Below are 72,089 nucleotides of genomic sequence, written 5' to 3'. Positions count from 1 at the left end.
AAAAAAATAAATAGAAATACATATATTATATGAACAGTTGTAGCATGTGTGCCACACACAAAAACTGTAGGCATTACTTGTAATGTTATGAAGTTTAATTTAAACAATGTTTTTTTTATTTATTAGCCACAGCCACTGGTTGGATGTTGTTATTTTGGTGACAATAAAATAAAGATTAGACACTGTTGAACTTTTGACTCTTTTACTTTACCTTTTTGTCTGTGGTTTGCTTTATATAATTAATTCAAACTGATTTCAGACTTTTCCAGCCGATAACCGATAAATGTTAGATATTATTTTCCAAAAAACGTTCAAACACAATAAAATGTTAAACCTTTCCTATAAACGTCAACTTTCCCTTAAGTTTTTGATATCTAAATCTTGCACTATATGGAAAAACATAATCGCGATATATACCGATAAATAAAAGAATAAACAATATGGAGTCAATACATCGTATATATCAATTGAAATCGCAATTTTGTCTTGTTTGAAGGATGTTGCTTTCACTGGTATAAAATACTACAGACACTACCGATACTTTATAAAACACCAATACATCATTAAATGTGAACTTACCAGCTACTCTCATTTAATTAATATAGGAATTATACTTTTCTAACCCTTTGGCCGACAGGTCCCATGACTACATAGTGAAACAATTACCTTTGAAAAAGGAACAGATGAGTTTCAGTTCCCACAGAACAGGGAATTAAGAAAGAAAGACTTCATAAGCGCCAGAGAAGTGTGCATTGCAGCGGCTGCTGAAAAGTCATGAGATCTTGCAACTCGCACATTTCTGCTATTGCATGTCTAACGTTGCTAACCTAGTTTATGACGCAAACCTTCCTCTGTGAGACTTGCCATTTAGTAGACACTTCACATTAATTGCAGGGATTGTCCCGCTGGAGAAACTCGAATGTGTTGGTCAAGGGCACATGGCTAACAAAGCAGAACTGTGACCGGAAAAAAAATGACTCCTTTTAGGGATTTAAGTCTTCAGCCATTTGTTCAATGGTTTCTCGCACGGAACGCTAATGCCTAATTTAGTTTGTGATTAATTTTTCAAGCTTTAAATATAGAGCTGTACGCTAGGTATGTCAATTTATAGTTAATCTGGAATGCTAATTGTGCCATATCTAAGAAAAAAGATTTTCCTGAGATTTGGATATGCTAGAATATGGTTCAATGATTCAATTCACAAATAGTAGCTTGTTAGCCTATTAGCATCAAACAGGGTACCGGAACATTTGTACATTCCTTTTTAACAAAGCTTATAATAGCTAATATAGCAAATCGGCTCATTAAGGGAAATGTATATAAATAATTACAATTAATTATGATGAATTGCACATATTTACATTGGCTGCCAGCAGTAACTGTGGCTTTATTTTTCCACAAAAATTTTATAAACTAAACGCTAACTCGCATAAGTGAACAGAAAAGTATACTGTACAGTTATACAGTAAACTCATACTGTAATGTGTCGTGGTTGTATTAAATTGTCTTGACAAATGATTTAAAATAATAATTCTTTAAATGGAGACCTCCACAGACAGGGTATTGAAGCACAAATACATAATTGGGAATAATTAGGTGGGGACTAATTAACTAATAATCACAACAACAAGGACAGGAACAGGAAGGACCAAATAAGGGTAAACAGAAAGACAGGGCACAACATCAAACACGACACACATGTAACACAGCGACCGATGTGGATACTGGGATTCGGAAGGCTGCAGTGGAACTGGTGGAAAGGAGGAGCCTGACAGAGTCAGAGAGATGAGACGGGATGAGACGAAGCTGGAGGAATGGAATCCTGAGGTGGCGGATGGTCGACAACTGACCAAGGTGGAGCTGAAGGGAAGAGGGAGCTTGGTGGAGCAGGTGGACTGCGGGACCACGGCAAAGAGGAGGGAACCAGCGGGAACTCTGGAATGAGGCAAGGAGCCTTAAACTCGGGGGCACTGGTACTTGTGACTTCGGGGAGGCAGGTGTTTCTAGGCTGAAGCCAGAAACAGTGCTAGGAGGAAATGAGTGACCGGATCTATTGGCAAAGTATGTGGAGGCAGACGGGGAACGGCTCGTTCCTGAGGGAATTCTTTGACTTCTTCTGCTTCAAACTCAGAACAGTATAGCCAAAGGACAAGATTTATCAGCTCGATCAAGGGATAATCACACCTATGAATATCACAGTGGATAGTGTCCTCGTCCAGCCCCAGCAGAAAATATGTGCCCAGAAATGAGTCGTGCCAACTTACCTTGTTGGAAATCACAAGGATTTCCTCCACATAACTCTCCAATGTTCGCCAACTCTGCCGCAGATGCCAGGGCCTGTCCTCGACCATGTTCATGGTGTAGATTGATCCTTCTGTAACATGTTGTGGTTGTAGCCAATCCTCTCGACAAAGGATTTAACAAATGATTATTTTAATACGGGAACTTAGCATCAACACACATAGTATATTAGTTAACATCACGGACTGACAAGAAGGAACTCAACAGACAGAAGAACAGAGGTGGGGAATAATTAGCTAATAAATACAAAAACAAGGACAAGAACAGGAAGGACCAAATAAGGGCAAATAGAAAGACATGGCACAACATCAAACACAACACACACGTGTAACAACATACATGGGGAAAGAACAGAGAACACTTGAAAAGCAGGAAAAGCACAGAATGAAGCAGAATGAAAAGAGTTAACCATCCGTAAACCATCAGCACCATTTATAATGGGGTCTTTAAACTAATACTAAACCTCGGTTTTGTTTAGTTAAATGTGCGATACTATGCCTCGTTGGTTTACGGTGCAGATGCAGTCTCGGATGAAAGTCTTAATGATTCCACGGTTTTGGACTTGCACTTCTTGGTTTGAAGAGTGATGAATTCCAAAGATGTCCTGACTTGGAAGTTTCTTTCTAAGGTAGAAGGTGAAAAGAGCTAAGAGATCTGCTAAGATTCGAGCATCCTTGGTTGAATGGAAAGTCAATGCCACAAGGCCTGATGCAAAACTTAAAAATTACCTCATCTTGTCGGTGTCTCAAAGAACGACAGACAATGCTGGGTTGAGGCCCACCAGGCACGTTTGCGCTCTGGGTCTTGGTCACCAGAAGATGAGAAGCTGATGAAAGACCAGTGTTCAGAATAAAAAACCTAGCAGTTCATTGAAGTAAAGCCTTTTTGAGCTATGTTGAGGTCACACCTTCTAAAGGCCTGTCATGGCTTTTTTGAGGTATAAGCTGCATTTCGGGGGAAGGGGACTGTCATAGTTGCACTTTTAGTGGACCTTTGGTTGAGTAAAAAAGGGCATAAAAGATTATTTGTTAAGTATAACAATAGGTGTGCATCTGATTTGATCAAATGCTACACTAATATAACACTTTTCTTTGAAGATGACCAAGAGCTTTACAAGTGTGCAATCTACTGCAAACCTGGTCAGAGGATTCCTAAGGTGAACTTAACTAACATGTTGGACATGCTCGAACATATGGCTGCTTTATTGCTTTTCATTTTTTAATAGTAGCTTGTTAGCATCTTGAATTTACAAAGAACTCAGCAGTATGTTTAATATGTAGATCTAAATTATGTTGTAGAATATAATATTATATGCAATTTATATTGTAGACATGACTAAAAATGGTAATTGTGTTTTAGGAAAGACAACTGAAGATCTGTACTTTGTTATGATTTTGAGCTAATAGCTAGCATAAAACTTTGTTCAAAGATTACCAGAAGAGTTTTACAGGGAGTGAAAACCACTACAACCTTGGTCAAGAAGACTACCAGACATGAACTTTTGGTTAGCAAGTTGGACATGCTGGGGATTGGTCGATTTATTTCTTTAAATTCATAAATATTAGATTGTTAGCCTGATAGCATATTATAAATTTAGGAACAAAGCTAATAACTAGCATAAAACAGTCATTCAAAGACAACCAAAAGAGCTTTTTGAGAGGTGAAAACTGCTACAAACTTTGTCAGAAGCCGTCCAGAGTTTAACTTATTAGTTAACAAGCGGGATATGCTAGAACACGGTTGATTTATTGCTTTCAGTTTGCAAATAGTGGCTTGTTAGCATCTTGTGTTTACAAAGAACAGAAGTTTTATGTAGAAGAACTTGTGCTAATCACAGACATGCCTACAAATCAGTAGAACAAACTGTACAGCTGGACGCTTGTGCTTTTACGTGTCTCGAACTTCTCGCAAAGACACATCCCTGTTGAAAAAAAACAGCATATGCTGGTTAGGTATGTTTTGAAGCTGGGGTGCTGGTTTAAGTTTTTTCTGGTCCTTTTTTCATACCTAAACAGCATATGCAGTTTTTTTCAGCTGGGATAAAGCATGAAGGTTATGATAAGTTCACTAAAAAGCTGCCTCTTTATGGCAAAAACACTGTGCACCCTCAACAAAAAAAAAGCGCTCTTGTTTTCAAGCTAAGGTACTTTTGGAGTCCCCCATGAGTACAGCAGATGTGTCACTGCTGGGAAATACCACGTGCGTAAAGCTTTCGGACTATCGTCTATTCGAACGGAAACTTGGCAACAATCTCGCCGCGAACCACTTAAGAAGCTCACTGATATTTACAGTCTGAACACCATAACAGACGATAAGTCTTTTAAAAACACTGAGTCTGACATCTGCAAAGCTGGACGATATGGACGAGGTCATAAAAATGGACTTTATATGGAGCAGTTCATTTGGTAGGCTCCTAGCGTGTCCTTTTTTGCAAAAAACGGCTTCTGATCGCCCGAGGTTTACTTAAAAAACCTAATATTCATTTTTACAATGACAGTATGAAAACAAATAGGAAATGGTTCCAAAAAAGTCATTGCGTTGAAAATTACATTAGATGTGGAAAATGTGGAAAGACACCATTTAAGGTGCATTCTTCTAAAAGCGAGGACCTTACAACCTTATCGCACAAAAAAAAAAAAAAAACCTTTCTGCGAAATGTTAAAAATTCAACTGTATCGCTTTTGTAAGTTATGGAAACTTCAGCTTTGTCAATTTTTAATGGTCCCATGTCTATGCAAATCGAGCTCTTTTCCATATCCTCTTTAGCACTGTATAAGGCCCTGACCTAATCATGTACACATATCTCTATTTGCATCTCATTGACTAAATGAATGGAAACATGCATAGTTATGATGACACACCGTGACAGGAACAAACCGCTCTATTTGTGCTGTTCAGGGATGTGTTGTCTTTCCATCACCTGCGTCTCAAAACCAGTATTTCATGTTCATAGGGTCAGGTGAATTACACAGTGTATCATGACTTTGACAGAGGCATACTTCATATATTTTATCATCTGTGTTGTATTTTAAGACAAATGCATGTGGGTTTAAGGATTAGATATATAATTTCTAATATATATTGTCTATATATATTTGTACATAATAATATATTGGTATATATATTAATACTTAGCTCTCTCTCTCTCTCTCTCTCTCTCTCTCTATATATATATATATATATATATATATATATATATATATATATATAGGGTGTGATAGGGTAAAGCTTAGGAAAACTTTGTTCTTTGATAAATGATCATGATGAATGATAAAGAATCTCACGATAAATTTGTCTTTTCAGGCAAGTAGGTGTCATGCCATGAAATGTTTTAATACAGCGGAAAATGTATCAACAAAACAGAGCTTTTTTAATGTTATTCTAAGGCGCTCCAACCGGATCACATTTTCGTTAATCATTTTATATAATATAAAACGTTATATTATATAACTATACTATATTATAAAAGTATTTAAACACATTTAAAATTTTTAAGAATATTTATATTAATTTATATTATATTACATATGATATAATATTATAATTATATAATTTTTATACATCAACAACAATACTACACAACATATTCTGACTATACTATATACTATAAAACTATTATTGTAAAAACATCTCAAATTTATATATATACTGTGTGTATATATATATATATATATATATATATACATTAATAAACAAAAACACACACACACACACACACACACACACACACACACACACACACACACACACACACATATATATATATATATATATATATATATATATATATATATTACAATTTGTATAATACACATATTACACTTTTTATTTTATATTTACATTACATTTTAGGCCATAAAAAATGTATATTGAAATATGTTTTATTTGTGTGTGCATATAACCATATAAATACTACTACATACACCATACACCTATCATAAAAGAATAAATATTACAACTATCATTAAAAAATGTCTTTAATGACACCACCTTTATATACGAAAGCGTAAAATATAAATTTTTATACATATATCATACAAATATTTACCTAATTATATTAACAATGCAATGATATAATGATATATAATTGTGTATTTATTCTATGCATATAGCCTACATACGTAACACGCACGCAGTAAAAAAAAAAAATTGTCATCCAGCATGTATTTGCAAGCAAAGAAAACCTGATCTGCGACCCGAGATGTGCTTGCATCAGAAAAGAGTTCATATTTGTCATCTATTAATGCGGTTTGTCGTGCAAATAGTTACTGTGCAGGTGTTCTACTAAATGGGTGATAAAGGGTGTTTTTGGCAAACACTAATGCATTAAGGTCAAGGATGGCTAAAAACGTGCACGTCTATGTGCAAGGCCCTTGAAAGCCGAAACACATTACGTGTGTTGATCTGCTGCTCTTTTTCTTCGGGAAATCTGAAATCCTTCAACCGATGCGTTGAACATCCTGTATCAGTTTAGCCTGATGCTTACAGTCTGAAGCAAAAAAAAAAAAATGGCACGAGATTCCAAGTGTTTTCAGTGGTTTGAATCACATCCAAAGTAATTAAAACCGAGCGACAATGTAAACGTTTCAGCCATTTTTAGAAATGAGTTTCTATAAATAGAGCATTCCTTTCCACAAATAGAAGCATGTGGAATGCTGGCTGGGAACAAACCAGTTTGTTTAGTACTTCGTGTCGGAGAAGGATGTTGCGTTAACATCCTCAAGTTACAGACGTGACTCAGAACTATTCATCTCGAAACGCACGTTCTTATTCTTTCTTTTTACTACATTGTACATTACGAAATGAAAACATCATCAAAATGATCTATCTATCTATCTATCTAGAGACACATACAAACAAATGTATATATAACACAAGAAAATTGTAAAAAGTTGTATTGTGTATATTATGCATGCACACACACACACACACACACACACACACACACATATATATGGAATACAATAGAATTAAAATTTATAAAAGAAAATGCATAAAAGGTATAAATCATATTTTTTAAATATATACTGCAGGTACTGCTGTATACAATGTATACAAAAACTTGTGGATGTGGATGTAGCTTGACAGCACTAAATATGTATATAAATATATATATATTAATATATAACTAATATATATATATATATATATATATATATATATATATATATATATATATATATATATATATGCATACATAAAAAGAATTTATATACAAGAATAACTGTATAAAACAACTATATATAGTAAATAATATAGTAAATACTTTTATATATATACACACACACACCTTATATTTTTATATTCAATTTTACATCATACAAATTTGCATTGACAATGTTATTATTTTCTCCTTTATACTATTTTGTGTATAATAAAAAAACAGGAATAAAAATAGTTTTGTTTATCCCATTTTAAATATATATATATATATATATATATATATATATATATATATATATATATATATATATATATATATATATATATATATTCTATTATATATTCTATATTATATTTAAATCCTTATACAGTAGTTCAGCACATGCATATATAGATATATAAAATATTAAACAAATTTGAATATTAAAAGTATATCAAATATACAATAACCTGAACTTCAAAACATTTAAAAAATACATATATAGCGTATATTACAACCGCGTTTTAATGCCTTCCAAGTCAAAAGTTCATCAGAAAGAGCTGCAGTGCTGCTCCAGCCAGATCTCAGACGATGATGCAGACGACCAATCAGACGCGTCCCCTGCCGATAAAGCCCCGCCCACACACTACGGCTCTCGGTGGTATAAAAGTCCCGCACCGCAAGACGCGCACGTTTCGGTTCAATTGATGGCGATGGATAGATTGGCAAAAATGAGAAAGTCCTCAGCAGGTTCGAGCACGGAGCGTTTGATGTACTGCAGGACCCCCGACACGACCACGGCACAGAACAACATCAGGTGAGGCTCCACTTTAACACCTTTTAACACGCTTTATTCCGGGGAGTTCACCTGGGGTCGCTAACTCCTGCCGATTACGATGAACAGACAAACAAACTGGAGATCGAGGATGCTTTTCAAGACCTTTCCCGTCAGAGAATCACGGCACACCCCTCCACAGAGGAAACCATACGGGTGAGCTTTCAGAAACTTTAATGACTTATCATTTGCATAAATCACTATTATTGTGCGTAACCAAGCGGGATCATAGATTTTTTTAAAAAAGGTATTAAATTAAAATCTAAATATAATTGCTTAAAGTGAGATTTAATTTTAATATTATGATTAAATTAAAATGAAATAACTTTTCCCTCTTTATTTTCCCACAGGCCAACTACTGAAGAAGTGACCGAATGGGCGCAGTCTCTGGACAACTTACTGAGCAGCAAATGTAAATATTATTTCTATTTATGAATTTCATGTTCATCTTCCATCATTTTAAGATGTTTTATTCTTTTTTTTTTTATTCTTTTTTAATTTCTTTGTTATAATTTGCAAAACTATATATTATTACAATATTTATTGTAACAGTCATACGGTAATTATCAAGTTTTATGATTAATTTGGTCATTTTAACTTTTTATTGTTTCATAATTTATATTATATGTAAATAATAAAATAATATAGAATTTATAAAAATATAGAATTTAAAATAAACAACACCCCCAACACACACACATAAATATACTAGCGCTATCAAACAATTAATTGCATCCAAAATAGATATATAAAAATATATATATATTTATATATATATATATATATATATATATATATATATATATATATATATATATTATATATTTTTTTTTTTTTACATATACTGTATGTGTAATGTGTTAATAAACATACATAGTATACACACATACATTATACAAACAAAAACTTTTATTCTGGATGCGATTGATCTCAATATCACACACATACATTATATATATATTAGTGTATATATAAGTTGGAAATACTACAAATTATTTGACGCCAACTGATGCAATGAACATTTCATATTTCAGATGGGCTAACTGCTCTGCGGCTGTTCATGAAGTCCGAACACTGTGAGGAGAATATCGAGTTCTGGATGGCCTGTGAAGAGTTCAGAAAGATCAGGTCAAGATCCAAACTCAAATCCAGGGCAAAAGCCATATACGACCAGTTCATCAGGGCAGATTCTCCAAAAGAGGTGAGGTGTAGTCCGCGCTCGTCGCTGCTCATTAAGCCTCTCCGCACGTTCTCAATCCTTTCACTTCTTCCTTCCAGCTCAACCTGGACTTCTACACAAAGGAGACCCTGCACCAGAGCCTCCTGATCCTGACACAGTCCAGTTTCAAAGCCGCCCAGAACAGAGTGTACTTCCTGATGGAGCACAACTCGTACCCTCGCTTCCTGGACTCCGAGCTCTATCGGCAGCTCTGGAGAATCGCTGAAGGAGAGCGATAGTTCATGCAGTGACTGAGACACTAGGATTTCATTTTGCATATTTTGCACAGATTTGTAAATAGTCTGTATTGGTATTGAGTGTTCACACAGCGTCGTACCCATGTTTTGAAGTTTACTTGTAGGTCTTTTTTTATGATTTTTGCTTTTCAATGAAAAAGCATGAGAATAAATGTGGATAAAGTTATTTCAATTGTCATTCCGTTACTTTCTGAATTTTAGGGGCACTACTTTTAATAAATAAATAAACAAAAATAAGCAAAAAGTTTATACATTTTTATCGACTGATTTATTTTTTACATTAAATTTATCTAGCACTCAGTGAAAGTCAATCTCTAAAAACGCTAATCATAATAATAATAAAAATGCAAACAAATTCTGATTAAATAATATTAATTCATCATTCCATTACACTATCATTTTTTTTTCTTCAAAGTTTAATAAAACAGATTATTAGAGTATGTTTTGTAGGTAAACACAGTTTTATTCTTTCTACTTCAATATTTAATTTAAATTAATGTTACTTTAATTTATATTATTTAGTAGTTATTGGAATTGTTTCTGCATTATTTATGTCTTACCTAAATTTCTGATTTATTTGGGGAGAAATATGCAACCAAAAATTATGTATATAAAATATATAATGTAAAATGTTACGCACACACATAGTATATTCTGAAAATGTTTACAGGTATTTATATTACGTTTATATGTATATTCATAAAATGTATATTATATATATATATAAACAAAACATATACATACATATATATATATATATATATATATATATATATATATATATATATATATATATATGTGTGTATATATGTGCATATATATGTGTATGTATATATATATATAGGTGTATATATATGTATGTATATATATATATGTGTATATGTACACATATGTATACACACACACACACACACACATATATGTATGTATGTATGTATGTATGTATATATATATATATATATATATATATATATATATGTATATATGTATATATATATATATATATATATATATATATATATATATATATATATATATATATATATATATATATATATATATATATATATATATATATATATATTATGTCTGTAATTGTTAAAGTTGGTCAGGGTATCTATAGGAACTTTTAATTAGTAATTCATGACTTCCTGTTTCCCTGGGGTATATATTTGACGTGACACAGAGGCCTAATTCTCTTTCCCACTTGTCAACATGGTAAAGACAAGAGAACACACCATTCAAGTGAGGCAGATGTGTGTCAAGCAATGGCTAAAAGAAAATAGCCACTCGCCTTACCTTGCAAGCATCTACAGTCAGAGCAATCATTAAGACAAACAAGGCTGGAAGAGGTCCCAAGTTTATCATGCCTCAACTCACAGTGAGGAGGATGGTAAGAGAAGGAAAAAAAAAATTCCTAAATCACAGAACTGCATCAAAGAGTGGCATCTTGGGGTCACAGAGTCTCCGTAACAACCATCAGACGTCTCTCTACAAGGAACAAGTCTTTTCTCACTACCACGTCTGGAGTGTGTCCAGCGGTACTGGGGCTTCAACTGGGATCGTGTGCTTTGGTCAGAGGAGACTGAGAGAGCTTTTTGGCAACGAACGCTCTAAACGGGTCTGGCGTAAAACAAAAGATGAGTATGCCGAAAAGCACCTCATGCCCACCGCGAAGTACGGTGGAGGATCCGTTTCTCTTCCGAAGGCCCTGAGAAGCTTGTTAGGGTACACGGCGTTATGAACGCTGTGAACTACCAGGACACTTTAAGTACAAACCTGATGGCCAGAAAGCTGAAGAGGGGTCGTCGTTGCGTCTTTCAGCAGGATAATGATCCAAAACATGTGGCAAAATCTACCCAAAAGTGGTTCAGCGGTCACAAACTCAAGGTTCTCCCATGACCATCTCAGTCCCCAGACCTCAACCCAATCGAAAACCCGCGGGGCGAGCGAAAGAGGAGAGAGCTTAAGAGAGGACCCAGGACACTGGATGATTAGAAAGACTGTTCAAAGATACCTCTCTCTGTTCATTAATCTTGTGAAATGTTATAGGGGGAGTTTAAGTGCTGTCTTGTTGGCAAAAAGGGGCTTGTACAAAGTATTAACATCAGGGGTGCCAATAATTATGGGACACATGATAAAATAATTTTTTTTCTAAATGTGTGGGGTGTTTTCCCCCCTGAAGTAACATGGGGATAATTTTTAGACGCCCACATCTTAAACAGGGGTGCCAATAATTCTGGAGGTCACTGTGTATATGCATATGCATGTTTACCACTTCAAAATATTTTCTCTTTAAAAATAATTCATGCTAAATGTCAAATAAACTATTTATATGGCACATTATAATTTTGTGCTGTCTAAATTCATTTGTACCATCCGAACATGAGTTTGGATTTTATTCCTATGTAGACAAAACGGAATAATATCGTCTTTAACATAAACGATCCCTTTCCAATTAATCACTTGTTGAAGCCGGCAATCCTTCATATCACAATTACACCAACGTCGCGAAAACAGTAACAGAACGTTTTAGAAACGTTCTCGCACCGCTATAGGTTGTGCAGACGATTGGCCCCGCCCCAAACTCGCACCATTAATTGCCCCATCGTCTTCAAAGCTATTTTTAGTCTCCGAGACGCTTTCATTTAACCGATCGAATCAGTTGAACGTGCCGCGACCAGTTTTACAAGTCAGCCAAAACAAAACCGAACTGCACTTTTTTAAGTTGCACATCTACTGCAAGCCTTCAAGCCTCCAAACATTTACAGGAACCCTCACAAACTCATTGCGTCATTTCCCCCCGCGTATCGGACTTTATCTGCTTCCCGTTTAAGGCCTGACCGCAAGACCCCGAGCAGAGTAGAACATTCTGCACTCGAGGTTTTAGGTTTTATTTGGCTGCGGCCGTGTGGACTTACCTCTGCGTTGCGTTCCCGCCGTCTGACACTGAGCAGACACCAAACACAGATCCGAGAAGGCGTTCGCAGACGGCGAAGCCTCAGCTCACTTTCCACGGGACGTCTTCACTTCTGCAGCGGGGCCCCCCCGGAGATGGATCGGGGCCCTTAGAGTACGCCACACTCGAGAACATACGAATGCTTTTATTTTGGAGAGATGGCATGTTTTTTTCAAGCTGAATGTTTGACAAGACGTAGGTAACGCCATGAACTTCACCTGCGTCGGGAGACCTGGACTTTATTAACCCACTTAAGTCACCACTTAAGTCTCCAAATGCCTGCGAATGCCAATTAAATAAAAGGAGTAAAACCGAAATAAAAAAATACGTAAACAATATTTTGACAAATCACACTTAAAAACGTGTGCTATTTTTTTATTCTTTTAAGTGTGTGTGTGTGACTAAAAGGAGAAAAAAATAAATAAAAAAACATGCATAATTTATAGGAGTGACCGGAGACAAAAAAAAAAGTTCAGGTCCAATGTGAATTTAAACATAACAGCAAATAAAATGAAAAAAGAAAAGGAAACAAACAAACAAAAGAATGGATGGATGAATAACTAAATAAATACATTTTCTTAGTGTGAATAAAATATTTTCTGTTGCCACTTGGCAAATGAACAGATATCATTACACATTACTCCACCAGAGAATATTTCTCACAGTAGTTGATTTTTTTTAACCGAAAGTTTGATTTTATAGCATCTATCCTTACCAAAAAAGGTGGATGACTACTGAGCTATCTATATCCGAGGAACGCAAACAGATGCGTTTTCAACAGCGGTTGCTACGGTGGGAACAACAAGCCTGACCACGTGAGTCTGCGTCACGCTCCCACACTAAACATCCAGGATCAGGACTAAAACCAGCTCTGTATACAAACACCAGTGCCGTGGGAAGCTACCCAGCTGTAGCCGCCGCTTAGACAGGAAGACCTCGTTATTAAGCTCACACTTGAGTGTTTGGAGTCCGTGTTCAATGTCAATAGTTCACGAATGATAAGATACATTAGTGCTTTAATGTACAGTATTTTACAGCAATTTACCGTTCGCTAATCAGAAAAAACAAAAACAAAAATGCATCAAACAACACCATTACAGAACAAATGAAATTTATATGAAAATAAGACGTGATTTTAAACATCTCTTCGCATGCATGCACAGACGCGAAGGAAACGATAGCGAGACTTCCGGGTGCACATCAAGATATTCCGTGGCATTAAAATTAAACCGGGTCTAACGTTGAGGGGTTACTTGGCTTCTTGGATTTTTTTGGCACTTTGTTTTTCCTTTGCCTGAAGAAACAGAGGGGGAGAAAACGGTTCAGTATTCAGAATCCAGATCAAGAACATTCTTAGAGCTCGGTTGCTCTTACTGCGCGACTATTTTTAGCTTTTTTTATTTTAGCATGATGCAATTCAAGGTTTCATGCAAATCTAATTACGAGAGAAGGAAAGGCTGCAAGCTCCACAGCAAAGCTGAGACGAAGCGCACGCTGCACTCTAGTGGTGTGAGGAGACCGGCTTGGACTGGACTTACCTTTTCCACCAGCGGTATCAGCTGCTGATATTCAGCCAGCGTCTTCAGTAACTCCATTATAAAGGGGAGGTAGTTGTGCTTCCTTCTAATGTTCTCAATCTTAAAGAACAAAACAAAACACAAAAAGTAAATAATAGTCTAATAATCTTGTAGCATTTAAGAGGCATTTCGGTGCCACCGCAACCACAGAAGATAATAAAAAAAAAAAATATATATATATATATTTTTTTTTAAGTTATAATATATGTTATTGTCAGTCACAATAATGTTATTAGTTTAGTTATAACATAACATTAATAATATTATTAATAGTATCATCAGTGAAACTTTTCAAATAAATGATTATTAATACGTTTTTATATATATATATATATATATATATATATATATATATATGAGATTTACACATTTACAGCAATAGCTTTTATATTTTATAATGATAAATTAATTATCATAAGAATGCCATTTATAACTACAAACAATAACCAAAAAACAACAGTATTGAGGTAACATTATTTTATAACGTACGTAACTTAAATGTTATCTTAAAAGATCAATGATGAAAACAATATCAATAATGTTATAGTAATATTACACATGTTTATGTAGATAAAATAATTAACGTAATAACTTTTATATATAATCAATATTTTGTCATTCATTATACAAATTTGTAATATAACCTTTTAAAAGACATTAATAATAATAGTGTTGTCAAAAACGTAACTGCATCCAAAATTTGTTTGTTGAGTGTGTGTTGATGTTTATATTACAAATAAAATATTTAATATTTAAACAATTTTTTTTTGGAAATATGTCCAAGCACAATTAACAGCGCACTATTATTACGTGATTTTTATAACATCACTTTTTACATGGTAAAACAAATTAAACATTAACATCAATAATAAATATTGTAAAGCTGAGTTATTAATATAAATATTATCCTAATAACAGGCCATCGATAAGTTACTTCTTGAAATGATCACTGACGAGGAAAAGTACATACTTTGTATCTTTTAAGCTTTTGGTTCTCTTCGTCGATCAGCAGCTGATACTTGGCGATCTCCGACTGGATAGAGCTCAGATGATTTCCGCTCTGGTCCGTGTCCATGGGCTCTTCCTGCGAACGGCAGAAACCTTTTTTTTAAAAAACTCATTCTGTCATTCCAGCTTTTTTTTTTTGGGACGCGTCCAGAAGACCTCACCTCCGTGAGCTGAGCCTGCAGTTCAACGATCTTCTTCTCATAAATCATCTTGCGGTCTGAAACGATGGCCATCAGGTTGAACCGAATCTCACCCTCGCTGTATCTGCACGGGTCCGAAAGCGGAAAAAGCTTTACTGAAAACCTGCTTCTGGTAGAAACATCAGCTCAAAAGGCATCAGCTTGTCTCTTACTTCTGTATTCTCTTCTCAATGACGGGCCGCACAGCACCGATCCAATCGTCCTGGTTGCACGCGCCTGAGAAAATGACAAAAACCGTAAAAAACCCCAAACAAATAAACGTAAAAACGAACCGTTCGGCATCAACTCCACCAACCCAGATCTATGGGTCCTTCGCGAAGCCCGTCCAACTCGTAAAGTCGTCCGTTAACGGGAACGTAGCTCACGAAATGAAAAGCGTCTTCTTCTTTAGCCGACGACTTGGCGTCAAACTCAAACATCTGTTGTCTTTGGGGAAACAAACGCAATGTTATGCAACGCTCAGTGTTGGAAAAGACAAGAAAGCTTCGTGAAAGCGAATGGAAATAACCTGGCGAAGCTGTTGTGAACTTGTCGAATCACTTCAGAGTTGCTGAGAGCAAGGCCCTTCATCTAAAACACAAACAGAGTGTATTAAAGCTTAACAAGCGATTGTAACGAAAGGCGCCCGTTCGAATTAAATTCGCTGTGACTTACCGCGGCGTCGAAACTTTGCGAAAACTCTTTAAATTCTGTCAGCGTTTCCCCGAGGTGCATATCGGGATGCGTGCAGTTTAACAACACGCTGACTATCGCTTGGGTCGCGCAGGCATTGTTGATGACCTGAAACGGTACGTTTGCCAATATTATAAGTTGCGCCACGCAGCATGTTCGACGGATTTCGACGAAACGAGTGACCGCGCACCTGCTTGGCGAAGAAGATCTGATCCAGCCTGGAGTCTTGAACGATGGACCCCGCCGGCTCCTCACCGGGCTGCCACTTGAAGAGGAAAATCAGACCGTGAACGGGCCTGAAACGATTCACGCGGATATTCAAAAACCGCAGTTCGGACACCCGGATGCGATAACCGATTCAAGGGTGTTACTTACTTGAGATTTTCAAAGTTTTCGGGCTCCATGCTCCATATCTCTTCTACCTGCGCGCCTTTGCATCCTGACGGGAACAGCAGAGACATTAAAGTTTCGCGAATGAACCAACGCTGAGGATTCATAAACGATGCATACATAATACGTTTAAACTTGACCCTGGAGCAAAAACCTGTCATAAGCGGCATGGGTACATTTGTAGCAATAGCCAACAATACATTAGAAATATTTATTTGACGGCAAAAATCATTGGGTTATTAAGTAAATATCATGTTTTCATTAAAAAAAAACCTACGATAAATATATCAGAACTTAATTTTTGATTATTTATATGCATTGCTGAGGACTAAAAGGCGATTTTCCTCAGACTCCAGATTTTCGAATAGTGGCATCTCGGCCAAATATTGTCGGATCCTAAAAATCCATACGTCAATGGAAAGCTTACTATTACTAAATAATGATCAACTAGGCCTACATATTTGAACGTATAAATGTACTGTGACTAATGTTTGAATTTGTCCACAAAAATGGCAAACCGAATCTTTAGTAGGTGCAAATAACGCCCAAACATCATGAAATGTCTACAAAATGATGAATCCAATGTTCGTAATGGATATCCAGAAAAAAACGCCTTTAGAAACGTTTGAAGTCCACTTGCAGTGATTCAAATGTTCGAGCGAGTCTTGACATAAAATGAATCAACTTACAAATTACATTATTTAAATATTTGAACCTATGCGAAAAATGTATTCAAACGCAAATGATGCATGTATAAACTGAATCTAACGTTCCAAACGAACGTCTGAGGGAAACTAAACGCAATGGAAGACTCGGAACGCTGAATCGAATGATTCTTTTTCACAAAAGAGAAAAAGAACGTTCCGAACAAGCAAATGATACCCAAAGTACCTCAACGTATTGTAGGAAAGCGCTTATATAATGTCCACAAAAATATTAATCCAAATACACAGAAGTCAATGCTGGTTACAAACTGAAACGCACATAGAAACTAGATTTTTTTTTGGAACGTGCAAATAAAAAGTCTTCAAATGATTACAACATGCTGTAGCTTGCACGATGCTGCATTATAATGAATCTACATTATCATTAATCTAATTATTCAACATTACTGCTGCTTCTGAATGTTTGATTCGGTATGTAGGGGGTTGTTACGAATCAAATGACGACTCCTGGCAGCAACAATGAGGCGGATTTTGTTCAAAGGAACCAATAACGAATACAAAACGATGCTTGTTCCGATGCCCAAACATGATTCGGAACACACACACGATGCCCCCCAAAAAATGCCGTCTAGGTGGGCCGCTCGCTACTTTTTGAGGCAGGCTCAATGGCATTTACACACAGGTTCAGAGCGGCAGAAATGTGAGGCAGCTGTCATTCTGCATTAATTAACAAGCGTAGCGCAGAGCCGACTCACTCGCGCGAACCCGTTCAGTAAACTGCATGCGAATTATAGGGATCTAAACCACGTCTGAGCCTGGCAATCAAACCGTGCATGAACTACAAATCACCACAAAATTCAATTTCGCCGAAACGAGGCAAAACCATACCAAACGCAAACGCATACAACGAGGAGAGCTCACCAAAGCCCTTTATCAGCTCCGTGAAAACTCCAGGGTCGCTTTCCATAAGACACCATTCGCCAGCGCTTCCCGCCATTTCTGTAATTATGTTTCTTATCGTAAACGGAAAGCTGCGCTCGAGTAGCGGTTAGACGAGGCTAATGGGACTCATTCACGCATACGGCGGGTTTCCCGGCATTCCTTTCGACGCGCGTCATTCTTCTGCTTCACGTGGTGCCTTGGAAACGAAGCGCGCGTCTGCCTCCGCGTGTCCAGGAGCGCGTTCGCGGCGCGCCGCTCTTTTTGTCTTTTTAGTTCAAAATTAAAACGTTGCAACGCGTTTAAATGCCCGTTTAAACTCCTTATCGTGTGAACACGCAATGAAGCCTTTCCTATAGCGGTTATAATTTGCCAATTCAGACTAGCATTAGCAATACGTAAACTCAAAAAATATCTATATATCTTTATATCTCACTGCCCTATTTTTTGAATTGCTAACAGCCGAAATTGTGATTCAAAAATTCAGAATTGCAGTAGGAAAAATCAATTACAATTATCTTTTTATGTTTTTTTTTTTTAATTACGAGGCAGAAACAGGCTTTCACTCTCAAATATTAATTTGTATTAATAGTCAGTTTATAATGATAAAAATGCAGTTTATTTGCAACCAGCGGGGAGAAAAAAAAAAAGCTCGCTTCAGGGATTTTGCAAAAGACTTAATACTTTATTTTAAATATTTATGTACATAAAGGACTGCTGAAGTTTTGTAACTCAGGTCAGAAAGTAATCTAAAATGCTTGGCGTGATACCGTTTGGCATTATATATTTACAAGAAAACATACAGTGCATAATAACCCAAAAATAACAGCACCCATGTCGATCAGTCAGGAAAGTACATTTTCCCTGACTGCAGCATGCATGTTAAAACACATCTACTTAACCTCTGTTTGGGCTCTTCAAGGGTGGCCGACGAGTATAAACACATATCACAGAGCATTATGACTGATTATGTTGATACTGAGCGCCGCCGGAGGCCTCGGGGGAGGCACTCGAACAGCACGGCCTACACTGTTCAATAAGAGGAAGAAGTTTCCCTTGCTGGTGGAGCTGCTTGGTATCCGTGCCTCCTCCGATGCACTGCCCGTTAATAAAGACTCTTGGCACCTGAAAGAGTCGAAAGGATCAAAAAAGACAATATTCGAATCAAATCGAAAATGCAAATCAGCATCCAGGACTGTGAATGTTTTGTTTAATATGAATCAATTAGCGGACGTACTGTTCTGGCGCCTGTCATTTGGGCTAAGGTCTCCTGTAGACGACTGCCATCATTGTGCTCATCCAGCTCAACAACTTTATATGTCGCTCCGATCTCATTAAAAACGTTCTTCGCCATCTTACAGTATGGGCACGTGGTTTTGGAGAATATTACAACGCAGTTACTGGAAACAACATCCTGTATAAAAAGATTCAGGTTCATAAAAATGGGTAGTGATGGCATAAATACATACATACATATATATAAAATGTGTGTATATATACATATATTTAAAAAAAATAAATTTATATATATATATATATATATATATATATATATATATATATATACACACACACACATATATATATATATATGTGTATATATATATATAAATAAAAATGTATACATATACATATATATAAAAATGTATACATATACATATATATATATACCTGCTTTTATATATACATTTAAAAAAAATTATGATTTTCTTCATAAACATAGCTAATGCGATAGAAAACCGATAGGCTTTGGTTGTTGTTTATAAGGAAAAATGTGTTGTGATAATATTTCAATATGACTAAAAAATTACTGTTGTTGCTATTATTAATAACAATCAGTTTTAATAGTAAAAAATGCATGTTTTATTAGTGGTTTTGCATGCAATTATTAATAGCAGTTCAATGCAAACCGATCAAATTGCTGTAACTTGCATGCTTTTATTTATAGGTTTTATTCAGCCCTAATGCATGTAAACACTGGTAACAAAACAGCTTTGTTTTCCTTCAACCTCCAAGGTATTTTAACCCACACAACTGAAACCAACGGAAAACCGAGATGGTTTGGTTACCAAAAAAAAGATGCAACTCGAGACTTTATTTAGCTTGTTATTCCCGTTCTTTTACGTTTTCAGTTAATCATTTGTTCCGGTTCACTAAAAAAAGAGCTCTAAATCACTCATTCAGGCGTCTTTCTCATCTGGGCCGCCTGGGATTTCTGCGTTTCTCACCGAGAAAAGCCAGACTTTCATTTTCCGAACATTACAAACAAACCGGTGTGAGCTTACCTGGACGAACCGAGAGCAAGCCGAGCTCGACGACCCAGGCGACGCCGACGAGTAGTTCCCCATTCTAGACAAACGACACGAAGTTAAGGTTAAAACAGAGGGGGAAACACACTCAAAAACAACACGATACACACAACGACAGGCTCGGACTGACGCGCCAGACGACCTTGTGATGATCACTGGTCTGTAAAAAAGACATGTGGAGGACACGAGGAAAGCAAACGCAGCTAGTGAGGATATAAGAGAATTAGACTGGCAGTATAAATCAGTCATGTTGTTTAGCTGTTTAGTTCCGACTGAATAACTGACTAACAAGGATCTCACGGCTAGGCTGTAATCTGATCAGATCACACAGGGGGGATTTAAACGTTTAATGACCCTAAAAACAGCCTGTGGCTTTTGTCTCCTCAAGTAGGTTAGCGCTGCACCGGAACAAACTGTTTAAACACCATTATATTAAACCATATCGTCTAATAATTATTCTCCATGACGACCTTAGAGTCTGGTACGCCTGTATGGATTTGTAAAAACATCCTCTCGTCAACATCCCTGCAGTGTAAATAACGACAAGCGCCTGAATAGATAAAAAAAAATGTCTCCTTGTAGACGGGCTCGACATAAAACCGCTTTTTTCTGTTTTTCTACAAAGTCCAAAACACACGCGCGCACCTCTTACCCGGAACCGCATCGGCGTGACGCGAGGAAGCCCCGCCCCCCGCGGGTCGCCGCGATGGTTCGCCACCGGCCCGTCCTGGTCATTGAACGCTGCGACACACGAACGCGTTTTCCTCTAGGGGGCCACAGCGGCTCGGAAAAACGAGTTACGCGATTTTGTAGCATTGCAGATGTACGGCACGCGCACAGTAAAGGCACTGTATTTGTGCTGGCCTTAAAAAAAAAAAAAAAAACTGGCGCGAAAACGGCAGGATCTCGAACGCGCTTAAAAAACACGCGCCGCCGCTTCTCCAGCGTCGAGAAAAGCAACAGATACCACGTTAAAATAAGTTTATGCCACAATCGAGTAGCGGTTTTAACAACAACACAGTTTCCTGAGGTTAACAGTAAGAGCACATTTCCGCATTTATATTTTCGATATTTCTGTTGGTGACTTCTGTTTCACTTCTGCAAATTAGGTTTTCATTTAACGTGTAGCCCATTCACGTTGGCCTATATTTTTCCTCTGTCAAAGAGACTTTTAAACATTTCAGCCGCTATAAGCAAGTGCGGTCACTTTTTGAGCTAAACAGGGTGTTCATAATTGGGACACCGCATTAATATGATAAGAAACACCAGTTTTCGTAAGCTGCTTACGTTTTGCGTAGATAAATTAAAGGGTAAGGGAGTTATTTGTCCGGTGTTTTGGAAATTAACGTGTACAACATCTTTGCCCTTCAAAGTTGAGTTTTTGTTGAGTCTGAGAGAACTGTTAATTTCCATCCATAGGGTGGCACTGTACTATTCTGTAAAATACATGACATACCAACACAGGATTTTTATTTTTTTTTTCTTGGCAAATCGTAGTTATCCGTTTTTTTTTCTGTTATCCCCCCAATTTTATGACAAGTGATTTAATGCTGCTCCCTAATCTCTGGTTTGCACAAAAGCCGCCATATTGCCCGTCTGCGAGGAAAAAAAAAATCAATTGATTTTTCTACTCCGCTAATCCTTGCGAATTAACCAAAAAGAGTTAAGGCTCGTTCTTGTCGCTTTCTTTTAAAACAACAACCGGAGTTATCCATCTTACGGTTATTTTGTCAACAATAAATGTTCCCGAAAACCCAGGGGACGAGGAATTTAATATTAAATATTACAGCTCAAAACTGGTAGTAAAATTGTTCTGTAGCCCGAGGTTGCAGCTTTCTCTTTCAGCAGGGTTGAAACAAAAAGAAACTGTGAATTATTTATTGCTTACATATTTTAAAGTTTAATGGCTTGAACTCCGTGCTCATTAATATTGTTAAAAGAAGATGAGCAGCGTGTCTTCACCTTTTGCTTTTTTTTTTTTTTTTTTTTGTAGCAATACTTAAGGATGCACTTAAGGAAAAGTTTAGTTTGTCGTAAAATTAAAAAAACTGCCTTTGCTTGCTTGAAGGATCTCCGTTTTCCAACCAGGAGTTCATATGAGATACCCATGTGTGTACATAATGAGACAACGAGAGTCCATAAAACTAATAAAAGATCACAATAATCCACATGATGCCATCAATTAACATCCTGTGAAGAGAAAAACTGCGCTTGGAATAAACAAATGAATCAAAAAGCGGCTTTAACTGTTGGTTTTGACCAAAATATGGGATCAAAATCCACGATTGATCTTCCTCTAGTGAAAGGCTATAAAAAAAGTGTTTTCCTCTCACATTAAAATCCACCAACGTATTTTTTTCAAACTGTTTTGGACTGTTTTTACTTGTAAACAGAGCTTGATCAAGCAATCGGAGCTTGTGCAAGTTTTGCTTCTGACTGTTTCACTAGTAGCGTAGAGGACTCATTTGGAGTAAAACGTCTTAATGACGGGCTTGTTTCTTTTTGAACTTTTCTTTTCATGAGATGTTAATCGATGGACTGGAGTTACTGTGGTTTTCGAATGAGCTGTGAGCTGTTTGAACCCTTACGCTGACGGCACCCGTTCGCTGCTGAAGATCCACCGGTAAGTGATTTTTTACCCTTAAATTTAGATTATGTTATCAATTACTCGCCCTGTGAGGCCTTTGTTCATCTTTAAAACATGAATTAGGTTTGACGATATCCGAGAGCTTTCTGACTCTGCATAGACACACATTCGGGGCCCGGGACGGTAAGATGCCGCCTCCTTTGTCAACAGCACTGCGCGAAAACTGGTCGAACCACTCCAGCAGGCACACAATGTCATAAGACGTTGATATTTGGTTCAATTTTGGTTGCGACGTCAGGTGAACAAAAAAAGCTGTCACATTTCATCTTACATTGCCCCTATTATGCCATCTTTAAGGTTCCTGAAGTTATTTTAAGAGTCTCCTAGGATAGCTTTACGCAGTGAAAAAACGCTTTTGTTTTCTCAAAATGTGCATTTATTGTGCCCCCATTTTCTCTCTTTCTCGAAAGATTCGTTCAAAGCAGTTCTAAGACTCTCTAAATCCCTCTTTTCCGTGAGTCTGCTCTGCTCCGATTGGTCAGACGGCCTAGTCTGTTGTGACTGGTCTACCACGTGTTGGAAACGATGGACCCGTTGCCGTAGTTCTGTATTTTGAGCGCTCGATGAAAATTGAAACATCTATTATTTATTATACTTACAGGTTTTGATTCAGTGGAATGAACTGGGTCCTGAACCGTCTTTCAAGAGCAAGTTTTTCGTGAATCCCGTGCTGACGCCCTCGAGCTTAGAGAAGCGGTCGTCAGTAAAATGATGTGTTTTGGGGGCGGGGCCAAGTTGTTTGCGTCCAGCCAAGGTAAAACATACGCATAAAGTGGGATTCGAATTATTAACGACCCGTTCGGCCTCTATAGTCGATTCTCCATTGAAGGCTATTAAAGGTGAACTATCCCTTTAATGCAAAATTAGAAACGAACTCATCCACATCTCGGATGGCCCGAGGGCGAGTAAACCGTTTTATTTTTGGGCGAATTTCTCCACCGTAGCCTAAATATTAACGACGACTAAATATTTTGCACGTCTAAAATGTTACTAATAGACCCACGGGGGCCACGCAAGACAAAAAGCCCCAAAACCACTGTTTTAGGCCGCGATCATTAATTATTAGTTATCTTCTCAGTGAACATAAAACCTAACAGGCTCTTACGGCGCGAATGCACACCCCGCTCTTTCTCCATCTAGCGATTATCAAGGGTCCGCGTGCAGCCCACACGTCACGGTAATGGGAAAACCCTCCTCGGTATTTACAGTCTCGTGACAAGTAATGACCGCCATACACCGAACTCATCAAAACCGCTGGAAACGCAATTCCCCACCCGCCCCGAGAGCAGAAGCCCCTCGCCCACGCTCCCCTTCAGCGCGGTGTCATCGGAATATACCCCGCTGATTTAATATCTGTTTGCTGCATGCATTTGCGGGCAGCCATGTAATCAAGCAAGAAGCCACCGCTGCGGCTGCCCTCATAAATCACCGTCCCCGGCGGACAATCATGCCCGGCTGTACGGAGGCAGGCACTAGTGAAGCCACTGATTACACTCACCGCCTTATTAAAACGGTTCCCGCCGACGGAAATGGCGCACGTCTTTTTATTTATCGTACTGGTGTCATTTGCGGACGCTCCGTCTCGCGCTCTTAAACGATTCGGCGGCGCGATGGAACGACGCCTCCGTTGAGTTCACAGGAGGAGAGGGTGTCGTTTCGATAATCTCTCGAGCGTCGCCTCACCGAACTGGCCGCGATTCCTCCCTCCTGTCAAAGCCAACTAGCGTCTCCTCCCGACGAAGGTACAACAGACCCGTCGTGGCAATAAGCTGTGGCATTTTGTTAGAGAAGGTTACCGCACTTTGTCACATAAGGGCTTGTCTCAAAGGCCTCATCTTGCACTTTCAGGTGGGCTTTAGACTTTTCGAAGGACGCCGGGGCTGTAGCTGATGGGGTTAAGGTTGTGTGCAATTTTGGGCGTAGAACGAACAATCGAATGCGTTACGTTATTAGCTAGCCGTGCTTTTCTGGCCTTCCCAGTTTTTATAGCCTAATTCAAAAAAAGAAACCATTTCAGTACAATCCAATATTAAGTCAATGTATTTTTTTGTAGCGTTATAAAGAGTTCTTGTATAAACACATTTGTTACTCTTTATGCTGTTGAGCTAGGATTATTATTATTATTATTATTAATAACTGTATTTTTATTATTATTTTTATAACTTTTTTAAATTTACTTAATTACTTAATTTTTTGGCTCTGCTCTAAACTTTTATTTTCTTATTTATTTATTTATTTATTTATTTATTTTAAATCCACAACTTGTGTAATGCATGTTATATCCAAGATTAAAAAAAATTAAAATAAACATAAAACCCCCAGGAGAATTCCAGTAGGATCCAGTACTAATTCAATGCAAAAATGTAAAAAGAAAAACAAAGAAGAAAGAAAAACATATTCCACAAAATACAACAACAGTAATAATTATTATCATGATTGTTGTTCACAGTTTTCTATAATATTTTCCATTTGTATGTCTGCTTTTAATCCTTGGAATAAATGTTTTATGGATTTTTATGCAATTTCTTTGCATTTTATTACACATTATTATAGTTATAACAACATCACACACACTTTAACTTTTTCAGAGTAAAAATGCTTCTTGTCCATGACTTTTTAACAATTTTTCATTACTTTCTAGGCCCAGATCATGTTCAACTGCAGTAATCTGTACTATTGCTCAGTAATCAGACCATTACAGAACATGAATAAAAGAGAAACAGGCCATAATAAAAAAATAACGTCCAAATATTCTCAAATATGTCACACCATATTAAATCAAGCCATATTAACAACATCAAGCAAGTAGAGCCATTCGCAGGTCAGGAAAAAGACAGCGGGGTTCACCCGTTCTCACTATTCTCAGTGCATATTTTTATTTATTTGCTTTAATGCACAAACACAAATTATTACAGCACATCGCATCGACAGCTCATACGCAAATAAAACAAACTTGCATTTGATGCATTCGCTTCTGCCGCATGAAAAAATCTGGAAATGCAGTTCAGCCAAAACAAAGTTCAGAAATGATATGAGCCATAAATGAGATCAAACGTAAGTGAACAGAAGCGAAAGATAAAAGGACTCCGAAGAACAGTAAAGGAACGCGAATTAGAGAAAATAATTAAAAAAACAGACATAAAGACGACTTTGATAATATAAACCGCTAAATATTACATTTTTTTTAATTTTGGCCGGTATCAGAAAATGACTCAAGCGGGATTTGAATTTAAAAAGATATAAAGATATAATTAAAGGTATAATTAAAATAAAAAAAGTCATATACAGCGAGCGGCCCTCGAGGCGTGTTTTAATAGTACTGTACGGAGGGGGCTTCTCGTCTGTATTCAGGAGGGATGGTTTGCCCTTGGTGGCATTTGTTGAAAGGGCACACACTAGTGATCCCGGTTGTTCAAGGTCTCAGAAGGGATTTCACAGCTTCTTGAGCGCGGTAATCCACTGGTGTCCATTCAAGACGGCAAATGAAATACACCCCAAAGAGGGGCTGGGGGAAATAGATACCTCCACCCGAGTGTGCCAGCGCTATAATTGGACAGTTCCAGGTGTGAAAAAAGCGCGAATCATATTTTGATTGGGAGGAGAAAGCAATATGTCACGGAGGCTTCGCTGCTTTTCAAAGGTACAAGGCTGGTTCTGCTGTGTATCAGGAGTTCCACGTGAAAAAAGAAAAAAAACACGCAGCTGATAGACTACACAACATTCACGAGCTACTTATTAAAGGAACAGTTCACCCAAAAATGCAGGTCTGCTGAAAATGTTTTTTTCTTCATCAAAACAGATTCGGAGAATTGTGGCATTGCTCGCTCACCAATAAATTCTTTAAAACGAATGGGTGCCGACGGATTGAGAGTCCGAACAGTGGATAAAATCATCACATCACATCCAAATAACCCCATCAGTTCATGTCTTGTTTTTAAGAAACAAGAGCATTTTAACTTTAAAACGTTATTTCAGAACAAAATATGGAAATGGAAGTATACTTTGGGTTTAGGTGAACAACCGTCACAACATGCCTGTTTAATTTTCATTATCACAGACTTTTAGTTTGTTTAATTTTCTGTTGTTTTTGTTCCAGTTTCTGTCACGATGGAAATTAATTTCATTCAATACACCACTAGGCACGTTATCTGATTTTATCGGTCGTTGTTTGTTTTTAAGTGCACTCTACTACGTTGCCTTGGATATCACTTCATATTCTTTAATTTAAATTTAATTGAATTAAAGTTTGTGTCTCACCCTTTGTACTTCCGTTCACGTTTGAACTTTAAGATCGTAATGATATCGCAATGGTTATGGTTAATACTGTCGTATTAACAAAAACCAAAAGGACATGGGATATAAAATGAAAACTACAATAACATCGGTAGGCTATATTAACATAGACGTGCATAAAAGTACAGTTACTTATTGGCATTTGTGGTTCGGTGAAGAATCGACGTCTTTGTATATATATTTCACGAGGTGGCAAATTCATCCAACCTCATTTGTACCGTTTTGTACAATTTGTACGAAACCCCCCATGGCGTTAAGGGGCGTGGTTACGTGTAGGTAATTCTTGCAACTCGAAAATAGCAAAATTGTTTGGAATTTGTACGAGTGACGTTGTAAATATATACCTTGTAAAATACGTACGGAATGCTGAGAGAGCAGGTTCGAAGAAGCTTTATCATTGCTTGATCATTAAAAAGCTAAAACAAATTAACAGCGCATCTTCTTCCGGAAACCAAAACCGGTTCTTCCACGGCACCGCTGCGAAAATTCCTCTTTTGCAACGTTGAAGACTATTTGACAGGCGTATCTGGTATAGCCTATTGAACAGATTTTCTGTAGTTTAAAAAAATAAATAAGGAATAAGAAACCTAAATGGAGGAGGAAACTGAGACCTGAAACACTCTAGATAAACCCTCTCGTCTCCGTATTGAATGTACGCTTTAACGGTAATCTCAATCTCATCAATCTGTCACTTGATTTGTCAGCCCTTCATTTCCCCTCCAAATAGGTGGCCTGGATCTTTGAGGCCCATCTATGTTATCGCTACCTTTCCACCCAAGACGTTCAGCGTCCTTAGCGCAGGAGCTTTTATCAGTTGGCTTCAGAGACTCCCGCTGCCCGCCAAAAGCTTGACTACTTTATCTCAGGCAGAAATTGCGTTGACCTTGCAGCATCTCCTTATCAAGCCTTCTTTTTCCACATTAAAACACATCAGTGTTAAATGACAAGCATGTTCCCTCCTCTACTCGACCGCCCCATCCGTTTTAACATTTACAATTTCAGCACTTCCTTTTTATCATCTTTGCTAAACTCTTAATAGCTAATGAAAAAAAACGAATGTAGCGCGTCAGCTAGCATTGTTTTATTAGCACGTGCTGTTAGCGTTGTTTCATTCGCTGCTCGAACGGGGTACTTGCGTAAGAGTAAACAGTGAAAATCCATTTCATCATTTAATGAAAAACGGCGGTCACAATCAATAGAACGCGTAAACGAACAGCTCTTTTGATGGAACGTTTTGTTTACTGCCCGTGGTTGCGCGGTTTTAATTAAGTTAGGCATATAAGCAGTTTTGGTAAATAAGGTGCTATTAAAATAATTTCGTAATTTCGTTGTTAGTAGTGTAGGCATGTGAAAATGAGAATTTTTTTTTGCCTTCGTTTGAATTGAAGTAACATTGAATCCTTTGACATTATCTCGAATAATTATGGGAGCGACGTTTCAACCTTTTTTTTTTAAGTTGAACTTCCTCAAAACATGTCCTTTGGCGTATTTTAAGGGTAATAAAATGCGTCGACGTCTGTTTGATTAAAACGTACGTGGCTTTTAAAGCACGCTTGGAATAAACAGGCTGTTATCGATATCTGGTGTGGTTGCAAATATAGTTATCGCTCTTGGTGCCTTTACTTGCCAAGTTAAGGTATATGAATCACACACACATAGATTCTCCGTTTCTTCCCACTCAGTCCACCACAGGTGTCTTTCTCCATTTCCTACTGTATATCATTCTCTCCATCCGTCTCTCTTTTACTCTTCCTCTCCTCCTGAGCGCTGTGATGTGTCTGTCACTTTCTCTGTCACTGCCACTCCTCTCCACCACAACTTCGCAGATCAGTGGTTGGTTACCATGGCAATGCAACAGCCCAGTTACTCCGGAGCCTACGGTGGATCAGATCACCGAGGCTACCTGCACCCGACCGTCTTCCCTCTGGCTCCTCCATTTGAAGCCGTCACCCACCCGTGAACATCGCTTTTCAGATAAACAGCCAAGAATAGCTGTTCACACCACAGACGCATCTCAAATGCTCATTCCGTTATTGTGATCATCTCCTAATGCAGGGCAAGACGCTTTCAAAAACAGCCGCCTCTCACCAATGCGCTCGGCGCATAACGCGCCATTTTCACGCTTGAAGAATCCGCGCCCGCGGAGCGGAGGAAGTCATTTGTTTTTCCTGTCATTCCTGGATGCGCCCTGCCCCGCTTCCCACTAGCGCTCGCTCCAAACACATTGAGCTGATCCGCTTTATTTATGGAATGACAGATGGGCCAATTATCATAAAACCAAGAACGGTGCCATTTCCTTTTCAAACAGTTGACTTCATTATCTGCAAGAGTGGAGGGGAGGACGGAGAGGAAAGATGGCGAGCTTCGCACCCCGCCTGCACCTCTGGAGCCTGACCTCGCAAAACAAAGGTTGCCGCGCATAGTAATAAGTCCTGCGAGATGGAGCGACGGGAAGGGGCCCGGAATAAGGTCGTTATTGGTTCTTTAACTGTGTGTGGAACTGTATCTGGAGGAAATTGAGGAAATTAATCAAGTGCTTCCGCAACAGAAAGACCTCATGGGAAAAAAAAAAAAACAAAAAAACTGGAGAAGGAAAGAAAAGTAAATGTTACAGAGGAGGGAAGATGGATGGATAGCATTCAAATAATTGAATAAATAAAGTCGGACTTCCCCCAGATATCCCACCTATGTAATCTTAAACTTTGGTTTTAAAAAGAGAGTTATAAATAATATCGAATATTTATTTGTGTGAATGTGATTTCTATATATTTTTTGCATATTTCTGTCCCATCTCAGAATTATTGATCTAATATTGTTTATAGAGTTTCACTTTTGGGGAAAAAAATGCATAAAAGAGAGAGTTCTCATGTGATGTATGTGTATGTAGGACGTTGGTAGTAGATTAACTAGTAGGAATGCAAAAAAAAAAACAAAATTGCAAACCGTTAAAGCACTTACTTGTTTACCGTAGTTTAGCAGTTTTTTTAATTCCAGTACTCATTTCCGTGGTCCAAAGTTAAGTGAACTTCAGTTCATGCATGGATCTCTATCTTCAACAGACGGGTTAGCGCTGCGGTTCCTTCTTTAGAAAATGTTGTCATTTAGTCACCACATTTAGTCATGACTGAACTTGTTTAAACTAAACCTGTTTTTTTTTTTTGTCCCACAATTTCCAACACATAAATCTATTGCAATTACTACTATTATCGTTAAATTTGAGATTTTACATTTTCTAGAAAAATCTGAATCTGTGATGTATCTGTATGTAGGATTTTGTGATAGACTGACACGTAGGAATGTAAAAAAAAAAGAAGTTCAGCAACCACATGAACAAAACTGCACACAGTTCAAGAAGCATTTCTGTGTTTACGTTACTTCCTTCTTTAGAAAATCATACGTTTTTCTAAATGTATGCTATTTATGGCATGACTGCATCAGTGCAGAACTTTTTAAACTAAATAAATGAATCAGTTTGATCTTAGTTCTCAAGTATTCCACCTAAAATATAAAAATATTGGTACATTTTCAGAGAGAGAGAGAGAGAGTGTGTTTATGTTGTAAGAAGGTTTATTTACAAAAGATCCACAAGAAGCACTTCTTGGCTTCAGCGACCTTTTTCAGAAAATGATCAATTTTCTTAATTTTTGTGCATGCTTGAACTTGTTCGAACCGTTCTGGATACGGTTCCCGCGTTTCAATTCTGAGCAAGCTTAAGTGAAATCCCTCTAGAGCGCATAATGAAAGCTGTGGACATTAGAGACCTTTTCCAGACCTCAAGGGAACCCCTGATGCCTTCCTCAAGTTCTGCACGACATACCGGATTGACATACTGCCTGTCTTTCTGGTTATATTACACGTGCTAGAGAAGCAGTCAACCCTGGAGTCTTGCTCCAGTTGACAGCTTGAATCTGTTGAGAGGTCTGCTGCGTTACCACGCGCACTCTTATAAACAGACTTTCATGGGAAATGAGACGCAAAGCTTTAAGATCCTCCAGCAATCAGGCAGCGTCTTTCTGTTTTTTTGATGATGAATACGCTTTTCCAATATGATAAACGGCAGGCGAGAATAGCAGGGGGTTCTTACTTTTGGGACGTTTCATAGGGGAGCAGTCGAGTGTATCAAAACGGTAACATTTTCATTTGCGCGATTGTTCGCGGCGTCCTCTCTGAGCTATTGTGGCGATCTCAAGTTCACATTAATACTAAGTGTCATAAATTATGAATTCACTGTAAACAGAAATGGTCAGGGTTTGTCGCTTTGGCACAGACTCTGCGGACCACTAAATCAATCGAAAGCGCGATAAAAAATTCATGCGAACTTGAAGTGTTTGAACCACTGCGCCAGCGAAAACTTTGAAATATGAACCATTTTAAAGCCTATTTCTTATCGTGGACTCTTAAGATGCGTTTGTGAATGCGAGGAGATCTGCATCTGTCAGGTTTTCACTAAAGCCAGATTCATTTTCGAGGTATTTGTTGTTGCAAAACCATCAGTATTCAATAAAAATGCATGTCATATTCAAGGTTTGAGTCAGACTCAAATGAATATTTATTCGATATTTATGAATATTCCATTTAACAACTGAGTGTGAAATGTACTTGTATGCCTGTATTTTTTCCACACACAAATACTTATATAACTGTCCATTTTCTACAGGATTTTCTGTTAAAACCTATGCTTGTCCGGACTTGGTGGATATGAGAAATTACACGAAGATATGCACCCATTTATTGTGCTTATTGTAAATAGTCTTCCGTTAATGAAGATCTCTTGCGTGTTTTGTTTTTATAACACATCGCCCATGATAATCAGTTGTACTTCATCACCCTGTCTGTCTGGTGCCAGAATCAAGACACCGTGGAAGAAAGCCAATGTTTGGAATGTTTACAACAAATGTCAACCATCAGTCGTCGTTGACATTTGATGAAAAACAAAAAAATGAAATCAGCGCGAGCTTGTCATTGGATTATAAAGGGTTCATATAGTGCGAATGATCCTCCGAGGCAACAAGTCATTTAGCCAGAAGTAACAAATGGCCACTAGAGGCCATTATGTTGGATCTAAAGCTTGTTTATGATGTGTTTTAACAGATACAGGGGTATGAGGGTTATAAAGGATGGGCCTTTGTTGCCGCCTGTTATGAGGTCGAAAATAGCATTGGGGTCTGTTCCTCGTCAGCTTTTTCAAGAGCCTTTTATAGCAGCGTTGCTATCACGAAAGCAAGTCCTTCTCAGCTTCTACACCTCAAAACAGATCAACACATTGATTTTTCCATTCGGACATCTCCCGGAAAACATAGCCATTACTGGTCAGAGAAATTGCGCAGTGCTGTGCTCCTTAAAGAAGATGCTCTTAAGTGCTGGTTTAGGACTGTCTTTCCTCACTACTTTCCTCTACTTTGGCGAACATCCACGAGGAATGTATTCTATTGTAGATTATTCATTGTAATGATGTCAGTGGGATATAAAAGAAAAAAACGTATTCATCAACAGTTTTTATTTTTGTAAGAATTACGACGCTTTTATCCCAGCCCGATCTCGCATCAATTCGCACATATTTTATGCGGTGGATAATTTGCACGACCTCACGCGTACAAATTCATATGATTTTTGCTAAACGGTACGTATTTTACAAGTTGGCAGTTTATATGAACACCTAACCCCAGCCACTAACATACCCATCACTGGGGTTTAGACAAATCGTACAAAATTGTACAAGTGAGGTCGTACGAACTAGCCACCTCGTAAAATACGTACAAATTGGTCGCGAGATAGCATTGTTTATTCTTCGTTATGAGTTCAGGACAGTATTAAACCTTTCACTTTATATCCCCCCCAAAATGTGAAAAAGAAATTAAACACATGCTGATCGTCGTAGAAGCCTGTTCGGTATGCACCAATCGCATTTTAATGAATTTTGAGTAAACTATTAGATATGAACAAAAGAACATTGACTCCAGTGCAGCATTCACAGGTTTATATATTCATAATATGTTCCTCCTATTTGCTGTCTGAGTGAACTTGTCAGAGCTAATGAGGAAAGTGGGTTTAGCTAAATCGACTGAAATTCCTCACAACGTTCTTAAATGTTACATTTTCCATGGTCTAGTAGCCTAGCAAAAAAAAATCCAGCTTGTTGATTATTTCCATTTAAAAAGGTGTTTTCTTACCCCTTTAGGTTCTGTTACCTTGATTACGGAAATATCGGTCTGTGAATCAACAGTAGTTTTGTAAAGGGATGGTGCGCACGAAACGAAAATGATTAAACCCATGATTTACAAGCCATTCTAGTTGCATATGATTTTCTTCTTTCAGACGAATACAATTTGAGTTACATAAAAAAAAATGTCCTGGCTCCTCCGAGCTGTATAATGGCAGCGAATGGTCGAGAAACCCAAAAAAGTGCATTCATCCACCAAAAAATGGCTCCAGCGAAGTTAATAAAGGCCTTCTGAAGTGAAGCGATATGAAAATCCATATCCAGACTATTTAAAATGTAATCTCTAGCTTCCGCTAACTGTCGTAAACGCTTTAACGAAATAGTGGCTTTCTAGTGGATGGACGAATGCGGAAGTGCAGAAAAATGTTTTCATTTGCTGCAGCAAAGCTTGGTTCTCACAAGATAAGCATACTCCCGCTGGAGATTACGTAACTCCTACATTGTCCATTGGAATGGCACTCTTTTATGACTCCATGTGCGACAGTTAGGAAGCTAGGGATTACAGTTTATAAACTATACTGAGCTGTATGGAGTACTTGTTATGATAAATGTATCCAATTTTTTTGGGCTTTAAAATTCTGACTTCCAAGAGTCAGCGCATTTTTTATATCACCCTGATTGCATTCATCTGAAAGAATAAATATCCTTTCAATGAGTACAAAGGAGAGTTTAAGCTCTGTGTTTCTACATGTCCCAACAATGATCTCGAATTCCTCACCTGTTTCACCCTATAGGCGTCAACATGTCAAAGTCACACAGTGAAGCACGTTCGCTCAGGAATTACCATACGTTAAAAAACCCCCACCGATAAAAGTTTTACACTTTAAAATATTGACAACACGTGAATAATTTGACTGAATTTCTTTTTATGGGTTTGCATATCAAAACATGAACAAGCAAAATTACACCCTACTGATTCAGCGAAAATTTCTCTTCTTCAATCTCATTGCTGTACTGGAGGCTTGTGGCGCCGTTGGGACATTCATCATACTCTGGTACTCGCTATATTTCTGGAAACACGTCTCTGGATCCGGGCTTTCGGCGACCCACTCCATCATGGTGGACATCAGAGTTCTTTTCCCAGGTTCACTTTTCACACGTTTAGAGCAGCACAGGTTTTCAATACTGATCAGTCACAGCCTCTTTCCTGTTCATTCATCACTTGCCCCCAGTTATTTTTTTTTCCCCGGTTTTTCTCTCTCTCTCTCCCTCTCTGGTAAATCAGTGGGACAAAGTGTTGTGGATGAAGTGTGCTAATCTTTCTCTGTGATTGCGCACGGTGCAGTGGAATGAAAGCTGCTTCTGTTTGTTATATTCTCTCGCCCTTGGCCACGACTTTGATTCTTATTAATTGAGGGAGATAAATGCTTAACAACAAATGAGGATTTAAAGGATTGCAATGCGCTGGAATTGCAAGTTGCTGTGTCAATTGACTTCTGTCTTGCAAGAACGTAGTTCTTAACAGTTTTAGGGACCCGGAAATCTCCTGATGTTTTGAGACCGTTTGCACATTTTGAGTGTCGCATTGTCACATTTAAATACTGTGATTTAGTTCTAGTATTCAATATTTTAATAGATGAATGACTAGGAGACCAAAATTCTCATTTTATTGCAATTTACAAACAGGTTTACTGGTCCTTAGAAGTTCTTAATTTTGGCATTGTATTTATAGGGAGCAAATGTTACGTAAAATATCTCACCTTACAAGTTTTTTTTTTCCATTCAGTAAAATTCCACATACCTTTAAAGCAGTTATGGCTTCAACCGTCAATGTCTGTTTTTAGTATTTCTGTGTGGAGGTGGAACCAAACTTTCCAGGCACAAGTACAGGCCTGGAAACGAACTGACTCATAACTGCTCCATAATATTGTGAAACTCCATATAAATCATCAAATGATCTGCTAAGACGATGACTGCACTGTGAAATGAACAACTGCAAAAGTTATTCTCAAGTTATTAAAGTTCACAAACAAGTTTGTGCTTTTTTTCAGTCTTTAACACTTTAACACGTGTTTTGTTGCTATATTTAGATGAAACGGAAGTGTCAAAACGTATTGAGCAAGTAAACTGTTCCATTATTACTTTAAGTTCCTTATTTTAAATGTACCGTTTCCTCGGCCAAATGTCTGTTTTTAGTCATTACTGACGTTTTCCAACAAATACAAATCTGGAAATGAAGGGACTCACAATAATTGTTCTATTGTGAATCTCAAGTGCTCATGATTTGTAAGAAGGGTGCACTGAAACGTCTTCTGAGTCACCTGTAATTGATGCACCATTTCTGCATCGAGCACTTATCGTAGTCACTCGAATATGTGGTTAATTAAAATTAGACTGACAAATGAGAAATGAAAATGATAAATAAACCCTTCAAATGTTGCCAGCGTCAATTTAATTGGATTACTCTCAGCTAATGTGTTGTGAAGCCCCCCCACTAATTATATATTTTGACCCAGAGCAACACTATCTACTTTATCATTAACGCATTAGTCTTCGGTTCCATCTGGGGACTGATTCTGGGATTTTTCAAGTCTCATTTTAATTTAATGAGTACATAATGGTGATTTGAATGTTGATATTTCTCCATAATGTTTTGAAATTTGCATTAATTATGCAAATTTTGACAACTAAGACATTTTTAGTTTTGCAAATGAAGGGTGCAACTGTCTGTAAAAGTCAATTAGAACGGAATTATTTGCAATAATGTTTATTTGATCAAATCTACAGTCTCCTGTCAAGATTTACGCCGCTGACAATTCTCCGGGGGTCACCGAGGTAACCAAAGATGCTTTCAACTCTTCGTGCTTTTTATTGTCTGTTTGTGGGTTTTGGCTATTGCGCTGCATTTGTTTAGTGAAATTAGTTTGGATCTAAATAACATTGTATATAGGATTTCTGTATTTGGTATTACATAGTATTCGGGTAATGTCACATCATTTGAACAACACTTGAAAGAGACGACACCTCCAAGACAATGTGCTTAAGAAATACATTTAATAAATAGTTTTAACTTGCCCTAAGCAAGGGCAGACCTGTATATTTAGTCATTGTAAAGCTTTGAAAAATATTATTTTTATCATATCTGACATCTATGATGCAATTAAAATTCCATATATTTTCTTTTACACATACTGTTTTTAATTTGGTTTGGTTACTGTAAACCATTCGAAGGTTGTAGGTAGATAGAAAAATCAACATCATCTCATAATGTCGGGGGTGGACATCATTGAGAATCAAATGCGTCACAGTACAGATACACCACCATATGATATTCCCCATTTTTTTCTTCTTCTTTTGTTTACAGAAACAGTGAGGATCTCGATAAAATTGGCCCTTAGTAATACCGTTCGAACGTTAGCTTGAAGAGGAAGTTCGGTAACCTCTTTATATGTCTCGGTTAATTGGCACCTGAAAATGGCGGCTTCGCCACTGGATGGTTGTTGTTGTGCATGCTAGATACTGCACGCGCAGATGTCTCTCACTTCCCTTTAAAAAGACAGGATTACAATACATAACATCTCTCTGAAATTAAAAAAATAGTTTTGATTCACAATACCAAAAACACTGTGCTGTTCCCTACCTCATAGACTGCTGCATTTTGCACATGCTGTGGCAATACTACTGCACCCTGAGCCCTGACTAATCACCGAAGACCTTCCCACTGCAACTTCCTATGACGCGGTCGCCCGCTCTTATCCTTCGCCATGTTAAGGCAAGGATTGTGCTTGTTGCTTTGTAAGTGACTCCAATATTTAATGAGTTCGTTGGGCTGGAACTGGTGAGAGGTGATCAGGTGACTGTATTTGCAGCTGGAGTACGACACTCTCCAGTGGTTGAAGAGAAACTCATTTGGTGGTGGCACTGGGTCGATCCGCAGTTTGGCCAGACAGATTCCTACATACACATCCTCGAGGTGAAGGCGACGGATGCTCAACGAGGCATTGTAGATTTTCGCCGCCATGTCCCCAGAGAACACATAGCCTGTCCCGGAGCAAAATATAGGATATCTCTCGCTGGAATACAGCTCTGGTGGCATGTACCACTTACTGTCCTTGTTGCGGTTGGGAGCGTAGCCTCTCATTAGGTAGCCTGTGAAGTAATTCTGTCGAGGTGCCATGTTTGGCTTTAGCAGCTTTTGGATGAGATATTCTGTGTTGACAAACATGTCACTGTCCGTCTTCATGACATAGCGGGCGTGTGGGCAATAGCGAGCAACCCAGCTCATGCCCATCAGTGTTTTGATGGTAAGGTTGTAATAGGTGTCCAAGAAGTCCTGCTGGATGATGTCATGGTACTGCAAGCTCTCCTCCTCAATGGAGCTCTGGGGATACGCATTGGGTATCCTTCCCAACAGAAAGAGTCGCACGAACCCGTAACCCAAGGCCACGCTCTCATTGCCCCAGGTCTGTCTGATGGCATTCCTTGCCTCCAACTGCCTTGGCTCGGCAGCAATTAGCAAAACCAGGAAGGGACTGCTTTCGTTGCACTTGTAGGGCTCATTAAGCAGCCAGTGATAAGGCTGGGCTGCCAGACGACCTCCCACTCCCATTTCCCTGTGCAAGCTCTTGGTGTTGCCGTTAGTGGTCGAGTTGTTCCCGCTCGGCGAGATCTCCAATCCCACAATCCCCCGGGCAGTGATCTCTGCCTGGTGAGAAGTGAAATTGAAGTTAACAGACGGTTTGGGCAGCACGTAGCTGTTGTCTTTCCAGAGGCTTCGCAGTGAGCTTTGGTTTCCCTTTGCACGCTCCTTGTGGGGGCGCAAACCCCGCATGGTGTAAACCAAGGGGTTGTCTCGCAACCAACTCCGGCCCTGCAGCAAATCCTGGTGGCAGTAGATGAGAAAGAGGGCGAAGAGTGAGGCCAGCGAGAGAAGGCCTGCTACATGTGTGCGGAAGAGTGACCGCTTGACATTCCAGGTCATCTTGATGGGGCAGCAGTGTCGCCGACGCCACTGCATGATGTAGAGCGGGGCTGCTTAGCAAAGCGCGGCGGTCACAACCAATCACATCAAACATGTGTTGCAAACAGCCTGAGGGTTATCTGAGCTGGCAGATGGGTGTGTTCAGGGCCGCAGGTGGACCTACAAGGGAGATGACAAACTGTTCATGAGAGTTGCAGGAATGCGTTTCTCTGACCCTCCCCAGTGACAGACGGTCATGCTTTGGGGCAGTTCCCTTCTGAAGGACGACTGCTTCCTCAGACTGATGTCTCTGTGCTCTAAGAATGAGGAGAGAAAAACAATGAGTAACACTGAGGAGTATCGCAGTACAGTGAATGGCAGAAGATCTTAAATTACATTCACGAGCCGTGTACTGCCACAGTAGAAGTCACGTTAGCAATGGCATCACCTGCAAATTCATTGGTGATTTTCGAAACAACCAAGGTTTATGACAGCATAAATCTTCTCCATACACCACTAATGTTATGATTTTCGAGTCTCCTGCATTTGCCGTACATGGCAACGCTGTGGGGGAGATTGCTAACGGGGGTCTCTGCATATCATGAGCTAACCTTTACTGCCCTGCGTGAGAGTTTAAATTGCAGGTTTGCACAACATGGCATTCAGTGAGAACACTGCTGCCTCAGAGGCCCTCTAAGCCACCTCCCCACCCAGATGCACTCTAACAGCCAGAGAGGGGAAGCATCCGTCAAAATGAATTTTCAGGCTCCAGCAAGCAGTGTTGCAGGATCCGCAGCCAGAAGCAGCGAGTGATAACAGCCCTCACCCCTTATTCACCCTCCACCTTAAACTTATCAACACTGCACCAGAGGGAAAGGCCTCCCTGCCAGCAATTTCCTCTCTTAACCATTGCTTTCTCACACTGGGGGTTATTATATTGTAGAACCTCCTCCCAGTAATGGTGATCTAAAAATAGAAGAGAAATTATTGCAAAGGTAAAGCAGAGGTCTTGTTTTTGAAAGTCATGTTTTGTTCAGGCTCGTTTTGAGAGCATCAGAAGTAGTGCTTATAAATGTTCTATGACAATATGGCACAAATTGGTGCCCTATTTTTTTGTTGTTGTTCTCAGAATCATACATTTCATAAACTATTAGCCAACATCGAACATTACCATACAATGGCAAATAGGTCATTTTACATAAAATATCTATTAATATTTTTTTCTAATTATTATCATTATCATAATTATTATCTTATTCCATTACCTTACACAAATGCAGTGTTAACCAACTTAATTCAAGAACATCTATAGTTTACATTTTGTTTAGGCCTATATTATAAATATATACTTAGACTACATTATATTACAGATGTGATCAAAAAGTATGGGTTTCAGTTTTTTTTTTTAAGAAGACCTTTATGCATGTCAACGAAAAATATGGTAAAATCAGTAAAATTATAAAACATTTTTACAATTTAAAATAACTGTTTTGTGTTTTAATATACATTAAAATGTAATTTATTCATGCAAAGGAAAAGCTACATTTTCAGCCTCATTAATTCAAAATTCATTTGTTGCTCAAGAAATACTTCTTGTCATTAGTCTTTTATTAGCTGTGCTGCTTAATACTTTAAAGTAAAATTATTCAGGATGATTTGATGAATATAAGTATCCTAATTTGAAATAGAATTTCTTAATTATTACTGTTGCATCATCAATTAATAAAAATATTAGTTTCTTTAAAAAAAAAACCCTCACTGACTCTGAATTTTTACTGGTTAAAACCATGTAAATTAGGGTTTAAAACTGTGCAAACTTCATACAACCAAACATATAAACCATTGCTCAGTTAACATTTATTGGGACCTTCTGGCATCTTTCACTGACATTGAATTCTACGCCTTATTTCATACCTAGTTCGCGAGTTCAACGTGCTATCCTTTAATCTACCTACTAAATGTTCGTCTGTTTGGATGTTTTTGTTTTGTTGCAACAGCTGGATCAGAGGATGATAACCTTTTCAACCAAATGTGCTCACCCAGCGTGGGCAATTACAGTAAGATGGAAAGAGGCTAAGCCTGGCTTTACTTTAAAGGTTAACACACTTCAGAACAGAGCGAATGAAATGCTCCAAAGGTTTCCTTTGTCAACCATTTGATATCCTGTAATGAGAGCCTCACTAGAGAATGCTACGTACTGCTCTCGCTCGGGTGCTAGGTGTTTTTGTTTTTGCCAAAGTCACACACATTGTTCGGAGGAACGGGAGGACAAATAAATATTTAGAGAGAAATTCATTAAATCGGCTGCTTGTTATTTTAGTTTCCAGCTACACCGGTTTTTTTTGTTTCATACGGTTACTGAAATTAGGAGCGTGATGTGGCCACAGCGGTCAGCAATTAGAAGAGCAACATGAGGCTATTAGACTTCTGATAGGAAGCACCTGCAAACAAAGTTAATATGATGGAGATCATCATAACTCAGCAATCAGTCTACGGTAAAATAATAAAAGCGGGAGCTTTTTAATGCACTCGCTCCCACAGGTCTTTGCCTTAACACTTTTTCCATAACCGATGTATTGTTGAGATGTTAATCCACGTTTCAATTTAATAAACGAATGTAGCGTGTCTCTCTAAAAAAGACATGCATTTGCAACGACACCCCAAGAGGCCTAATATTAGAAATAACTTGCACGCATTGTTTTTTTTGTATATGTTCAGTTTCTGCATGAGCATTCTGCCATAATTTGAACATGCACCTTTTAATAAGAGCAAAAACCGCCAAGACAATGAATAACTGACTCATTTAAATAACTATATATATATATATATATATATACAGAGGGCAATAACGCGATGCACAATCCCAAAAAATGCGCACCAGATTCAATAAATCTTCTTATGCGCTAGTGATTCTCCCAGAAGGAATGATTAATTTGACATTGCTTGTCCCACGTGAAAACGCTCATCATGGGTTCTGCGTTTGCTCGGTCACCGTTCATATCTACGACGGTTGCGTTTTTATATATGTTTTAGACATGACACCGCTTTTTAAACCTGGCCCTCACTGGGACACATCCGGGCCGTGCTTGACATATAATTGCATCCATTACTCAAATGCCAGGGTCTTTAAAAACCTCATTCAGAAGTTTGTGAACGTTCCTTTGAAAGGTGAGTTTAATGAATCACGTATCACGAGGATGCATCTCAAAGCATTTTATTCTCAAAGCATCTGTCATGCATAACTTGGACTGAGATGAATACCATCCCCCCAGTTCTGCTAAAAGACAACTGTGGCCAAATTAAAACACACACACACCTGGTGGAATCATTTGTGCGAGATACTTGAAGCATGCCAGCATATATTGGCCTCTGCATACTTCAGCAGGTTGTTTCCAATTGTTTTTTTTTAATGTCAATATGGCTTATGTGACTAATGTGACGTCTCATCTCCCATGAGACCACACAGGTTTGTTGATTCATGCACATTACTGTCACAATCTGCAGCTATTGCTGCTGAACAACATTACAGTCCTTTAAACGAACCGCAACGTATTTGATGCATGAATGTTACTAAAATCACCATATATTAAGTGTCTCTGCATTGTACTCATTTTTTATCATCTGGTTAACTGGAAGAAACACTTGTTTCGAGAGCATGCGGGTAAAGTCCCACCTGTTCTCTCTTTTTTTTTTTACTATCATTATGACATAAAAGGTGTTTCCCAGCCGTGGTTGATGGAAATCTCTCAAAAATCCGCCTCAATGGGTAGCAGCGCTGCTTTCTTACCTTACTTAGCTAGATCTGGGGCACTTCCCCATATTTTCAACATCTGGCAACATCTTTTCTTGGTCAGCGGATGCAAATTTTTAACACTCCCGGTGTGAACAGTGTTCAAGAATTAGAATCGAGTCTCCTGCATCGCCCTTTAAAAACGTGCCCGCGCTGTTTACACACAACTTAGGTTCGAACTACTTACTGGTCTTCCCCGGTAATCGTTACGGGGTTTGAAACGGACACGGTTCCTTTAAAGCACGGCAAAGAGTGATAAGTAGAAGGAAAACCAACATTTCATCAGGACATCTGTATGTTGTGAGACCTACCTCACTCTGTGACAGAGCGGAAAGATGCGCGCTCCGTCTGTGGACCCGCACCGCGCGCCATCATACCCTCCAGCGCTACCAAAAAAAGCCCCCGACGACAAACCACCCCTTCACTTCGCGCTACTCGCAAGAACTTAGGCGCATTTCTTCGTTTTCCATCTTGAATCCGTCGAGCAGACCCCCTCCTTCCATCTGTCAGGAGCTATTGTTGTCTGGCACCGCACACATTAGGCTTGAGCTCCCGCGAATTTGTCCGTGGCGCTGTCGCCGATACCGCTACTTTCGCTAAACGGCGAACGCCCGTGGTTTCCTCGCAAATACAAACATCGACTAGAGGCGGGAACGGATGTGAAGAAAAAAAAAAACAACTTCAACGCTCACGTTCTACGTCGCTCGTCTGCAGTCACTGCGAGGTACGTCCAGTGAAGTAACGCGGGGGGGAACATTCTTTCCGCCAGAATAACGGCAGCGAAAGGCCCTCTCCGTGCCTGGTCTAACGGAACACGACCCTGAAGTGCAGTAGGAGGCAGCGAAGCCTCTCTTCTTCCCCAAATGATGCGCGGGGTGGGCTAGTGGGAGGGAAAGCAGCTGTTGAGATGACGCCGCTCCGCTGACTGACTGACTGACTGAGCCCCTGCGACGTCACCGCCTACTTAGGGGAGAATCCCACGTGATCTGCTCAGAATCACGCCCACTCCTCGCGAGTCTGCCCAGACGCTCGCGAGCTCGCTCGTTCGCTCCCCGCCGCCGAGCGCGGTGAATGAACGAGTTTAACTCGCCAAGGGTCCGAGGTTTGGCTGGTTAGCCTCGACAGTTAGCCCCTGCTGGTAGATGTCGTAAGTGCACCGTCACGGGGGCGATAAGAAACCACCGACGCCATTCAGAACTAGCCGTTTATTCTGACAAAATAAATCGATAGCGTGCAGTCATATTGTGGTAAATGTTTTGCCACAGCCACCGACTGATTTTAAAGTAACTTTTTTTTTCTCCGTCAGCACTGCGATTCTGCAGGACCTTTTCATCAATGGAAATCCATTTTCTAGTCATTCAGTCTCGCATATAAACATTTTTCTTATCGGTATATGTTATGGCCGGGGCAGCCAGCCGCGCGTGGACGAATACGTTTCCTAATTGTCGTTTTGTATTCATTTCCAGTCTGGAGTTCACCTGTTTAGTTTTTATTCGGAGCGAGAAGCATCGAAGCCGAAATTCCACTGTTGTTGTACTCGAAAAAGGTTCGGGCCGTTGCACGCAGTTGGCATATTGGGTAAGTTGTCATAATGGAGTAATAATATGGTTGAACTCGATCAACGAAACGTAAACGGCATATAAAATCTCTTTTTTTTTCTTCAGAACAAAGAAACACTAATTAAATGGTTCAAAATGAGGACTCAATAGCAACGTGACAACTGACAACTAGTCCCCGCTGCCACCGAGACGAAATTAGATGAGTTCTCCCCATCCATTGTCTATCAGCCTGCACCACATTTCACATTTTCTAAAGTGTCTAATTTCACCTTTTTCTAATTATCCAATCCGGGGGGAAATACGCTAAAAGCTGACTTGTCCTGCGTCAGCACTGGCTGCAGACTGTTGTGAATACCACGTAAGGTATCACTATGGTTTCAGAGCCACGGTGAGGACTGAATAATTAATAGAAGCCTTCTCATTGACAGAAGTACTTCGGGAGCCATTAGCTCAGGTACCTGACCAGCGCGGGCATATTAGTGAGAAAGAAGTGATTCTGGAGAGATTGATTTCCCCACAAACTGACTGATCAGAAGTCTGTGCGTTAAAGGAACAGCTTAGCCCAAATGTATTTATTTTTTTTAATCCTCAGGCCATCCAAAATGTAGATGTGACTGTTTTCGCGTTGGCGCAGGTTTGGAGAAATACATCCTCTGCCATCTCAGTGAAAGTCCAAACAGCTGATAAAAGAACAATAACCCATAACCAGTTCATCAATTAACATCTTGTCAATTAAAAAAAAAAATCTATAATCCAAATAAAATTGCTTGCTCCGTTAAAAAAAACTGAATCAGGAGAGAAATATACGTGAAAACAAATATGTTGGTCGATTCTGATGTGAGAGGAGAACGGGGATGGATTTTTTTTTTCACCGGAGAAAGCATTATTATGGATTATGGACTTGTATTTTAGCCAGAAGCAATGGTTACAATTAAAACTCCTTAATGTGGATTTGTATACAAACACATGGCTTTCTGCTTAACAAGGCCCACAATAGGCTTTTATGTTAAAAACTTAGTGAACCTTTGAGTAACTTGGCATGCCTTGGCACATTGTTCTACTTCACATGTGTTGTCGAGAGACGCTAAACCTAATGAGCTGCCTCGCTGCCTACATAAGCAGCTACTTTTTAAGGCAGCATCCTAACCGAAAGGAAAATTGACTTTCTTAATGGATGTTCTGAGCGTAATTGTGAACGATTAACTGTTGCGTGTGTTTGCGATGCGTAATCAAAATATAATAACCCGCTCGTCGCGCGACTAGCGATCTGCGCGGGAGACTTGACTTATTTATCGTCATTAAACCGCATCTATATTTGCACATTGCGCTCGTTCAATGCCAAGCGGTTGGCATTCGAGGTTGTTTTCCATGTGCGTTCCCTGGATTCGAACCCGTGACCTTGGTATATCTGGAGCCATGCTAAGTTAATCTACTGTTCTAAAATAAACCTACTTCAAAAGGCCTTTAGAAATAAAAGCTTTCAGAGGGTTCAACGGACGGGCACATCAATTCTAAGCATGTAAAACTGAATAGGGCGCTTTTAAATGAAATGCGCCAATTGTTGATTCCAATAGAGTTTGATTTTAACATGTTGATAAGCTACTTCTGTAGTGAATAAAATCGGTGATTTGCAGAGCGCCATAGAACAAAATGCACAATGGCATTTAATGAAACTGGAATGAAACAAATAAATCAGGTTATCGACTGAATAACGCATCGCATTTCTAAGAGATGTACAGAACCATTAAAAACACTCTTAACAGAATACTGGATGTCAGCAAAGGTTTACACAAGTGTAAAAAAACGTACATTCCTGATAATGGTTAACTTTACCAGGAAATGATCTTTGCAGTCACTTCAATCATGTTCAAATTAGTCTCAATTTTTCCGCTTGCACATGTTAATAAATGACTTCAAGTCAGAGTCAGAATCTCCAATCGAGCCCCTAACAGCCTATGCACTTTGATACAATATTCCAGTTTATATCCGCTACTTAGAAAACCCATATATACAAAATTGAAACATCTAACCTGTGTAAATTAGTATCAAAGATGAATAATTTTTAATGCACTGTGGGGAAAAAAAAAAAAGATAGAACGTTCACTCAAAATGTTTTTTTGAATCCCACTGTGCTGTTTTTCTTTTGATTTCTTATGGAAACGTGGGCTGGATGGATGTGCTTGATCATTGCTTTCGTAACTCTTGTAGCGTCTCACACAACACAGTGTAACAAAAATGTGACATCATATTAAAATATGTTTTATAAACTTTTATCATTTCTAGACCTTGCATCATTCCTCATTGATGGACGCTGCTGTGGTTTAGATCAAAAATGCATAAATAAATCAGCACATACCAAACGATCTGTAAGAAGGGACAAAGCGATAGTGACTAACAAAACAGTTACATTTGTTTTGCGACGTGACCGTCTTATTGGATCTAATAATAAAGTCTACGATTAAAGCCTTTGTGAAAATTGACTTGTGCCTTGTTCATAAACAAGTCCACTGTAAAATGGAGTGAACGAAAGACCTAGTTCTTACTGGCGTGGTCTGGTTCTTCATTAAAAAAAGTAAATTCGCTCTTTCCTAAAGCAATGCAAACACAGCTATTCCACAACTTGGTTCTGCATAGCGTGTTGTTGTCTTCTGAGCCATCTTTATCATTTGATTTTTGTGTAGACCTGTGTACACCTCTCTCGTAAACACTACATGCGTTAATCGGTGGGCGGAGCTCAACAGGCAGCGCTGTAGAAGCAGGCGTTGATCTTCTTCTGTGGAGACGGTGCCTGTCCACTCTATTACATTATAGAGTAGAACATTCCAAAAGCTGTTGTTTTGGAGCTTCAAAACGAGCTGTTTTCAGACTAACAACTAAGGTCTCAATACTGAAACTTGCAGGATGTTTTTATAGCGCAATATATGTCTTATATGTCAAAAGATCAAGGGGATTTTGGTTTCTCAGTTCGAGGCTCCTTTAAAGGAAGTCCACCAAAATTGAAAATGAATCTGAACAGATCTGGAGAAATGCAGCATTATATCACTTGCTCCAGTCTATCGATAAACATATTGTGAAGTGAAAAAAAAAATGCATTTGTAAGAAACAAACCCACCATTAAGATGTTTTTCAACTATGAACCTTTGTTTCCAGCTAAAACTTGAATCTTCTATTCATGATCCTCTATTCATGCTTTCTCCATCTATATCTTGGATGGCCTTAGGGTGAGTACATGCTCAGCACTTTTTATTTTTGGGCGAACTATCAAATCGGGTTAAAAAAGTTTCCCTGAGTAATTTTTTTTCTCAATGCAGAAAGACAGAGAAGAAGAATGCAATCGAATAACACCAGATTTTATCAGTCATGAATTGCGCTACTTTTAAAAGTAACCTCTCAAGCTATATTGACTCCGCTTTAAAAAAACGTCCACAAAGAATAACCACTGAATAAAATGTTAAGCTAATTTATGTCTACTTCACACTGACCTCATAGTTTTCTAGCGCATGATACAAATGCTGATCTACTCGTACGCCAACGTCCTCAGTGCCCACAAAACATCATGGCATCTGACACACACTTGTCATCGGCGGAGACCTCCGACACGTTGAGAGCTTCGTGTTCCACTCGGGCTGAGCTGTTGTGACCGGACCTCACTCGTCCTTTGTTTACTCTTTTCCAGCATTTGCGCTTTCAACATCAAGAGCGGAGATGAAAGACGACGCTCAGACTTTAGCATGCAAATTGGAACACGGACAGCACGGGAAGTGTCGCATCGCATATAGTTTGTTTGTTTGATGTAGCAACAAGCACAAGAAAGAGCTGATGCCACAAAACCTACGGCAAACTGAAAGCAAGGCCTCAATACAGTATTACTCAGATCCGTTTAGGCGTCGTGTCAGAAATTATTCCACAACAGGTTGTGCAATATGTCTATGTTACAATTAGCATATGCTGGTACGGTATAAAGTACTTTAGTAATTCCATCGTTGAGTTTTATGTTGGGGAAGTTGTGTGTGAACGCTACTGAAATCAAAGCTTCCATCCTTGATCATAACGTCCATCCTAAAGAAAAAAGTCTTTAATATGAAACCAAATTCCTTTAAACCGTTAAAACATCCAATAAAATCCTTTTCTCGTTATTTTTGACTAGCGAATGTGTGGTTCAGGATTTCTCCCGTATTTAAACACAACAACAATCCGATCTTAGGACAGTTCGCACATATTTTATGAGGTGGCTAATTCATCGGACCTCACTAGTACTTGAATGAATTTATATTATTTTTGCTAAATCGTACGTATTTTATGTGTTCCCCAATTGTTATGAATTTGCACGAATGACCAAACCTCACCCGTAAAACTACCTGGCACTGGTGCAAAATCGTACAAAATCAAACGAAAAAATGGTATTTGTGACTACAGCGCTGGCTTTCAATTGAATAAATGTTATCAAACCAAAGATCGTATTATCATGCGCACTGTACTTGCGCTCCGGCATTTTATTCAATGAGCTCAGAATTCTGACAGACCTGCTCAGCACTGCGGCTTAAATCTAAAAGTAGATCTCGACGCAGATTAGTAACGGCCCTCAAAGTGAAAAATTAATCAAATTCCAATGGCTTTGAAGTTCAGGATCACTGTGGAATTCTCCAGAAGCGATATTAGGAGCCTGAAGGAAAAAAAAAAAAAAAAATCCATGCGATTTTCCGTCACTGTTTGCCGGGAGGAGGGTTTTCACACTCCTGTTTTGACTGAACCCGGAGCGGTCGGGTCTTTAATAACTTAATAGGCAAAAATACCTCCTACGCAGCGCGTCCTCACGTATTTCTCAAGATAGATAAGCTAGATCGTCTGGGATCGAAGTGAGAAAAAGAAGCAGCTGCATTTTGTGGAATGAACCCCAAACCACGCATCCACAACCATAGGAGAGATTAGCTGTTATTTCCATTTGGTTTTCCTCGTCTAGCTTAATGAGCATCCTCGTAGAATACCAGCTTCCAGGGAGCTGTTGTATTGTGCGACAGTGTGTACAGTTTATACTAAGCACTAATGGAGCATTGCAAAGCGCCGCTGTATAAGAAGCTCATAAAGCATCTCACGAGGCAGGTTCATTTGGGGCCTGAATGTTATTAGGACTACACAGTCGCTCATCTACAGTCACAAACACCCAGAGATGTGAGAGCTATTAGAAGCAGATCTAAAAGTATTTAGCTTTTGGTACATACTGTACGTTTTGAGTCTCTTTATAGGTTCGTTAATGCCTTCCAAAGTTGTAGTAAGCGATTTGGCTAAGACTAAGGAAAACGTGTCGTGATCCGACGTTGTGTACAGATTGATACGAACGCAATAATTATTTGAGAAAACACATAAAAAAAAGAACGAAGTGGCGAAAGAATATAAAATGACAAACATGCATTAATAGGTTAAATTTACTGAGCCATCTTTATTGTGCTGTTAAACGATTTTTCATATCCAAAATAAGTTTTTGTTCATGTGTGCATACTGTGTATATTTATTATGTATACATTTATGTATATATGTGTAAAAATATGTATATATTTAACATGTTTCAATATGATATAAAAAATATTAATATGAACATAAAAATATGTAAATATTTACGAAATATATACTGTATGTGTGCGTGTATTTACATATAGTAATAGATAATAAATATACACAAAACTTTCATTTTGGATATTTTATGTATTAATTTGACAGCGCTATTACATCATAAAATGTAATCAAATACATTTATTACATATGAATATAATACAGTATACCTTAATGCAATATACTATATATATATATGAAATATATATTGTAATCTAATTTGTATACACTGTATAATAAATAACTATGATAGCATAAATTATATAATAACAATATAACAATGTTGTGTAATAAAGAATATAATAAATAAAAATATATTCACATTGTCTATTTACCACAACTGGACTCTCAATTTATCATGTATAATGTAAAATAGCAAGATTATGAAATATTGCTGAATCTCACCATTGTCTCTCTTTCATTTATTATTTTTTATTTAACAGTCAATTTCTGAAAACAACAGATGCCAGCTGAAACCAGGAACATTTTTTTTATCTAAAAAGATTCATTTTTCGCTTTATTTTGCTTTGCGTCATTTGAGTCGGAGAAAAAAAGTCTGTTTGGCACGCTGATGTATTGGCCTCCTCTGGGAACAGACACATGAAATCCTGTTTCACGCAGTCCTTCAGAACTCCCTCGGTGGAATTGCTTTGCATTTTGAAATATACAATTAGTTATTCCTGTTCTACGCGATGGGGAAACGCTTAAAACGGCCGCACTCGGCCTTCGGCGGGAGAGCGTGCAGCGGGTGGGATCCTCGGGGGCGCACCTATAGTCCTTTTTTTTCCCTAGCCCATATCATTTTGCTTATTGCTGTGTAAATTGTGCATATATACACGTAAACATTGCCTTTAAGCCCCGTTCCGGTGTGAGGCAGTCAAAGGCCGCTTTGTTAAATCGCTAAGGCCAGTGGTGCGCTATAAACCCAGCTGTTGGGCACGATGAGGTCCGGTTAAAATCACGTTGTACTACCTGCTTGCGGCATCGACCCCGCTGCACCCTTTACCACGTGCGATCTACAAAGACACGGCGGGCCAAGCGTGCGGGCGACGCGGCTATTAGCCAGTCCTTTTTTCATCTCGCTAAGTGTTCTGCTGGCAACCCGAGAAGTTTTTTTTTCATTATTTTGCCGCAAAAGGATTAAATTTAGCCCGCCACGTTAAATAGGCTAAAACGAAATAAACTCCATGGCCTAAATTTAGGTTTATTGACTTAGCAATTACCTTCTTTGCATCGTCTCAAATCCGCGAGGATTAGCAAAAAGACGAAAACCAACCGCAGCCGCGCTTACGGGTTCGCACGCTTCATTACTTCCCGCCATCGCGTTATCGTCACTTTCTAAACATGGGGAATTAATCGACCGAGAAACATCATCTGCTTGCGCATTATTATTTGGTTATCTTTACATTTTAATTGTATTTACGTTTATTCATGTACATTATTTACGTCCCATAACACATTATATGGAAGTCACACCTCAATGCGAGAAACTATTCTATTGTTAGTAGCCTTCATAGTATTTTCGTATGCTATATATGCCGTTTTAACAATCTGATAAAAGTCTGTGTCTCTGCCTCTTCCCTCAGCGCGGTTTCATATCTACGGCAATAAAACACTGTTTGCCATCGCCATTTGCTTGGTAATCTGGGACAATGCCCAAACAACATTTACCAACTGTGCTCTGTGTGGAAACTGCTGAAACAATACCGCTAAAATCCACGTAATGCTTGGTTTGGTCGTCTCTTATGTGCATGAAACGCAGCTTCCCCCGCTCAAAAGCATTTTGCAATCGCTTCATTTTCATGCTTCAGTTCCCCACTCTCTGGCGAATGAAATCACTCGCTTTTTTAAAATGTTTTGAAGGGGTCATGATATGTTTTTTTACTTGAGATTTACTTATGATATACTCATAATAAAGCACAAAAAAAAAAAAAAAAAAAAAAAAAATATATATATATATATATATATATATATATATATATATATATATATATATATATATATGTATTAGTTTCAACCCTCATCCTGACCCTCTTTTTTAAAGCGACCTGTTTTAAGGGGGCGGGTCCTTCAAGGCTTCTCAGCAGTTGTCCACTGTTACGATTGGCTATCCTATATATGTCATTATACAGGAAACAGTATCAATGTCCCCTTGCTAACGCACGCTTTGAGTGTTTGATAACATAATCAAAATAAAACGGTCGGTTCCAGACGAAGCATTATGAAATGATTTACTTAGAGTAGCCGTAATCTGATCTAAATGATCTTAAACATGAAATATCCACTTGTTCCTTATGCTGGGATCCTTCTGACATCCGTACAAAGACGCAAATGAGCTTGTCCTGACGACAGACTCAAGCAAGAATAGTACAAATGTTACACTTGCCCTTAGAAAACTTCTCAAAAGAATTCTTTAAGAATAAATTGCTCTTCGGAAATGAGTCGGGACCAGCCATTTCTTAATGTTTTTCACACTTGAAATTTTCAAGATCTGAGAAAGCTATACAAGTATGTATCGCACAGCTCTGGGATACTCGATTCTGATTGGTTAATTCGAACATTTGACTAGTGCTGTCAAACGATTAATTGCTATTAACCCGCTATTTTAAAACGTTTAGCCTTATTGTTTCCACGGCGACGCATCGTGCTCGAAGCACCGCAGTCCCAATAGCGATCTGTGACACGTGGATTGTTTTATTTAGATTTTTTTTATTATTATTAATATTCACAGACATGCTCACTGTCAATTTTATGATTTTTTTATTCCAATTCTTAAATATCGTATATAATAATTGATGACGTGACGCACTGAACGTTCCAATCTGGTCATACGCGCGAAAGGGTTAAGCACATCTAATATAAAAGTTTCAGTTTATATAACGCCACGAAATGATTATGTTGCATACGCAGCCAATTATCCATTTTAGACGCAGTGAATGGCACATTAGTGGACCTTTAGGCCCGTTGTACCCTGCACCTAATTATATTCGTGCACTTCGGGTGAACTTGTATCGTTGATACTAGCATGGTTACGTTTAGCAAATTTACAGAATTCCACGTGAAAGGAACACCTCGTTATGTGCCTTTCTTATAGACTGTTAATTATATTAACACAGTGTTTAATGATATGGCTTTAAATACACGTTCGCAATGGTGCGGTATCAGTGGAATCTTGGACCAGGAGAAAACGGACGATCCAGATTTCCTTCAGGCAAAAGTCATGCAACTTCGCTCCCAGCTTGCACATGCTCTGCTCAACGGTAAGTTTCGTTGGAGAGATTGTCTTGAGCGACAGCTCATTTAACACCTCCATACTTTATTCTTAGATGTTCCCTGATATAACAGCAGAATAGTGTCGCAGATACAGAGTTATGTATTGGCCATCATGTACCGTTGAAATGTGACATGGAATGCGACACCTTGTGTAAACTTAATTTTGTCTTTCTGTTTTGAAGGTTTAACAAAGCGAAATACATTTGACCGTTTTTGTAGCATTAGCACGTTACTCTAAACATCACGTAACGCATGCAGCACACACAAATTCAGTCAGGATTCAGCTGCTGGAGGCTGAGGTCTTGTATTTTCTTCGGCTAGCTCTGTTTTCACGGTTCGACTGGTCGAAAGCTTCACATCCCCCACTTTGATTCTCAAGCTCCGGCTAATACTTCAAGGAATGCTCAAGGCGCCTTGTTTTGCATCAGCTACGTTCAGATGAGGTCAACGCGAGGCCTGTAAACGCTAGGCGGTCTGTGGACCTTGTGATATGCTCCACGGACCGCAATGGCAAAGGCTAATGGCGGCTTTATAGACGTGTTTTTGTAGCGTAGAGCGTTAGCATAGCATGGAGAGCCACAGAGGGAAAAAACAGATATGTCCCTCTTCCCTCCTTACAGTTACCTCTAGAAAGGCAGACAGCGGAGGGATCTATAATTGGTGAGAGCTTGAAAGGGTACATGCTCTGAAGCTGCCACATGCCTCACATTAATGAATTAAAGATGAAAAAAGAGCCCATCACTCTCTCGCTCTCCCTCGCTTTTCGGTTTTTCTAAAGGCATATTCTCTTAATTGGTCCTTTTACAACCAGCAAGGGCTCCTCTCTTCGGCTTTCATTTTATCTGAGGTCTGTTCGGATTGACTGCGCCAGCGGTGAAGACCAGTCTCATTCATGCAGTCGCATGGAAGTACAGTAATTCTGTGATCACTGTAATGCTATCAAAGGAGAAAGGCACATGCCCTTAGAGAACTTCTCAAAAGAAATCTATAAGAATAAATTACTCTTTGGAAATGAGATGAAGAGTTGGGACCAGCCATTTCTTAACGTTTTTCCTACTTGAAATGTTCAAGATAGCTGAGAAAGATATTACACTTGAGTATGTATCACACGGCTCTGGGATACTTGATTCTGATTGGTTAATTCGAACATTTAGTCACGTGTTTTCACAAAATGGCCTAATACTATGACATTTGACCAGTGCTGTCAAACGATTAATTGCTATTAATCACATCTAAAATCAAAGTTGTACACATATATTAGACACATGTTCATTATTATTTACAAAATAAACCCTTTTACTGTATATATCTGATGCATGTAAAATAAGAACACAATATGTTTTTATAAAATAATAATACAAAATATTAATAAATAAATGAATAAATAGTTACATTTTTCTATAATATTAGTAATAATTAAATATTCTTTTAAAGCATTTAATTACTTCCTAATAATTAATATTGAATACAAGGAATCACTATATATATATATATATATATATATATATATATATATATATATATATATATATATATATATAGTTATATACAGTTACTACAAATATTTAAGAAAATATTTAAGAAAGTCTAAAATGATTTGTGAGATATGAGATTTGTAAATAATAATTTTGTAAATTATTCTTAATTCCTAAAGAAATTATTATTATTCAAAATAATATTTAGTAAATAAAATAAAAATTTAATTATTCAATTACTATTATTAATTATTAAAATATTGAAAAAGCTTGTATTTTTTTATGAGTTTCATTTAGTTTTTAGCCATTGTGTAATGTGCTTTTGTCAATTTAGCAGTATTGTTTTGTTTTTATGTTTAACTAAATTTTAGTAATTTTAATAGTTATTTATTAGTTATTTCAGTTAATAAGGGAAATATTTATATTTTATATTTGATTTTTTTTTATAGATAGAATGTAATGTACATCATCTGTTTATGATCTCAAGAGGAAATCAAACAATTCCAAGAGAAAGTGTTAATTTTAGACTTGTGCACTGACAAAAACAGAACGTGTACTTGCAAAAAGGCAGCTAAAACCACAGGAAGTGGCTGCATGGTGTCTGAATAAAACTAGACTTAGATTACAGAGAGTTTTTGAGCCATACTTTCACTATTTTTGCTCCCTGGAAAAAGTGAGAAACTCCAAACATATTATGCTGGGTTTGCAAAAAGTGCTACTTTTTCTTATAACAGATTGGGCCAAGAAACTGTTAGACCCGGATATTCTTTAATGGAGATGACAGTCAAACAGAATTCAATAACCAGCCTGATCCATATGTGGAAATGGGTCTAACAAGACACTCTTTTCAGAGGCATCATTCGTATAAAAGGGTTAGTGTCAGGGCACAATGAAAGAAATTTTAATGGAGGGAAATTAGATGCCTTATTTTGCGCCGCTCATTACTGCATAATTGCAAAGGCTGTTACAAATGGCAAGAAAAACCAAAATTACCTGCTAAAAGCTCAATATTCAATGAAATGTTGTGCGGAGAGACGGAACATTTCGTAAAAGGTTAGAATTTCTTAAGTCAAAAGTTCTCAGCCAGTGTGAAGCTATTAATCTCCAGATGCTGCTAGATGGATTCTTGCATCATTTTAGCATCCTTGCCTTTTCTGTTTCAATGGTTTCACTTTTCATCCATTTTCCGCTCTGACACCAACGAGCATCGATTTTCATCAAGAATTAAGTAGCTTAAAAGGTATCACTCAGTACTGCAATTCTAGCCTTCTCTGACAAGGCATCTTTCACTCTGTTTGCTTAGAGCCGGCCCGTGTGAAGAAGGATTCAATTATAGTGATGACCACAGATATTTTGTTCTGACGATAAAACGTGAACTACAGTTTGAGGCCTGTTCACTCAGAAAGTTCATTTTGGCATCATTTACCAACGCTTATGCTGATGCGAAACGCGTATGGCTTTATTTCCTCCGTAGAATGAAAAAGGAGATATTTAGCAGAATGTCCCGGCTGCTCTTTCCAAAGCAAACGCTTGCAGTGGCGTTTTTTTTTCCACTTTATTTAGTTCATTTTAAAAATAATGTGCGTTAATAGTATTGTCACGAACTCAGTCCTGGACTTTGATTCACTCAGAGCCAGATGCTACTCTGCAACCTTCGACCTAGACTGCATTTCCCATCAGCCCTTACACTGATTGCACTCACACAGCTTTCACAAATCACACGCTCACCCGAATCACATTACAGTAAATGTGTATTTTTAACCCCACCGGAAATGTCCAGCTTTCTTTCCTCGGGATGTTTTTCACGTCTGCGGATCGAAGCCGCCCCAGAAACGTGTTATTTAGCAACTTTTATCAGGGGAAACTCGATTTTTCCTGGCAACTGGCAACTCTGATTCCCCCTGAATAGCGACAAGGCTAGTTTTGGGCTAGTTTTGACAAAAGCTTGCAGTACCTATTTACTTTTATTGTAACGAAAGAGCTGTGTGAACTTTTTGATTCCACAAAAGAATGTCATAAACAGTGGATAAACAGTCATACATTTTACTTATTGCGTTTAGGAAATGCCATTACGGCATCACTGTTTATCCAGCTGCCTACTACATCTATCCCAATTACGTTAACCGCAAAAAGCGAACGTCCTGACTGGTCAGCTGGTTTCGATACAAACACCATAAATAACACGTTCTCTGCAAGCCCTGCAATTTCTCTCCTTTGGGGAGCTCCATTTATACTCCCGAGGAATGCGTGACGGAATTCCTGGAGGATTCGAAGTATTTCGGGTCGCGCTGAGAACGATTCACTAAATGACGCATCGGCTGTGACCCGATTACGAAATTGCGAAAACACTCCAGAAATGTTTCCATTTATCATCTCGGACCAGACATTTCACGAAGCCGAGTTTCGCGTTTGAGTATGAAGCGCTGCCATCTCAAATAACGGCGAGCCACAGTCGCTGGGACGAATTTCCACAGCCCAGCAAATACCAATTCACGGCAGCAGACCGGAGGCTCTTTGGTGTGTGTCGCGGGTGAAAAGTCAGCACTCTTGATGTTTGAAGTGTGTGTGTGTGTCGTTTCTGCCCTTCCTTCCTGCACCGCTGCCCTCCCATCCAGTTTATCCTGCACCGCTGCCCTTCTTTCCTGCCTGATAATGAACCGGTGTATTTGCCTATTTTATCAGCCTCTAACAATGTCACTCACTTGGCTCCTCAAACAAAGGCAAGCCACCGCTGCCATAAATACCACACCCCGGCAACCAACGCAAATATTCATTTTCAGCTATTCATTTTGAGACGGAAATACGCAGGTTTTTAATCTAAAATCGTTACATTATAATAGGTAACTCTTTTTTCTTTAAACAAAATCATTTACGCAATCACAAAAACGTAAAGTGACTAAAATCTAATAGCACGTTTTTCATTAATTATTACTTTGTTATAAATGTTACAAATATCATTATTTATTAATAATCTTTATATTTTACTTATTGGTAAGATTTAACAGCCGTTATATCCTATTGGAAAAATGCCCAAAATACACTACAAAAAAGGAATTTTGTAATAGTTTGACTTGAAAACGTTAATAGTTCATAATGGTTTTTTAATGAAAACCATTTCTATTGGGCTACTTTTTTGGCTTATTGGAAAAAAAACTAATGTAATTAATTGATATTTTAAGACACTTGTTGAGCTTATATTGTTTTCAGTAACTAAAAATATCCAAAATAATTTTCATTAATTAATCAAAAAAGCTCAAACGAACACTTAAAGCATAAAAAACTATACTAAAAATAATACTAAAAAGATACAAGTTTTTTTCATAATTGGAAATATCTATCTCTCTCTCTCTCTCTCTCTCTCTCTCTCTCTCTATCTATCTATCTATCTATACACACACATGCATAAAATACCACTGATTTCCAAATATATGGGTTGTGTGATGGACAAATATCAAAACTTTAACATACTTTCACAAGTAATTGTTTCGTGTTTGACTTGTATAGTTAACTTTACTTTAGTTGGATATTTGGCAGCAAAATACTTTAAGTATTCTGAATAAATAAAAAAATGGACAAAATGGGCAATATTTCATCGACTGCATTTTCAAGTGGATCTTTAATTAAAGTCTGTGACGACCTCCCACACCCTTTAAATAAACACACTATCAACAGTTGTCAGACAAAGCCTACCACGCCATTACAATCCCCAACACGCCAAAGACCAACACGTGAAGCTCATTTATCTTGATATGAAATGATATGTGAAACACGTCAGAGCCCAGCATACCAACCGACAGCTGTAATATATAACAAAACCGCGCTTGTTTAAGTGCACTGAGCCACAGGAACCCCTTGAGGAACCGAAGATGCTCACATCATAAACATAACACACTTGTGCCGATGGTAAAATGGGGTAAGCAGGTTTTATTCGGTGACGCATGGAAGCGGAGCGAGAAGAGAGCTCTTTAAGTTCTCGGATGTGCATTATCGGGGATTTAATTCCGTTTCAGGAACCTTAATGGCACAACAGAGGGATTCCTAATAAGTGCCATGGTAACCTATCCATTAAGACGAGATGAAAATGGCCTCCTTTCAGGAGAGATGCTGTAGAAGTAATGACAGCAGAAAATGTAACTGTAAATGGGTGCATGACCATAGAACGGCTAGAAAAGGCTGTCTTTAACAATGCATGAAGTTGATTGTAGTAGAATACATTTTGGGTTGATTTAATTGAGACAGAGAGAGAGTTTTCTTTTGTTTTTGTGATTATTTTTAACACTTTTTTTGTTTTTTGTGTTAATCTCAATCAAGTGCAGTTTGGTTGTATTTTAAGTACAAAAATACAGTTAACCAACAAAATCATGATTTTAATGTAAAAATAATCTTCATATGTGAATTGAATATATATATATATATATATATATATATATATATATATATATATATATATATATATATATATATGAATTAAAAACAGCTTGATGAACAGCTTAATGAAAATGAGCTTGTTTTTAAACATGACCCAACATCTTAAGATATTAAATGTGAACAGTGAAACATGTTCATCCAGCATGTTTACATTAAAAAAAAAACAAATAAAAATGAGCTCAACATAAACAAAGGCGAAGCCCAAAGAAAGAAAAGCCATCTTGTCTTAAAATGACAAGCATTGAATATCCTGATATTATATCCAGCATTGCATCTCATCAGCTAACAGTGGCCGTGAGCAAATACAGGCTCATGGTAATAAAAACAAAAACTTTAAATGTTCACGCTGATATACAGTATGTCTTACATTTTATTTTTTGGATGGACAGCAAAATGTAGACAGCAGCTCAGATGCGGAGCAGATGGCTGACAAATGTCCTGGCTGGAAGCAACGTTCTACATAATTTGATAATCCTCTGTGCTGTTATTCTGTTTTATAGCTCAGAGAGACTGTACATGCTTCTTGTAGGAGGATGGTAGCTGTAACCAAACTGAGTCAGAATGAGAAAACAAGACGAAAAACACAAAGAAACAATGAAAAATGTTTGCTCGTAACGATACCGAGTAATTCGCATCACCAGTTCCAAAGCTTCCGTTAGTTTATGTAACGAAATAAAAAAAGCTTAACATATATTTCAATTATTGCGGCAAAATATTTCGCCTTAAGACGGGGCTCTGCATTGAACTTAAAAAACACAGTATGCTCAATCTAACTTTTGAAAGATAGAGCGATAGAATAACTATTTCCTTCGCCAGTAATGACTCTCTTATCACTGAAAGGCTGTAATCTTAAAAGGCTTCCTGTGAAGTTGTCTTGTGTGCAGCATTTAATCCATATTTAAACCATCAAAATGTATACTTTGACTCTAATTGCTTGAGTGTTTGGTGACGGCAGCAGTATTCAGCCTTCACGGGTTTGTTTACATAGAAATGCGGTTTCTGGGTGTCAAATAGCGTCATGTCCTTGAGTTATGGTCTAGTGATTAGTACATATGCTCTGACACATTGAGCCTTGTATAAGCACATGATATTTCCACTTTCTTTAAAGGGCTCATGAACTGAGAAACCAAATGTAACGTATTTATATGCCCTAAAAAAACACAGCATCATCCATCTGCGCAGGAAGTAGACGGTCAAACGTACACAAACCAATCAAAACTGCCACAACTACCAAAACTGAGAGTTCTGATGGGATATAATAATCACGTTATAAGTGAACCTTATGAGAGGACAGTTCATGATGATATATTGGGGCAACTTTTTGAGAGGTGATCGTAGGCCGTGTAGTTGGCCTGTTGGCGGCAACTGCTCAAAAAGTTGGCCCATGTATCATCAGCCTAAAAGTGACAAAAAGAGCCGGTGGAGAATGTGGGCACAATGTAACTTAAAATTCATTCAATAGAAAAAAAACCTTAATTAAATAAGATGAATTTCATTCAGGAAGGAAAACCCCATTCTGTCATAATCAAATCTGCTTTAAAACAAATCCTGGCCTTACCTGAGTAATTCTCCCACAATTCAGTCACACAATCAAGATATCAGTTCAGAGTATTCTGGTCTTTACCAGAGGACAAGAGTCTAGATTGATTTTCTTTCTGTCTTAATTCCTCCCCACAGTGTTAAGGGCAAATGAAGTTCTTCCATTTAGCTGCAGGCGACTGCTGCCATGTCACAGTGTGAGTCTGGCAGTCTGTTGTGAATTTTTTTTCCGGCTTCATTTTGTTTATTGCACTATAATCTGACAGGGTCTCGTGTGACAGCTTCCACTTTTTAGAACCCATTTAAATCACTTTTGTGTATGAGGTGACAACATTTATAAAACATAAAGTTACAGGTCTAACATCGGATTGTTTGAGTAATTTCTGAAGCCACTGTAAACAAGTGCATACCTGCGATAACACATCAGTTTAATACTGTATTTATGGAATAATATGCTCTTGGCAGTCGTAAAAAGAGTCAATAGCTGGATAACTAGATTAATAAAAATAACTTAACCTAGCTATATTAAATATCTAAAGAAACACACACACACATATATCAACCCATTTATATCCTTTATCTCAAATTTATTATCAGCCAATATAGCTAATATCCATACCGATAAACAGAAAATTAAATTAAATATTCTACAAATATAAGTCCGATATCTATAATGATAATTAAAACAACAACAATATCAGCTGACAACCAATATGGTATAAAACACATTCCATTTCTATAATAAAACACTTTAATTTTAACATACTACCCTGAATGTGATTAGCACCAGCATGACCCTAATGGAAAAAAAAATCTGATAAATGGATTGGCAAGTATGCCATGAATAAATAGAAAACGCATCTGCTTCAGTGCATGCTGGAAAATGGACCTACCAAAGATAACAAAATGATCCCCCTTGGAATGGGGTGGTAGCTAATGTGCCTTAGCGAGACCCCTCATTGCAGCTAATTCATGCTTCAGTGCCACCTCTGCAATATGGAGCCACATCCAACGTCAAGGATGGAGGCACTGCAGTCGGCTTTAAAATCCCTTTCACTTGCAGACGTATGTTAATGACTAGATATTAGCTTCCTGGAAAGTCTTCTTTGCGGTGATTCATCTGAGTAATAAGTACCTTAAGCTGGATACTGTCTCAGTAAAAGTATGGGGCTATTTCTCTAATGTTCAGAGTTACAAGGCAAACAGAAAGTGTGTGCGCAGTCCCCGCTGAGAGATCTCAGTGTGCTTCCTTCATAGTATTGGCACACAACAAGGCTCACAGCAGGAGGCGTGGACATCCTCCTTCTCGCTCTCTCTAGCTCTTAGTTGGAATAGGAAAAAAATTGTATTTTTGGCCACTTTTATTGATTCATTCAGCAGGGAACAGCATCAGGAAATAACACGAGCCAGACTTGAACTTGTGTCACCCGAATGAGCTCTGTGACTCCACGACCCTGTTCACTTCACGTAGTAGCATTCTTCTCAAAGTTTTCTGCAATTGCATTGGGGACCGTCATTTACATTGTCAAAAAAAGACCCACACTGAAGTTTAACCGCTAAACATTTGGTTCTCGGTGCTCTGGTCCACTAATAAGACATTAGATAATGTGAGAGTAATTTAAGAGGCAAATATCTCCCTTCATTTGACGTCTTCCGACACGTAATCCTCTGCAGATGTGCTTCATTGCACCTAATCAAATAAATATGTAATTGAACAGGGATGAACTGCCTGACTGCTGCCCATCGCATGGGAGCGCTTATAGTTTTGGGAATTTGAAATGAATGCATTAACATATTCATACTACAATCGCTGGGAAATGACTCAAATTCATTCAAATGAGCAGAATAAAGGTTCGTCTGGATAGCATGACTCCAGTTAGCCCTAATGGTAGAGGTCAAAACAAAGCAAAAAAGGTGAGCAGCTGCTTAGATGAAAGGGAACGCGAACAGAAAGCTGCCTACACATTCTTGATGGGATCAGATAGCTTTCTTCAGGTAGAACTGCTTGATGCTAACGTTAGCTTTCAATACATATTTTAGATCTCCTTTATGCTAGACAAATTTCTGGTATTATTGACAATCTTTATTGTTAAAGTTAGCTACAATCATTGTGAAATTACTCTAATTCCTTTAAACTAGTTTGGCTGGTTAGTATGACTCCAGTTAGTCCTACTGATAGAGGTCAAAACAAAACAAAAAAGGTGAGCAGCCGCTACTGAGATGAAAGGGAATGATATCAGAAAGCTGCCTACACATTCTTGATGTGAACAGATAGCCTTCTTCAGGTAGACAGGGTTTAACTTTAGCTTTCAATACATATTTTAGATCTTTATGCTAGACAATGTTCTAGTACTATTGGCACTGCAATTGCTAACATTAGCTATAATATGGTTGTATAATTACTCAAATTTCTTAAAACTATCACAGAGGTTTGGTTAGCGTGACTAGCCTCACTTGTAGGCGTCAAAACAAAACAAAAAAGGTGAGCAACTGCTACTGAGATGCTAACAGAAAGCTGTCTACGTGTTCCTGATGTTAACTTCTTTTTTTTTCAGGAAGACCTGCTTGATGCTAACATAGCTAACATATTAGCTTTCTCAAATATTTGATGCTAACAAATACTACATCTTCTGAATGCCATCAGAGAGTTTTCTTGTTTATTACACCCCCATGATGCTATCCCTGCATATGCTGCAGGTACGTTTTTTGCTAAGATGCTGATGGCAAGCCCACATGTAGGAGACACCCACACCTACTCACAGTGGCATGTTTGCTGAAATAGTTAGTTGATGCTAAATAATTGCTTTTTTCAGGCATTTTAGACCTCATTGATGATAATGTTTATAATGGACATCCTTGATGCTAACATTAGCTTTCGCGGGTACATTAATTGCTAACTTTGTGAGGAATCCCCCTGTTGAAAAAAACAGTTTGTTAGGTAGGTTTTGAAGCTGGTTTAGCTGGTCATATGTGCTGGTTTTATGCTGGTCCTGCAACTAGCTACTCCACAGGACCAGTTTAAACCAGCTAAGGGCCATCTTAAATAAGCTTAAACCAGCATCCATGCTTCAAAACCTACTCAGTATATGCTGTTTTTTTCAACTGCATCTTTTCAATGCTAACCTAGAGTTTTCTTGTGTATTAATACTCCTCCATAATGCTATGATAGCTTGTGTTACCGTCTTTATGCTAACAATGTTAAGGTTATAAAACCTATAATCGTACACCTAAATTTTTTTTTTGTCATTTTTAATGCACTTGTATAAAAACAACAAATCTGAGCATCCTGCAGAACTGACAAAGTCCGATTATGGGATGCATATTTTGTGTAGCTGGCACTATTGACAAGCATTGGCAGGCTGTATAATAGCCTTTATGCATGTGTCGTAGGTTCCTTTTTGCAAGATGGAGAGACAAATCTGTACTTATTTCATAAATTATTGATAATAGTGATACGAGTGCATCAGAAAATGAGGTTGTAGTAATAAAAGAAATGAAGAGGACCAATGAGGATAGAAGGAACGAGTGTGAGGGCAGTGATGAAGGGTATGTTTGTCGTGTCCCAGTTTTTAATTCGGAAACAGACCTTTTCAGATAGTGAAAAAGCAATTTGCCAAAAGTAATTTGCAATGGGACAATGTCAGTTATAAATGACGGATCTCTAAAACAAAGGTCAAATGTCAGATGCAGGAAACACGTTAGCAAAGCTTTCTTCATGACCTCTCCTGCTACCGTAACTAAAAGTTCAGACAGCCATGTTATTTCTGTAGCTAACAGACGGATCAAGAAGATGATTAAAACCATGCGGCGCCGTTAATGCAATGCCGGATAAAGTGCCAAGTGTCCTAGAATTTCCATGTAACGTTTTACAGTAGCTCTAATATTACAAACTCACAGGGAATTATTCATGGCCACACACAGCTGCTAAAAGGGAAAATGAGTCTTTATATGTGCTCACAGAAGTCATACTTCAATTTCTCAGTGCACGAATGTAATGTCAGGTCTTCTTACCTTAACCTAAGCATTCTTTCGCGCTGCGCGCATAAACCGCATAACTGCAACATCGAGTTCGCACTGTGCTTTCACACCGACAGCATTCCTGCAGCATGACAAAGCTAAATAAAAAATGATTCGGAAAAACGCTACTTTTTAAATGTCGCCTTTTCTTGCCATTTTTCTTTTCCATTTACGCGCTTTTTTTAATATTGACATTCGCTCGTAATCGATATATTAATCACTCGATGCCGAAAATAAAAAGAAAATATCATACCCTAAATAATTAGTGCATTTTTCCACTCAATTAATGAATTCTGCAATGCTTCTCATCTTTCTGGGTGCAACGGACTTGTGTTTTTAATTTGCCTCTAAATTTCCTCTGTTCAATTGCTCCCTGAGGAAATTTAGCCAAAGCTTTATTAATCAAAGCCTTTGACTTCGGGAAGGGGATTTCTGTGACTGCTGACTCATAAAAGTGATGTAATGGTCCTGTTGTGTTGATTGCTGACATCAGCTCGGTATAATTCTATTAAAGCGGCCATTCATCGTCAAGATTTCATCACCCTTGCTTTCAGCGACCCAAATGAACTCCTTTATATTTATCTTAGAGTTCGATCGAGAAACTGAGCTTTGGAGCAGCGGGAAAAACATCTAGCCTCTACAGAGAGATTGCGCTCAATGAAAATAAAAATAATAACCTGACTTTTGCTGACGAAAATGCATGTGGTTTTTTTCCATTACATTTTCAGTAGGTCTGTTCTGAAAGTCGAGTACAAAAGGGAAAAACAACAACTAGTTACGATAAGAAAATGAATGGCCATCGACCGAACATTTTGTTGCTGTCAAAGTATACTCAACAAAAATGTTAAGTGTTATGTCAATATATAAGTTTTGACAAATTAGTCACACATTTTGTCAAAATTTGTGGTCTATACTGATATTGTTGAGTACAACAGGGAACAACTAACTTTAAATAAACAAATAAATTAATTAATTAATTAATAGGTAATGCAAAAATTGCTGGCCTGTTCAACCATAAATTTTGTATAGTGTGTTGAATTGAACTCAATAGTATAGTATTTAGTATTTAGTGTAAATCTAATGGCAATGTAACTAATTAACTAATTGGTGGCACATTTTGTAAAACATTATCTCATTTGTAAGTTTTCATACAATTTGCTTACAGCCCACAGACAGATAGTTTTATAGATTTTAAGTTTTAAATATCTACGTAAAGGGAGAAGGCAGATCTATTATTCTTGCTGTAGTGTTGTTGCCAGCGCCTTTGTCACACGTGGACTCCTTTTTGTTGTTGTTTTTGTCTTGTACCGTGTGCCCCGTGTGACCTAATTTCAGTTTATTGTCTAATTGTCATCAGCTGCGTCTCATTTATTAAGTATTCACGTTGTGTATTTAAGTCCAGTGTGTTTGTATTCAGTTTGTCAGACTTCGTCTTTAATGCGTGTGGCTTTTGTTCGGTCTGTCTATATTGTTCTTTCTGTTAGTTTGAAGAAGATTAAAACTGTTTAAGTTTATTTTACTCGTCGAGTGCTTCTTCTTGCAAACCCATGTTCTGGAGACGCCGTGTTTCATCGTGAAAGTGAAACTGCTTTGTTTGTGCTTCCAAAAGAGGACACAGCTAGAGATCTGTGATTGAGTTGTATTTATATATCTGCATAAACACATTGCATTATACCAAGTACACCAAATAATGTTATTTTTTAGCAGCATCATATGACTCCCCTAAGTTTTAGGTGGACCTTCGTTCATAGTTTTATTTGTTTTTCTGAAGTCATCTCCGTACAAATGATACAAGAGTTCAAATGAAAATATTGATGTGCTTGGCCCCTTTTTGCATACCTCCCATAATCGCATATTTTGGATTAAAACGATAAAAATGTTCTCATTTTACAGATGACAGACCAAATTTAGCATTTAGCGAAATGGACCAAAAAGCGTTGTCTTATTTTAAAGATAACAAACTAATCTAAGAGCTACATGATATACGATATAAAGTTTGTGGCTACTTCTGTGGCGGGTGCAGGGTTCGAGAGGTTAATAAAATACCTATATAAAGTCTCATAAACCGATGTTGTGCTTAATGCACTTTAATTAGTAGTGCTGAGATCCAACTGAAGATATACTAAAGTACATTTGCAACCTTCGACCGCAAAACCAGTCTTTAAGATCATTTGAGATGACGTATACATATTTTTTTTAAAAAAGTGAAACTATGTTAATGCACATTATAAATATCATGCAATCCAATCCCTACAATCTTTACCAATAGTGACGTACTATAAATTATTTATTCATTTATTATTTTTTTTATTCGTTTTTTAATCGGTAAACACGTTAATGGATTTGAAGTCCAAAATAAATAATGGCATTTTTATTTTTATTTTTTTACTAATGAGTGCATGACGCAACATCGCTAACGATCAAGTAAATAAAGCTCAAGGTCGCTTTAAAATGGGCGAACAGGAGATGAGAGAAACCGTTTCGAGCGGTTAATTCTCTACGCGTGCGTATCCAGCGGTGGATCCCGGGGAACTTTTATCGCTGACTGTAAGCTCCGCGGAGATCGCACCTCCGCAAGGCTGTGATTAAACAGGACTGTGCCAGGGTCATTAATATGGACTGCTCATTATATCCCACCCGTTTCTAGAGTCTGATGTGGTGTTTCTGATGCTGGCTTGTGAGGTGTTTTCACAACCCGATGACACCTACCTTCTGTGCTCTGCGGCTCTGGAAGTGTCTGAAATGTGGGCCGTAACAGGTGGCGGTTGACAGGGTACTGCGTCTTCCTGTAGTATAGTCCTACCCGGCCTGTCTGGCGAACTGAGAAAAGTCTCAAAATGATGAGTTTCCATAGCCCATTGACTCCGGGAATGTGCGCTGTGGTGGGAGGTCCGCGATATAAAGGACACCAGGCCAGTCGAGGCGTAAAAGATGGGCCGAACCATCTGAATGATGCATGAATCTCCCTGAAGGCACGGAAACTGCAGATAGAGGAGCATTCCAGAACTTATCATTAATTAATTGTTCCGTGGAGTGTTTTTTTAAGTGCACTCAAAAATACATGGGTGATCTGCGCGAAATATAAAAACATAAAAATGGAACGCGGATTTAGCAAGTTAATTCAGCGCGATTAATTATAGAACACGAGCGATGCGATAAAAATAAAAGATATGATTCCCTGTAATAGCAGATGTGAAGCGGAGATCGAGTAAAAATCAGTCGTTGTCGTACTCGTGAAAAAGGTTTTACGCGGTCAGCCTAGCAAGGAAAATTAGAATCATATGTGTTATTTTTAGTGTATTTATAAATCATGTTTGCATGACATGCTTCAGTCTTTTATTAGATGATGTTGACATTTACACTCGCTTATATTTTATAAAAAGAGCGAGTTATGCAAATAACTTCTGCGCAACCACGAAATGATGTAATTAGCTGAGGCCAGAAATGGCCTAATAATACATTTTCTAATACTAAATGTTGCATTTCAAGCAAACCTAAATAAGGGAAAGGTAAGTAAGCAAATAAATAACAATAAATAAAGCCAATTTTATTAATTAACTGACGCTTCTACGAGACTCTTGCCTTTACACTTAATAAATAAATAAAACAGTGCTCAAAGTTTAATTAACAAGGTCGTCTAATATGTAAATAAGTCTGCTTCTTCATCAGAAGAGCTTTGGAGAAAATCAGCATTCACCTGTGGGTCCTCAGCAGTGAATGGGTGCCGTCAGAATGAGAGTCTAGACAGCTGATTAAATCTTAATTACAATAATCCACGCCACTCCAATTCATCAGTTAACATCCTGTAAAGCTAATACTGACGAAATAAGAGTCCTCTTAGCATACTATTGCTTATTCAGAAGAAAATTAGTCTGAATCGGGAGAGAAATATGTTCTTTTTTTTTTTACTTAGCATTATCATGAATTACAGACTTGCCTAGAAGTGACGGTTTCAACCTGGTCTCATGAAATATGGACCTCTGTGCATTTTTTCGCCGTAGCTTCAAAGAGAAATGTCCACTGAGCGACGCTAAAACACAGGTTCAATACGTGAACCCTGGCACATTTTTACTACGTTTATATAGCTACATATATCGCGGTGGTTCCGAATTTAAATATCCACGGACTGTCTCTAAAAGTTAGTGCTCTATTATGTTGAAAATACACCCGATCGTTTACCCAATAGTTAAAACGAGCTCAAAACTGTTATAAAACACGTTCGTTGACGCAACCGTACCATTTCAACTTACTTTTACGCCGATTTGAACCGTTTTCGTCGAACCGTAGCTACACAGGATTCGAGCTCTCCGCCTCTGTGTGATGCTAACGTTCAAAAGCATGTTTTCAAATATCCCGGCATATCAAGGTTGTTTTGAAGTCGTAACGTGATATTCTTCAAGTATTCGGGGGCGAAAATTACGCTTTATTAATCGAAACTCGAAACTTTGAGCGAAAATGAATAAAAGGCATCAGAGTTTCACCGCCTCTAGTGTTCATTTCCGCATTTGGTGTCTAGCTAGAAAGTGCACCCAGGTAGGATGCTTTTATCATCTACTTGACCTCTCATTTATCAATTTTCCAGCCAATTTTTTGGGCGAACTGTCCCTTTAAGTCTTGGTATCCATCAAGTTAAGGTTCACGTACGCATACCTTGGCCGGGCACTCGCCGCAAAAACGGATACCACAAGCGTCGGACAGTTCAAGGCCATTTTGGCCCGTCTTAGCCTTTTGTTCTTCCTGATGCCAAACCACCCCCCTCAAAGTCACAGATAAAAGCAATCGCACACCACAAACGCTCTGACTTTCACTAAGACAATCTCAGAATACGGGAAAGGGGATTTCAGCATTCCTAGATCGTCACGCAGAGGCTCGGATTGAATTTGCCCATTGTAATCTTTTTTTTACATTTTGCATATCATCGAGCGCCACGCGCTCTCAGCGTGGATTGAATAAATATTGATTCAGGCGGTGGCCGGCCGGCTCGATCTCCAAAAGTAAAACAAAAAGGAATACGGCTGGTGCCCCCCGAATCCGTTCGCGTTCCTATCCTTAAAGCAAAAAAGAAAATTCACAAAGAATAGCAGATTAGCTTGAGCTCGCCAAACTGGAAAAGCCAACAAAAGCACTTTATTCTCCTTTCTCCTAACTTAAGCCTCTGTCCCGGCCACAGTGATTTATCGATCCTCACTTGTGCAACCTGAGCTAAGGAAGGCCTGTTTCCTTGTTTCCTTGGTTACTGTGCTCTCGCTGTCATAACCTAACAGTGTCAGGAGCTTCGCCCCATAAATAGTCCGGCAACAAAGCCCGGTGTGCGACGTGTACGCCATTTATCTCCCGCAATGTGTCATTTTCGATTACCGTGAAGCACTCATTTAGCACATAAGGTTATGAAGTGGCTTCTTTTTTGTTTACTTCGATGTAGATGCAGTTATAGCAACAGTCCTGACGAGTGTGTAATCGCAGGCAATCGTTGTTGCAGAAAGTCGTGGGACGCAGGTGTGTAAGTTGGGGTGTTTATAAATCGCTTGTTAATGTTAATTAGGTGGGGAGAAACGTTGCTTAAAATGATGTTAGCAGTGATTTTTGACACTGATGATACTGATAACTGCAATATAAGCATATAATATAATCATTACTGTATCTAAATTACTGAAAAGAAATTGTTTAGATCAATATATAAAATATATACAATGCACACACACACACACACACACACACACACACACATATATATATATATATATATATATATATATATATATATATATATATATATATATATATATATGTGTGTGTGTATATATATATATATATATATATATATATATATATATATATATATATATATGTACATTTTGTCTGTCAATTTAACAACATTCAAGTATATACAATTCATAGATACAATTAGATATGAAATATAATATTTGTGGAACTTGAAATTTGTGGTACATTTCTGAAATCAAAGTTTCCCAAAAGTACCAGAATTGAATGTGTATATATTGGAATTTTTGAAACTTTCTAAGATTTTCGGAAAACTTTGAGAAAAAGCTTTTAGAAATGTACCGGAAAACCCGTATGGAATATGTTTTAATATATTTAAACGTTTAATATTTTGATTGATTAGTGAATTAGCTCTAATTATGATATATGTGTGTGTGTGTGTATATATATATATATATATATATATATATATATATATATATGCACAAACATCTATTTATATATCTAGCCTAAATAATTAGTGTATAAAACATTACACAATAAAATAATATATAATAGATGAATAACATATTGCAACAGTTTCTGTAGAGCTATATTGCGCATTTACCATCTTTTTCCAACCGCTTAAGCACATTTTCAAAACTTTTCCTCTTTTTTTCAAAACTGCACGCACAAAATGCCTCAAATCTCTTGCAAAATGAAGCGCTGCGTACAAAACACTAATGCCACAATATACATTTTTGCATTACATAAAGAAGAATGAAGTGAAATCCGAGTCGAAGCAAACCTACCAGAGTTTAAGTATATGGTTCTGCAGATTTAGCTTGTTCTTCCTCTGTTTGAGCTTCAGGTTTCAGCTTCAAGACCTGTTGAAGCAGATGAAAAAACTGCAATGCCTAGATATTACATACCTCTTCTTGACTACATTAATAAACCGTCTGAAAGGAATAGAAAAAAACAAATCATCAACAAAAAGTGAATGCCACGTTCCACCTTATATGTCAAAAAAAGTTATCACTAAAATGACTTTGCCAAAGAACGAAAGAAAGAAAGAAAGACAGCAGCACGCGTCTGATTGGCCGCTCTTCTGCCACAACGCTGAGTTAATGCGACACGACAACTTGTGTTGCAATTACCAGTCCGTAATTAGTCCGCTGCACCTAAGGCCATGATATGCTAATGCTAATGATAAAGAAATTAGGGTGTCAAAAGAAATTAGCGCGTGTGAGTTGAATTACCACGAATTCTCGCTAATGTGTAATATCTGAATTGAAATCAGCGCGCGTGATTGATAAGACGCTTATGGCGGCGCGCCAGCGCAGGTTCAGCCCACTCGCGTGCGAGACGCCACCGGATGGAACGTTATGGGCTTTCTTCACGCTTTTTTTTTTGTGATCGTTCGGCTGATAACTTTCCAATTTCAAGAGGCGGGACGTCAGAGCGGCCAAGTCTCGGTCATTTGCGAATCGGTTGGGAGCGGTAATGGAGTTTCGTATCTACAGACCGGTTAGGCTGTTTATCAGACGTCTCGCGGAGCGTCGCGGCGAACGCGTTCGCGCGCATTCGCCCCGGTTTCACGCGCGCTTGTGTTTACAGCACGCCGCGGTAAATCACACTGAACGCGCTGTGCTTGCTGGAGAACGTTCAGTTTCGCATTTCAGCAAAAAAAAAAAAATTTTGCTGTTACTTATTTACTTGTTCTTTTTTATTATTATTTTATTATCTGTGTTGTTGTTTTTTTTGTCCCGTCTCCGTGGAAGCTTTTGTCACCAAAACATACCTCATGCTGTCAATGCTAAAGCTCATTCCGATTCGAGGACCCCAAAATAAAATCATTATTGTTAGATTTTAGTCGCCCTAACGTCATCGAAGGCTTGTATGTGTGTATTTAGTTTCTATACTATTTTTAAAATTCATTTATTATTATTATTATTATTATTATTTTTTTTTAGGAATTAAAAGCAGCATAAACATTCCTTAAAAAAGTCTTATTTTTGCCTGACAAATAAATAAATATATTAATATTATATTATTAATATTATATTAATTATATTATATTAATTATTAATATTATATTATTATATTAATATTATAATATCATACAAAATATAATATTTAATGAGCATGATTTATAAAATTATAAAAA

At 38.1% G+C, this 72,089-nt stretch overlaps 5 protein-coding genes and 1 long non-coding RNA gene across 12 annotated transcripts in view; 3 read left to right on the top strand and 3 right to left on the bottom strand.

The window, feature by feature from the left end:
- si:ch211-117l17.5 (regulator of G-protein signaling 21) overlaps positions 1 to 190 on the top strand; it is a 2,792-nt gene extending 2,602 nt beyond the window's left edge. For both annotated transcript variants that reach the window (XM_043223915.1, XM_043223914.1), the window contains exon 5: positions 1 to 190. This exon is cut by the window's left edge and continues 701 nt beyond it. The gene's annotated coding sequence lies outside the window, so the exon portion shown is untranslated.
- A 7,913-nt stretch (positions 191 to 8,103) lies between these two features.
- On the top strand, positions 8,104 to 10,004 carry rgs2 (regulator of G protein signaling 2). Its single transcript, XM_043222317.1, has 5 exons — positions 8,104 to 8,261; positions 8,349 to 8,435; positions 8,630 to 8,691; positions 9,314 to 9,480; positions 9,558 to 10,004. Exons 1-5 carry the CDS (start codon positions 8,152 to 8,154, stop codon positions 9,735 to 9,737), a joined length of 606 nt encoding a protein of 201 aa, XP_043078252.1. The 5' UTR covers positions 8,104 to 8,151; the 3' UTR covers positions 9,738 to 10,004.
- Positions 10,005 to 13,713: 3,709 nt separating this feature from the next.
- uchl5 (ubiquitin carboxyl-terminal hydrolase L5) lies at positions 13,714 to 18,349 on the bottom strand. Its single transcript, XM_043223499.1, has 11 exons — positions 18,148 to 18,349; positions 16,547 to 16,610; positions 16,362 to 16,467; positions 16,154 to 16,279; positions 16,008 to 16,069; positions 15,795 to 15,925; positions 15,652 to 15,715; positions 15,461 to 15,563; positions 15,262 to 15,375; positions 14,253 to 14,351; positions 13,714 to 14,008 (listed from the first exon to the last, which is right to left on the bottom strand). Exons 1-11 carry the CDS (start codon positions 18,221 to 18,223, stop codon positions 13,964 to 13,966), a joined length of 990 nt encoding a protein of 329 aa, XP_043079434.1. The 5' UTR covers positions 18,224 to 18,349; the 3' UTR covers positions 13,714 to 13,963.
- A 480-nt stretch (positions 18,350 to 18,829) lies between these two features.
- glrx2 (glutaredoxin 2) lies at positions 18,830 to 21,224 on the bottom strand. 5 transcript variants are annotated; one of them, XM_043223501.1, is made up of 4 exons: positions 21,127 to 21,224; positions 20,451 to 20,514; positions 19,403 to 19,579; positions 18,830 to 19,290 (listed from the first exon to the last, which is right to left on the bottom strand). In XM_043223501.1, the coding sequence occupies exons 1-4, from the start codon at positions 21,207 to 21,209 to the stop codon at positions 19,123 to 19,125; spliced, it is 492 nt and encodes a 163-aa protein (XP_043079436.1). In that variant the 5' UTR covers positions 21,210 to 21,224; the 3' UTR covers positions 18,830 to 19,122. The 5 variants fall into 5 exon arrangements, with proteins under 5 accessions (XP_043079436.1, XP_043079439.1, XP_043079438.1 ...); XM_043223504.1 differs by having other exon boundaries at positions 21,120 to 21,207; XM_043223503.1 differs by lacking the exon at positions 21,127 to 21,224 and adding an exon at positions 20,617 to 21,112.
- A 15,385-nt stretch (positions 21,225 to 36,609) lies between these two features.
- On the bottom strand, positions 36,610 to 43,246 carry b3galt2 (UDP-Gal:betaGlcNAc beta 1,3-galactosyltransferase, polypeptide 2). 2 transcript variants are annotated; one of them, XM_043222486.1, is made up of 2 exons: positions 42,636 to 43,246; positions 36,610 to 38,851 (listed from the first exon to the last, which is right to left on the bottom strand). In XM_043222486.1, exon 2 carries the CDS (start codon positions 38,589 to 38,591, stop codon positions 37,278 to 37,280), a length of 1,314 nt encoding a protein of 437 aa, XP_043078421.1. In that variant the 5' UTR covers positions 38,592 to 38,851; positions 42,636 to 43,246; the 3' UTR covers positions 36,610 to 37,277. The 2 variants fall into 2 exon arrangements, with proteins under 2 accessions (XP_043078421.1, XP_043078423.1); XM_043222488.1 differs by having other exon boundaries at positions 43,017 to 43,246.
- Positions 43,247 to 43,420: 174 nt separating this feature from the next.
- On the top strand, positions 43,421 to 47,343 carry LOC122327268. The gene is made up of 2 exons (XR_006247625.1): positions 43,421 to 43,902; positions 43,989 to 47,343. It is a non-coding gene; the product is annotated as an uncharacterized LOC122327268 (long non-coding RNA).
- The last annotated feature ends 24,746 nt before the right edge of the window (positions 47,344 to 72,089 follow it).

Source organism: Puntigrus tetrazona, chromosome 22 (genome assembly GCF_018831695.1).
Source record: "Puntigrus tetrazona isolate hp1 chromosome 22, ASM1883169v1, whole genome shotgun sequence".
NCBI lineage: Eukaryota > Metazoa > Chordata > Actinopteri > Cypriniformes > Cyprinidae > Puntigrus > Puntigrus tetrazona.
This window is presented reverse-complemented; position numbering and strand designations above follow the sequence as displayed.

Excerpts from the sequence above, each read along its gene's own strand:
- rgs2 (XM_043222317.1), top strand. The coding sequence starts at position 8,152 with ATGGCGATGGATAGATTGGCAAAAATGAGAAAGTCCTCAGCAGGTTCG. Across the intron at positions 8,692-9,313 it reads CAACTTACTGAGCAGCAAAT|ATGGGCTAACTGCTCTGCGG; the intron begins GTAAATATTATT and ends TTCATATTTCAG. Across the intron at positions 9,481-9,557 it reads GGGCAGATTCTCCAAAAGAG|CTCAACCTGGACTTCTACAC; the intron begins GTGAGGTGTAGT and ends TCTTCCTTCCAG.
- uchl5 (XM_043223499.1), bottom strand. The coding sequence starts at position 18,223 with ATGGCGGGAAGCGCTGGCGAATGGTGTCTTATGGAAAGCGACCCTGGA. Across the intron at positions 16,070-16,153 it reads CGCAAAGTTTCGACGCCGCG|ATGAAGGGCCTTGCTCTCAG; the intron begins GTAAGTCACAGC and ends TTTGTGTTTTAG. Across the intron at positions 14,352-15,261 it reads AAAAGCTTAAAAGATACAAA|ATTGAGAACATTAGAAGGAA; the intron begins GTATGTACTTTT and ends TTGTTCTTTAAG.
- glrx2 (XM_043223500.1), bottom strand. The coding sequence starts at position 20,723 with ATGACTGATTTATACTGCCAGTCTAATTCTCTTATATCCTCACTAGCT. Across the intron at positions 19,580-20,450 it reads CTTGCTCTCGGTTCGTCCAG|GATGTTGTTTCCAGTAACTG; the intron begins GTAAGCTCACAC and ends CTTTTTATACAG. Across the intron at positions 19,291-19,402 it reads AAATGACAGGCGCCAGAACA|GTGCCAAGAGTCTTTATTAA; the intron begins GTACGTCCGCTA and ends CGACTCTTTCAG.
- b3galt2 (XM_043222486.1), bottom strand. The coding sequence starts at position 38,591 with ATGCAGTGGCGTCGGCGACACTGCTGCCCCATCAAGATGACCTGGAAT.